This window comes from Nilaparvata lugens, chromosome X (genome assembly GCF_014356525.2).
Source record: "Nilaparvata lugens isolate BPH chromosome X, ASM1435652v1, whole genome shotgun sequence".
NCBI classification, from domain to species: Eukaryota; Metazoa; Arthropoda; class Insecta; order Hemiptera; family Delphacidae; genus Nilaparvata; species Nilaparvata lugens.
Window position 1 is genome coordinate 81,833,306 of NC_052518.1, and position 72,089 is coordinate 81,905,394.

The following is a 72,089-nucleotide window of genomic DNA, read 5'->3' on the forward strand; positions in this document are numbered from 1 at the left end:
ATTACTTCTCTTCTCTTCTTTGCCTGCCTATTACATGGGAAACCATAGTTGGCTAGGTACCTTCCTCTCTTTTTTTTTCTCTTCTCCAACACACCCAAACACTAAGCCCATTGTTTTTTTATATTTGTAACATTTTATTGTGTTTTATTTGTTTCGTAAATCTTTGTAATTTTGTTTTGTCTTGTTTTGTGTGTTTTTAATAAATTGAATTGATGTTGTGATAAAATATTTCAAAAAAAGGGTACTGAGATTTTTATTTTCTTTATATTTATTTTTGATAAGGTCTGTTGCAACCTACATAAAAAATAATACTTGCTTGGACAAGCTTGTACAATAAATTTAAAAGTAAAAAATAAAATATAAGTAAATATATATATATACATATATAGTAATTAAATTTAAGTAAAAATATATATCAGTTTATCAGAGATTGATAATGGTATAATAACCGAAACCGGTCTTTCTAAGTATCAATAAATCTGTGGTTTTTTGACAATTTCTTAGTCTTTTTCATTCAAAATTAAAAATATATTTTTTACAAATGATAAATTAATAATTATTATTGATTCAATAATAATAAATAATATATAACTGAAATGATTATATTTATAACACCTTTATTATTTAGTCAACACTGCTCTGTAAACGATTAATTTCAAAAGTGCGCGCCAAAAAACTGTGAACCAGAATTCGATATTCGTTCCTTGGGAGCAAGTAGTGGTGCACCAGTCACGTGGTTTCTGGTTACTGCTCACTTCGCCGAAGCCGTACATGTACCGCAACCTCCCATGAACACAATCATAAACAGTGGTATTTTCTGCACACCTGCTTTGGAATCGACTGGAACTAATGTTCAAGTTTTTCACTGTTCAGTTGAAAAAATCTGATGATACCTTACGTTAGTGGTTGGCCTGAGATATGTGTAGCTTTTCACTGCTACCTGTATATAGATAAGATCTTCTGTATTTCTACTCTCAACTCTAAACTTCAATTCGCATTTAAGGGCGTTTGTCCCTCACAAGTGGATAATTCATTATAGCAACCCAAATTAATTTTTGAAATAACAGTCCTACAAACTTCCCTCATTATCAGTTCTTTGAACCATTTACTTAGTTGTTATTCATTGTGCAATTTTGTTGTATTTTTGTATTTTTGCAGCTGGCGGTTATGGCTGGCGGAAGTCGTTATGGAGGCACTGGCAGTGGGGGTGGTTATGGCGGAGGCGGAAGGTAATGAACAACTAAACCGCTGCTAATTCATATGATGTGTCGAAGGTATAGTAACATTTCGTTCTATGTAATTAATCGGCAGTTGAAAATTTAATTAATAATTTATTAATCATTGCTCATGGCTAATTGAAACTGGTAGAGAATCTTCTAAAAATATTGTAAGGTCGACCTACACCACAAATATTTAAAAATACACTTCATAGTGTTTCCTTCCTTCTAATATATTATCTTTAATGATTTCCAATCTTATTTTTATTTTTTTTTTGTATTCTCAGTTCTATATTATATCTTCTCTTTAGATCCTATTCTACATTAATTTTTATTATCCTCATTTTCTTCTCTCATTCTCTCTCTGAATGTATTTAGGGTTGTGCGACAGAGAGGATCTGGAGTCCTAACTCCGCCCTTGATAAAGGCAATCAATCAATCAATCAATCAATGTATGTACGATATAAATGTGTATATGCAGGCCTATACATACATATGTGAATATATGTGTGTACGTTTATTTTTCTTATTGAAAATAATAATAAATTATTACACTGTGCAGTACTTGATCAAAATACAATGCAACTCGGTCCCCGCGCACAGGCACGGCCCATGCGGGGACATTCCTCCAGCAGTAACAATATAAAGTATCCTATTTAACAGCTAATTATTTGTGTTAACAGCTATAATAGTTATCAATGTTTATTAATTTATCCACAGTTACATATATTATGTGTTTATCCTCTAAAAGTCATTCTATTCTACATATTGGAAGAAATTCAGCTACCTCAATATCAGTAGTAGGATTTAATATCAATATATAATCAATATCATATGTAATATTGATAATATTAATATATAATCAATAAATCAATATTCAATATCAAATTGATTTGGATTTATGAACTCCACTGTATTATCTTTTAATATAATTATGCCTTTTAAACATTCAAAACGTGTAAATAAAGAAAATTCAATCATGTGGAAAGGTTTTGTGCTATATTATAGGATCAATACAACTACTCAGTAGGGTTTTAGCTCTAAAACTGTTTACCTCTTTAATTTTTTGAAATCAATTAATTTCCTCTAATTTGTTTGCCATTTTGTCAGCTTGAAGTCTCAATGATATTTAGTTTCTCCATGTTTTTAGTTTTTAGTTTTTCCAGTCAGAATTAATTTTGAAATGGCTCAGCTGCTCCAAACTGCGTGGAACACCAGTGAACCATTATTTAATCTATGAGGTTCTTTATGAACTAAAAATAACTAAAAATTATACAAAACAAACGACAAACCAGTGATATAAGTTATATATATGAATCATAATTTATAGTCATATCCAATCAAATAACTGTATCTCACTGTACAACGTTTGGCTCATTGTTTCATACCTCCCATATACTTCAAGTAATATAATTCTTTAAATTTATTATTTTGTTTGTTCCATATAGCACAAAATTTGTATTATAAATTGAGTAGGATTTATGAACTCCACTGTATTATCTTTTAATGCCTTTTAAACATTCAAAACGTGTAAATGAAAATAATTGAATCATGTGGAAAGGTTTTGAGCTATATTAAAGGATCAAAAAAATAATCGATTTCATAATACATTCCTAGTACAAAGGTGAATATTTGGAAGAACAAGAATTGGAAAATTCAAATGTATTGTTTTCGTGAGTAAATAATATTGCAACTTTTGTAAACGTTACAATTTCATTTTTATTAGATAGTAAAATTAAACGTTAGACAAATTTTGAGATGTCCCTGAAGCTGGTGTCTCTTCTGTCGTTACTCCTTGCTGTTAAAAAAGCAATAGATCATTTTCTTAATAAAGCAATGCCTAATTTTCTCCTTTTAAATAAGTTAATAAAGAGGAAAACTTGTATAGTTTTCACTGAAGTGTTTTTCGAACTGAATGGAATACAGTAGTAGTATGTTGAAAAGATCAGTTCAACGAAATAAATAGACTACCGTGACTGTTTTTAGGCACTTGGAAAAATGAAAAAGAAACTTGTATGAGCAGTGGCAGATATAAGGGATGAGTGAGAGGGCGCCCACGAATTTAAAATTATTCATACCTTTCAAACAAAATTCATATACAATACTTGTTGGTAAATTTTGATAGTGGACCATTTTATGAAAATAATGTAACCACTGTGGTGGAGCTCTGCCTCGTAGACTGAGTGTCCTGGAAACAACTGTATAAGATCAAGTACTCCTATAATTCTTGTATTCTTGGTAGTGGACCCTTACACTACCAAATCCAAATAATATTGACGTGACAACGTCTTATAAATTGGTTTGCCGGGTGACACTTCAAGAAACTGCGTTACGTTCCCATGTTATGCGCTCACAATGAGAGCGAGTGAGAGCGTTCGTTTCAGTTCACGGTCGTCTGGAAAGAGCACGAATAGGAGCAGTGGCGAGCAACGCAGCTAGCAGCAGCCAGCAATCTGAAGGCATTCACCTGGAGAGAGAGTGAAACAGAGCAGTCAACCTGTGCAGGCGCCGCAAGCAATCTCCTGCGACTGCGCCTGCTTAGGTGAGTAAGTGAATAGGTTATGTTGTAGTAATCACAATAATGCATAATCACATAATCATGCATAAGTGAATAGGTTATGTTGTAGTAATCACAATGTTGTGGTTCAGTGCGAGATTCTTTGTATAAATTAATGTTTTAAATATAATTCTTTGTATAAATAAATGTTTTAAATTGTTACTATTATTTCATCCTTCTTCCTACTATACGAATGAATATTCACATTGAAATTATTTTACCACTCAAGTCGTTGTCACGTAAAACTTTCGCCCGTATACCGACTTTACAGGCAACCATGCAATTTTTTAGACTAACTTTGGGAACTCCATCAATTTGAAATTACAAGAAACGTTACATTACACGAATGTATGTATCCATGGAAAAATAAGAAGAATGGTTGAATTACTATAATTCTCAAATGAATTACCTTTTTTGCAACCTTGGTAAGGCTTGCTGGAGCCAATGCTTGGTTGTATTTTTCACGTTTTCATCTGATGCATCTCGAAAACTGCTCTTCACTTCAAGAAAAAAATGAGTACTGTGCAAGTTTTCTCCAATAATTTATGAAGAGACATGATAGTATCTATATGTATAATACAAATAAATAGTCTTGTTTTACCAATAATAAACAATAATTGATTTAATTAATTTAATATAAAATCTCATAAGTTCTCATAAAAAGTTTAATAGCAACTAGCAGGGCACAATAAGTAATTGATGGAAATAACCATCTGTAATATTGCAAGTTGGTGCAGAATTACACGTTTGAAATCAGCCCAGTAAAAGTATCTCACCATGACTGGGGTTTGAAATTTTATGTTCTAATGTATGGAAAAATAATGTCATGAAAGTCATTATGTTACAAAAATCCCAAAATGCCAGTTACAAAAATCCGGTTAAATTTTAATTGTGATTAATTTCACGAGAACCAATCAGAGAAGTCTTCTTATCGAAAAAGCCTTATCTGATTGGTTTTTGTGAAATTAATCACGATTAAAATTTAATCGGCCTTTGTGCAAAAAGTTTTTCATAAAGTTTGTGCATAGTTTTTCATTAATCAAGTTTGTTTGGATATAGTTGTGACACCAATAATATGTTTTCCTTGAAGATAATCTGTGACGAAATTGTTCAACTGACTATCAAACATCAGTACTTACATACATATATTTATCTCAAACTGTATTAAAAATGGTCAACTCAAATTCCAAATATCCAACGATAAAATTTGACAATGCACTGAATAATTCGAATCATATTGAAATAATCATAGAATACAATAAATATTTATACCAAACTTACCGAAGATTGAACAACATATTTTTGTCCCTGAAAATGTATTTTTCGCAGGAAAATTTCTCATTTTTCCCGTAGTTATAGAGAACTGTTGAGCTGCTTCACCGGTCAATGAATGCCTTAGAATATTGATAGTCATTGCATTGAAGTCTCGCCCACCAAAAGCAGACATTGCTTTTATCTGCACACTGTCAGCATCCTGTACGCTAAAAAAGGTCCACAATATTTCATTAAAATGACAATTAATTTATAATATGTTCTTTAAAGATTTCACATTAATTATGATGCAAATTAAAACACATTATACTCTGCATAGTACATGTTAAGAATTGTAAAAAATATATCCGTAATGCTAAATTGAGTGAAATTCCAATCTTTCCATGCAAGCTCATATATCTGGATATATCCAAACTCCACATCGACTTTATGTGTTATCAAATTGAATATTTCCAGTCATGAGGGCTTGCATGAAATAGACAATATATATTCCGCACAATTTGGCAACACAGAAATGTTGTTAAGTCTCAACCTGTACTATTCAGACTTTAGGTTTGAATTGAAACTGCACTTGAGTTATATAACATTGACGAGGAGGGGAGGGGTTTATCCATTTGGGAGCGCTCATAACAGATTTGTGGTAGTATGAATTCAAACATTCTTTTTCCCTGGAACATTTTAGGAATGACAGACAGAAAACTATTGAATATATATTCCACGCTAACAACAAAGTTGGTAAGTATATTAATTTTAATCTCATTTTTCAATTGGACACGTTAAGCCGTCGATCCCGGCTGCCTAAAAAGCAGTCGTTAGGTCATGTCAGAGGCCCTGAAATCGATCAGTTGCGACCTGAAAACTCTGACACCTGAGCCAGCCAGGTCACTCGAATATTATTATTATTTTTACCAATTGGCATTTTTGTATAAAAATGTTCTAGTTAATATTTGCTGCCATCACTTAAAGTTTCTGCAGGCAGTTTTGCAGGCAGCGCATATATATTATTATGTTACTTGAATCAACGAAGTTTTGTGTACAAAAGGATTGAAAGTCATTCGGCTTTACTTTGTATTTTTAATTATAATTTATTGTATTATTATGGAGAATAAATAATTTGAATTGTAAGTTCTAGGAACGTATTGAATTTGTACAATTTATTATTAGTTTTAGATAAAAATTGTATACAAATTAATATCTAGGATTGTCATCAAAATACTTACAAATGATTTGCTAAATCCTGAGTCATTGAATAACTTCTCCTTGAACTCATTGAACGCCACCAAACTTGAAATTGGTATGAGTTTGAAAATATCTCCACTTCTGTCTTTGTTAGTCTCAATCATGAAAGACTGCTCATTTTTATGTACCTTTAATTTCCTTTTAAAGATTGTAAGAGGCAATGCCTTAATTTCTAGTGGTAATGAATTGTACAGTTTAACTGATGTGTAGAGAAGATTTTTTGTGACGTGGTGAACCTGAGCTGTTGAACTCTGATATTATTCCTATTTCTGGTTTCATATCCATGAAAGTCACTATTAATTTTTTTCAAATCCAGATTACTATGTACATAACTAACACTAAATAATACATACAAAGAATAGACCGTTAATATTCCCAATTTTGTAAAAAAAGGTTTGCAGTGGGTCCTTATATCAACATTACAAATCAATCTAATTGCTTTCTTTTGAAGTATAAATATTTTTGAGACATGAGTACTAGAGCCCCATAATAGTACACCATAGCACAGTAAACTTTGTATTTGAGAGAAATACACATTCAATAATACATTAATGTCTACAGTAAACTTCAACCTTCTCAGCAAGTAGAGTCCCTTTGCTATTTTTTTACTAATGAACTCTGCATGTGGTTGCCAATTAAGTTTGGAATCAAGAACAATACCTAAAAATTTTAAGGGTTCAGTCCCTACTTCATTGTTTGAATTTCTATTGTAGGTGAACATAATGCCAGAAATTTTTTCTAGATTCAATGAAAGATTATTACTAGCACACCAATCATTAAGGAGTAGAGAGCTTTCAACTACACAATTTTGTACACCTGCTTTGGATTTGCAACTAACTTTGAGACAAAAATCATCAGCAAAGAGAAGTCCTGTTTTATGATTACCTTCTATGTTACAAATGATGTCGTTAAAATATATATTAAAGAGTATTGGTCCAAGTATGGAGCCTTGAGGGACACCATTATGAACCTTTCTGCCCTTAGAGAATTGGCAATCTTTATAAACAAACTGGTTGCAGTTCTCTAGATATGAAATAACCGGATTGATTGATTTGGGATTGCAGCCATAATACGAAAGTTTTTAAGCAAGTATGTTATGCTTAACAGTATCGAAAGCTTTAGACATATCATATGACCTAAAGCTCACAGAAAGACCCTTTTCCAAATCATCAACAACACTATTTACTAAACTTGTAACTGCATTATCAGTGTTTCTACATGGCCTGAAGCCAAATTGTTTTTCAGTAAAAATACCAAAGCTTTCAAAATGATTTGATATCTGGTCTTGCATTATGGCCTCGAATACTTTTGATATCACAGGTACAATTGATATTGGCCTGAAATTGTTCAAGTTTTTCTTATCACCTTTTTTATGTATAGGTATTACCTTAATATTTTTCAATACACTTGGAAAAATGCCCTTGCAAACTAAACAATCATTAAAAAGGTAGCCCAGAACTTCACATATATAAGGGGCAGATATTTTTAAGACCTTCGAATTAATACCATATATATATCTAAACAACTTGAATTACTAAGACTAATTATCTTCTGGTACACAAAATCTGCAGTCACAGGTTGGAAACTAAATGTTACATTAGACGTATTGCACTTATTGATGTAGTGAGAGCTGAGATATTCACCAACTGGCACATTTTCACTAATTTCCTCAACTTTTTCAATAAAGAAGTTGTTAAATGAATCAGCATTGTTATCATTATGTGAATCAATAGCTTTATTGTTGACATTTGTAAGACTTTTAACTACCTTCCATGCAGCTTGAGTTTTATTTTTTGAGTGCTCTATTTTGTTATTGAAATAATTTATTTTTGCATTCTTAATAGCAATTCTATACTCTTTCTTACAGCTTTTATATTTATCTCTAAGCTGATTAGTCTTAAAGATTTTTAGCAAGCTATAATATTTATCACAACTATGTTTGAGTTTCACTAAATCAGCAGTATACCATCCATCATCCAACTTTGGCTTACTAACTTTTAGACTTCTAAGAGGATAAGCAGCATTAACAGCTGACATATACAAATCAAAAAACTTCTTAAACTAATCATCAGCATCATTAAGCAAATACACTACACTCCAGTTTATGTTACAAATTAAGCTAACAAATAAATAAGTGTTCTGATCATTAACTAACCTAACTAGCTTTTTGTTTACAGTAGAAGAACTTTGAGAGTCATTTTTCACATTTATTGAAGATTTGAATAGTAGGGCATGATGATCTGACAGATGTGTATTGATAACTTGGGTCATATATCTGCTATCATGAATATCAGTCACAACATCATCAATACAGTGGCCTTCATTCAGTGTGCCTGGTCTAGTGATTTCATTTGTAGTGATATGGATACCAAAACATTCAAACAAATTACAAAGATCTCTGTTAAAATTATCATTTACATTAAAATTGACATTGAAATCAGCACATACTATTAAATTATAATTACATTTATAAATGGCACATAATAATATATCATTAAGACAGGATAGAAAGTTGTTAAAATGTTGTTAACATCATTATTATAGGGTCTGTACAATGACAAAACAATTATTTTTTCATTTGGAATTTCAATTGCAGCAGCTTCACAAACCATTTCTATAGAAAGTCTCTTTACTATGCTTAATTCTTTGAATTCCAATCCATTAATTAAAAAAATACTATTCAGGTGGAGCCCGTTGTTTGTATGAAATCTCCTTCCTATTCTGCTTATGTCTCTGTACGTGGTATTCTTGAAGTATCTGCATGCTTGTTCGATTTCATCATTGACCTTTTTTACTTCTTGATTTACACAGGACCAATCTGGCAAATCATGACGATGGGGCACAGAAAAAACAATGACATTTGCTGACCTTAGTTCTTGTTTGATCGATGTACGAATGAATAGGCCTACAGTGAGCTTCATTTGATGCCACATCGTTAGTTACAGTCATAATCACAATGAAGTCATCAGATTCATACATAGGATTAGTAGGAACCACATCTCTAAACTTTGCACTAAGTTTAACTACTGAAGTCATCTTATGTGAACTATTATTCAAAACCTCATTATGCACATTACGACCATGACTGTCAGAATACAGTTGAATGTTTACAGATTTATAGCACTTCCTCACAGTAGGCTTACCACTAATATTTGTAGCAGTACTGTTTGTATTATTCCTAGTAGGCCTACGTAGGCTTACCTTACAATTAACATCGATACGAAAGCGTCGGATTTTTGTAAGATCATCTGATGACAAGTCTCAAATTCAAGTCCAGCATGAGACAAACGACCGCCGACGCGAATCACACCTTTATCAATGAATGGAGACAGGCGACGTAGGCGCATAGAACAATCTTCTCCCTTCTCTAATTGCACAAATTCAGATGAAAAATGTATCTTCTGTACCACTTTACATAGATACCTCTCAGCAACATCAGAATCTGATTCTTCTGATTGGGGTAAGATTAGTAAGAATTTGAGAACAAGAATTACAATTCTCAAAAGACGACCATAATCCAAACAACGACCAATCAATGAATATACTGCATTGCTGTTACAATCAGGAGATTTTGTGACTGTCAACACTAACAGTTTTTTCGCCTCCGGTGGATCCACTATCTCTTCCATTTCAGTTCGGACGGGCCAATCGCATTCGTCCTCTGCTATCCATGATGGACCTGAGAGCCACAACGGAAAGTTCACAAGCTCAACTGGTGATAAACCTCTAGACAAACAGTCAGCAGGATCTTCAATTCCGGCAACATGCATCCACTCCTGTATACAAGAATCCTGTATTTTTGCGACGCGATTACCAACAAAAGTTTGCCATTTCGCGGATGGAGCATTAATCCAACACAAGGTGACTGTAGAATCAGAGAGTGCGACAATACGAGACACATGACAACGTTCACTAATAATAGTGACTACTGAATTCATAAGTTCTGCCAACAAGAGTGCTGCACACAACTCCAAACGAGGTATTGAAACAACTTTAGATACTGCTACCTTGGACTTTGAACACAATAATACAACTCTTGGCTCCTCACTCTCCTTCTGCGACTTCACATAGATAACTGCACCATAACCAGACAATGATGTGTCACAAAAACCAATCAAACTGATGTGAGAATCCTGAAACAAACCAACGTGACGTGGAACAGCAAATTTCAACAATAGAGGCAACTCTTTTTGACAATTCTCCCAAAGAGTGCAGATAGACTCAGGCGGCTTCTCGTCCCAATCCACTCCTAATTTCCACAGTTTCTGGACAAGACATTTCAGAAATAATGTAAACGGTGACAAGAGACCAAGTGGATCATAGATACGAGCCATCACTGACAGAATAGAACGCTTAGTAGCGACGACCTCACCACTCTTGACTGAAAACTGAAACAGATCAGTACTAGGTTGCCAATTCAATCCCAAGATTGCAAGGAGTTGTCTGCTTCGAAATCCTTGTACGAAAACGATTTCTCTTCCTCCGAGAATTTCTCCAACATTGATGGTGAATTTGAAGTTCACTTTGTGAGCGAGAAACCTCCTCCCTCAAACAGCTGCTTGGACTGACGATACAGCTCCGCGGCCTCTGACTCTGTGGCGACAGATGTGACTAAGTCGTCCATGAACATGTCTCTTGGTATTCTCGCCTTGGCTGCTGGAAAACGATTTCCATCCTCCTCTACAAGCTGGTGGATGGTGTGAAGCGCCAAATATGGAGAGCTTGAAACACCAAAAACAACACAATTGAGCTGATAAATTTCGATTGGATCCTCCGGCAAAAATCTCCACAATACACGCTGATAACGATGGCAGGAATCCTCCACTAATATCTGTCAAAACATTTGTTCAATGTCGGCAGTTAGTGCGATTGGGAACAAACAAAAATTAACTAACAAAACAAAAATGTCAGTCTGCAATTTGGGACCAGCATGAAGAACCTGGTTCAATGACAAACCAGATGATGTTCTGGAACCAGCATCAAATACAATTCGGATGGGCGTGGTAGTGCTGCTTGCTTTCACAATGGCATGATGTGGTATGTAGTAACCACCTCGGTCTGTCTGATCTGCTACAAATGACATGTGACCTTACGTAGGTAATCGGTCAATATTCCATGATATGAAATACGAGTATTGCTGTCAAGCTCTAGTCGTCTCTCCAAAGTCAGCAGTCTGCGTTCGGTGACAGCATACGAATCTCTCAAGCTGCTGGGCGGCTCCGCAAATGACAAGGCAACAACAAAACGACCAGAATTCACACGATGTACAGACTTCCAAAAATTTACCTCACACTCCAACTCTTCCGGTTTCAGTTGACAGCTTGGTGCAGGGCACGATTCCAACTCCCAAAAACGTTCCACAAAACTATCCAACGATGGACTACTAACGAATGGACTACAGATGGCTGTAAAACAATTCGACACATTCGTTGTTGAAGTGAGAATCGGCGCTCTTCCCATCAGAATGTGACCAAAGACACTATTAACAGTCATCAATTCGTGCGATTCACCTGTACTAGGACTCCCATGTAGCAAGTGAGGAACTAACTCCGCACCAATGATGCCATCTATTCTACTAGGAAGGTAGAATTTGTTGTCAGCCAGTGTGAGATTTTCAAGATGATGAAGTTTGGATCTGTCGATTTCACAAGAAGGCAACTTGTCGATGATTTTATCTACCACTGTGGCATCCATCGAAAACTTGATGGTAGGATCCAACTTCGACTGAATCGACACACAAGTACGACCTCGAACTTCACTAGTACCACCACCAAATCCACAAACAATGGTTTTCATGGGCTGGAATGTTAGTCTCAAACGCTGACACAATTTGGCTGTAACAAAATGACACTGACTCCCGGTGTCAACCAAGAAACGAACATCACAAAGCTGATCATTACAATCTCGAACATGTGCAGTGACAGTCGACAACACAACGGTCGAATTTTCTACATCGTTGGATGTAGAACAACAACTAATAGGTGATGTGCCACCTGCCTTGGAGTTCGACGAGGATGCAACACCTTCATTGGAACTTGATCTGGAAAAGTGCAATAAAGAATGATGAGATTCTCAACATTGAGCACACTGAGTTTTACTACGACAATCTCTACTCATTTGATCCACATCAAGACAACGAAAACAACAAAACTTTCCTTTAATCAAACAATAACGATCCCAAGGAGTCATTTTCAAGAAACTTGCACAATTTACTAACCGATGACCCGGTTTTGAGCACTTCAGACAATTTGGATTTTTACTAGATGCATCCTTAGATGAATCATTAGATTGAACCACAAACACCTTTGATTTATTATCCTTTTTGTGCCTCATATTAAACGATTCAGTCTGTTTCTCATCAGAAGGAAGAGTCTTAATTTGCTTTTCAATGAATTTGACATAATCAGTATAAGTTGGCATAGCCTTGTCACGGATTGCCGATTCAAAATTTCTATGAGAACTTGGATCCAGCAATCTCAAGCCATGATAGAGGAATATCGAGTCTGACAAATCAGTGAGTCGCAATCTCTTCACTGCATTGATTGAACTGCAAAACCCATCCAAAATCGCAATACAACCTGCCTTTGATTCTGATTTTATTGGACGAAATTCAAAAATTTGTTTGAAATAGGCATCGACTTGCGCCCGTGGCTCGTTATAGCGGGTCAATAATGCCTGCCAAATTATTTGATAATTGTTAGCCAATGGTGGCAAATGACGACAAATATTTGCTGCTTGTCCAGTAAGTCTACTTACAAGATATTGGACCTTCTGCTGATCGTTCAAACTCTTGTTGTCATGTACCAATGCCTTAAATAGTTCATAAAACACCGACCATAGAGTCTGGTTCCCATCAAATTTCAGAAGGTCGATTTTAGGCAGTACCAACTCGGACACGACCGGCTGTGCACTAGCTGCTGTAGCTGCCGAAGATTGAGCAATAGCATCAGTCGCCTCTTTCTGTTTGAGAGTGTTAGCCGCTACTTCAATATACTGAAACAGATCTAGGTGTGAGTCGTTGAATGCTACAACATGATCTTTATTCAACTCAAGTTCCAACTCATTAAACACTAATTCTGTCTTTTCATAATCCGAAATGGTCTGAGACACACGAGGATACAAGATTGAAATTGCTCAGCAACTTTTGGATCAGAGACATTTTTAGATAGTTCATAAATTCTTTGCAATCTGCCATACAATTGTTCCAGTTTAGCGTGATGCATCCTGATTTGTTTCTGTGTTTTTTCCTCCATCTTGAACTCATACACAAAACAATTCAGCCCCGACAATATAAACAACAGACAATAAAACATGAATGAGTTCAAAAACTAGATGAAAGGGAGAATCACAACTAGTAAGTTATCAAAGTTAAACTTTGATTATCAATTCACAAGATAAGTTACTGCTGAAGACAAAACTATATGATTAGATAATGTTCTTCCAACAACTCACAAACAAACGATAACTTGTTGAATTGAACAAACAAAATCATGCTGGTGATTAACCTTCACTAACATGTATAAAAAAATGGACAATACAAATTCCAACAAACAAACAAATTCCTGAGAAAAAGAGCACAATTTGCCTAGTTTCAGGAAATTACAATTTTAACTGAAATAAATTTAATTTCAGACAAATACAAATTGACAAGAAACCTTGCTCTAGAACAAGGCTACAACAAACTTAAGTTGAGCATAGATCAGACCATTCTCAACATGCCAACATTGGACAAATATGAAACTGCTTAAATCCAATGTGTGTGAATTAATCAATAAATTACAAATTTAAATTCATCTCGGCCTGGCAGGATCAAGAAATGTTCTGAACAAAGCTCAGGCTAGAGCTACCAGAGGACTGTAATTTACTATTCAAATAATCAAATACAAACAAGGGGCAAAATTTAATCTTCAATTTGAGCCAGGTTATTTGTACAGTTAAACTCTGCATTAATGAACAATAAAAAAGAGCAAAAACTCACCAGATTTAATCCAATCTTGACTACTTGCCCTTCGAAGCCTTTATTAGGTGTTTTGATCAGGTTCAGGGTGGGATGAAATCTGGGAATAAGACAGGTTCTGGCTTCCGGGCTGTCTTTTCACGTTCAACTTGCAGGCCATGCACTGTGTTCCGAACAAAGCTCAAACTGGATTCTTTATAAATTCAAATCTGATTCAAATTAATTCAATTCAACACTATTTACGCTGTTATATTCATAATTCACACACACGACACTCAAACAATTATTTACAAGAAATTTCCGATCAAAATTACATGACAAAATACGAATTCGGTCTTGCACAACAATGGGGACGAGACAAGACAGACTGAAAACTAGGACGACAAGGCCAAAGCAGAAGGACGGTCTGCGCTGGCGCAAACACAAGCCTACTATTGGCAGAACTGCAGTCTGGCATTTTGGCGCTACAGTTCGAATTCTCTGGCCAGACCAATTGTAGTTTATGTAAAAAACAATTGTCCACTAATTATATATAATCTACAGCGGCATCTACAGAATGTTCACAAAATTAATAGGCCTGTAAAAGAAGGAGCAATTTTATGTCCATTTGAAAACTGCAGAGGAACATTCAGCAGTAGAAGTAAAAAAAAAAAATCAAAATCATTTATTTGCCAATTATTAAGATAACAATAATGAATAAAACAAATACTTCATACTTATAAAGAGTAAAAATAAAATTTTAACTTAAAATTTAATTGGTGTTGCCAGCAAAACCTAAGTTTGTGTGCTAGCAACAAGTATCTACCAAAAGATTTCATTTAATTTAACATAAACATAAAAGATAATTAAACATTTTATTTGAATGGTAGTAATAATAAATAAATAAGTTAAATAATAATAATTGTAGTAATATAATATCTGAAAAAATGTAACTTAGTGAAAATAGTATCAAAGAAAAAAGTTTTTTTTAATAAAATAGATTCTAACCGTACATGAGGCAAAAAACATTGTTACTTCTGATCCATCTCTCTATATTTTTAATGGCTGATTTATTAAATCTATCTGAAATTAATTGGTCTGGCAAAACATCCACCAATCTATTACTCATGTATATGAACTGCCTGCGGCATACTGTTAAATTTGTTCTAGGAATGCGGTAATGAGATGATGAACGGAAATTATATGATGGAATGTTAGTTTCAAAGAGATTTTCATACTTATGAACGGCTAGAATTAAGTTTTTCATGTAAAGTTGTCTCACTTAAAACTGGGAACTCTGCAAAAAGGCTATGGCTGGGATATCGTCTTGGTCTTCCAAGTGCAGCTTTTAAAATATATCTTTGAATTAGAGAGATTTTATTAAAATGGATGTCCAATGCTCCACCCCATACTTGCAATATGGACTGGGCATATGCTGAATAAGCCATCTTTATTATAGTTGGGTCATTTAGCTCATTCAATCTATGGAATTTGTGAATTATGTGTTTTATTTTCTTACACATGTTATTTATATGTGCATTCCATTTAAGATTAGAGTCCACAAAGACTCCTAAATATTTGGTTTCTTTCACGTTTTTTAATGAGTGACAATCACAATCTCCATCACCAGTCCACAATCTTTCCCATTCAAGACAGATTGAAGAGTGTATTATTTAAGTTCGGAGAAAAAATTGAGAAAATTCATGTTATCATATGTTGCCCAGTAATTTAAATTCCATAGTAATTTACATATGAGAAAATGTAAAGCTAATTTGAAGGTCTATGCCTATCTAGTGCAATTGTTTTTGTATTCCTTCCAGGAATTTGTTCAGTAGTAATTTTGTAGTAGGCTTATTTTCACATTGACTGTGTTGATTTTTTCTTCGAGAATGTTGTTTTATGAATATTATGACAATATGTAAAGTGCTAATAATCAAAATGATCTTGTACATTTTATGATTGGTAATAGCCTATCAACAAAATAAAACATTTTCCACATGTAGGACTTCTATTACACTGGAGCCTTATTCTACAGTGTGGTAACTCTGTTTTTTGTTTTTTTTTTTACTTTCCTTGCCCTATTACCATAGGTAAGAGAAGTACTGCTTCCCAAAAAAAATAAAGGTAACCCAATTTCTAAATTTCTATACGTTTCAAGGTCCCCTGAGTCCAAAAAAGTGGTTTTTGGGTGGTTTTGGTCTGTGTGTGTGTGTGTCGAATGCAATTCAAGATGGCGGCTAAAATGTTGCCAAAAACAGGGTTTGTGGCGATTTTCTCGAAAACGGCTCCAACGATTTTGATCAAATTTATACTTAAAATATTCATTGATAAGCTCTATCAACTGCCACGAGTCCCATATCTGTAAAAATTTCAGGAGCTCTGCCCCATCTATACAAAGTTTGATTTTAGATTCTCAATTATCAGGCTTCAAACAATGTAAACAAAAAAATAAGTGGAAAATATTGAGCAACAACAATTGCATCATAGTCATCAACAGAAATTGAAGAAGCATAAAAAGTTCCAGTGTAGAGTTTTACAAATTTGATACATTAAACTTGAAAACCCAGCAGTGTTTCCAGGGTCCAATGGATTAATGAAAGTAATTTCCGACTTTAATCATTTGAGAGACTATACAAGTTTTGATTTCGATATGAAGCGGTTATGTTGTGTTTTCGTGCATTGGCGAATTAGTTGCAGTTACATTGAATGCCAGTCACAGCTCAGTAACAGTTTCTTATCATAGTGACCGGAACTGCTCCAACAAATACGTTACCACCGCATGCGCATACTCCGCTTTACACACCAGTGTGTGTGTGTTTTATTCAAATATTCGCGCCATCCGAGTATTCAAAAGTACGCGCCAAACAGCATCGACCGGTCGATGTCTGATTGTCGTTCCATGGTATCACACAAACTCTCAGACAGTTGTATAGATCTATAGCGATCTATAGCTCGCCCACTCTACTCGACCAGTGTGAACCATAAACCACTCTCTGACTCAGACAGCACCGTATCGCGCATGCGTTAGCAACGGGTTTTTCCCGTCCCATTCAGTCAGATCTTTGAATGTAACGTTCTTTGTGATGATGGTAACCGAGCACTGTAACTGGAGCCAATCGTCATTCTATTTGATGAAGATATTATTATCCAATGATGATTTATCATTAAATTCAATATAATAATCAATATATTATCATTTTATTTAATAAAAGAAAGAGTACTTTTGAAAAATATAATTAATAAAATATAACAGTTGTTATTTAACTGATGTTAAAAAACACTATAACTAAGTCAGCATATTGTCATTTCAAAACCAAAACCGAACCCTCAACCTCCCCTTTTACATTCAAAACATCAATAAACATAACTTTTTGAAAAACCTCTAATCCCTTCCAGCATATTGCAATTTCAAAGCAAAATCCTAACCTATCTTTCCACCTTTGAAATATCAAAAAGCATAATTCTACCTGGACCCTAGCCCTTTCTAGCATATTGCAATTTTAAAGCAAGAACCTAACCTAACCTTATGGAACATTATTAAATATAATCCAAAAAAAGGTAACCCCTAACCCCTTCACATTTAATAATTTAGATTTCAAAGCAAAATCCTAACCCCCTAAACTATCCTTTCACATTTGAAACATTAAAAAACATAACTCCAACTCCACCCTAGCCCCTTCTAGCATATTGCAATTTCAAAGCAAAAACCGAAACTATCCTAATAACACATTATTAAATATAACCTAAATAAAACCTAACCTCTAACCGTTTCACATTTAATAATTTAGATTTATCGTCATCTTTAGAACAAAACATAAACATGTGGTTCATTTCATGAACACGTTCACAAACATGTGGTTCATTTCATGAACATGTTCACAAACTTGTGGTTCAAAGCAAAATCCTAACCCCCTAACCTATCCTTTTACCTTTGAAACATCAAAAAACATAACTCTACCTAGACCCTAGCCCCTTCTAGCATATTGCAATTTCAAAGCAAAAACCTAACCTATCCTAATAAAACATTATTAAATATAACCTAAATAAAAACTAACCCCTAACTCTTTCACATTTGTTGGACGATAGACAAGGATAGCAACACCATTGCAAATCGTACACTACCATTATAACGTGGACCTCACTATAGATACTCAAAGAATACTTTTGAATAACTATGTTATAACTGTGACTGTTGCTGGCCATTACTCTGTTTCTGAGACAAAGAGAAGCTGCTTGGGATCACTAGTCTGCCGCCACCTTGTTTGGCTCTGGATCACCCGAGCCCGAGTCAGCGACTCGAAAGTATCCCTGAAGACAAACATTCCTACAGCAAGACGCGCGTGGTTGCAGCACAGTATACATACAGTATGGAAACTTGGCTAATACCCTGACGAAAAAATCCGCCATCTTGTTAGGAAGCGCCCCATTGTAATAGTATTGATGGTAGGTAGGTTCGGATCACGTTAATGATCCGGATCAATTGATCTCGTTCACTGTCACGAGCCAATCAGAAGACCAGGATTGGAACTTCCTAAGGTCACGTGACGTGTCTAGTATTTGCGTCATGTAAAAAGCATTGGTTATATAGGCATTTGATTACAAGTTTCCATTCTGTACCTATTCTGTGGTAGCAGTTGCAACTTTTGAAATTCGTTGTTTCTTTTTCGGCCATGTGAACTGTAAAGTGACTAATCATGTGACTAATCTGGGCATGAGTTTTTTGCATTTTCTTGGTATTTAGCTGTAAGTTGCATTGTTATATTGTGAAATAATATGGTATCTAAAGGTAAAAATCTAAATAATTGTAGGCTAGCATCTGAATGATACTGAGAAGCTCTACAATGTGCATTCTACAGCATGCACATTCATAGCATTATAGTTGATCATGAGAATTAACTTGATCTATTATGAATAATGAATCACATCAAACACTATTACTATGAATTATTCAGACTCGAAATCTAGTAGTTATTTTCCGGAATTCATTACCTAAGGTACTCTTCACATGGTAAAATAGGATAAGTAATTTATTGATTGGAGACTTTGGCTTCCGAAGGTGGGATCGTACAGGTTAGAAATTGATAATAATGTATTATTATGTACGTTGCAATATTGTAGCCAATTTTGAGGTCATCAGAAGCATTACATTCGTCACAAATTTTTCAAGATTTCAATAAAATTACGATAAAACAATATTTGAGTACGGTACGTAATACTAACACAATTCAATAATTTGAAAAACATTGATTAGTCAACACTGCTGGTGCTAACATTTCAGTAGGCTAGTCAAAAGACACATAGTGCCGGTTGCAAAAAATTTTAATCGTGATTAATTCTACGAGAACCAATCGGAGAAGCCGTCTCATCAAAAATACTTTATCTGATTGGTTCTCGTGAAATTAATCACGGTTACAATTTAACCGATTTTTGTGAAACCTGGCCTTAGTCTATTCAAAGTTTAGTCACCAACATAAATTGCATGAAAAATAAGTTTTTAACTATTAGGCTACATAGCCTCGGCCAATTCATAAAGCTCACTATTTGTTCTTTTAAACACTTCGAAAAATCTTCTGTGACAACTGTCAATTCACTGTTTAATACTCAAAACTCTAATGCAAAAGGAAAAACTAATTTCACCAAACCTTACTAGTGCGTGGGGACATACTACTTACCGCCGCCTCAAAGAAATAGTGGATGCACTGATTGCGCTCCTCACAATCGTCATATCTTCTCTTAAACTGGAATTCAACCAGTCAGCCAGGGAAGTCGGCCTTTTTCACACCAAATCTAGGTATGGTCACTTCTATTTGATCACAAGTAGGCCTATTTCACTTTTTGGCAAAATTACACTGTTCCTCACACATTTGACACGTTGTAACACTTTTAAAAATATTGTGTTTTAAAATAAAATCTAAAACTCCCTCACCTTTGAACCTCGTGCTTTCCAAATATCTCACTCTTCATCCTACACAATCCATTTTGAAATAACTTGGTTGAAGAGTTTTAAACAAACTTTGTTGATTAAAATGAAAACTACAATTTCTTTTTCTTCATAAAGAACAACCATAATACCATAATTACATACAGCATGGTTTTACTGAATTTATAATTTAAATTTTCCTAACTTTTTATGATTTTGATTTAGGCAACCACATCCAATCGGTTTTGTAATGATATGGGAGAAAACATAAACATAACCATGCATAACCTTGAGTGAAGAACGTTAACGTTTTAGAATTTATATTAATATATTTGAAATGCAAAGAAAAAATTGTTGTTTCAAGTTGAACAAAATATCATCACATAATCAAATCCATAAGTTTTATAAGGAATAGAGTAAGTATATATCTTTTTAAATACCTGTAGCGTCCATTGTAAACTGGTACCGAAGTAAAAATCCTATCATTCTCAAAGTTTTCTTGTTCATCTGCATCATATTTTTTAAGCTATTTGTTTCTATACATTCTACATTGGCATACAACTGCTTTTATCTCATTTTCCCATTTGTATGTTGGATTGTTCCTTCAAGATTCAAGTTGAATCCAAAAGTCAAACATGATCAACATTAATAACTTGAAGAAGGGTCTAGATTGGTATAGTAGATTCAAGTTTCTGTTCTTGTAAACTTTACTAATGTAAGTGTGTAACATTTATCGCGTGTCTATAAATCTATTTTAGATAGAAATCTCAAAATCTATTTTGGATAGAAATCTCAAAATTTATTTTAGATAGAAAAGACTAGCCTAATTGGTTTGAGGCTTTAGGGGAAATGATTACGCCCAGAGGAATTTGGACATTTAGAGTGACAATCAGAAGATATTGTTGATTAAAAACTGATATTCATCAAATTTTCAATTTTTCCTTAAATTTGGCACATATTTGAAAAATTGTAACTCTGTACTCATTGAGGATGGAGTGTTGTATTATCTAAAAGATGAACAGGAGTGATCTTTTCTGTCCGATTGCTGGGTTTGACAGAAATCAATGAAAAGGAACAAAAAATGCGAGGTTTTTCGGGTATTTAGCACAAGGAAATTTCGTGTCACAAAAATGGTTTTGGCTCCTTTTATATATTCAAACAAGATATTAAAAACTAGAATCATAATATATTTGGCAAGACCATCCCTATTTCATTTCTTTTTTGACTGGATTATAATTATGATGTTACATCTTTTGTATCATATTGGATCATTATTTAATTAATAATACGGCTGCTTTCGAAGTCAGTTGCCTATATCACTTAGTTGTCACTTTGTTAGCAGTCATTAAATGTTGAGCAATATTAGATTGCTATCCATGCAAGTTAAGATTGCGATTAATCAAATAGTCTTTTTAAAAAATGAATTTATTTGTTAACCACATACTACAATAATTTTATATCTCGCGATAGAGCTCCGTCCGCTATGTCCGCTAGCTTGGAACTGACTACTAAATACAATGTTACCTTCCACTACAACTATGCTACATCAACAATAATGGAATGAGGAGTGCTGACTATATAAGTAATTAGCTATATAACTCCTCCATCCCTAAAAAGAACTTCGGGGGTAGGGTTGTTAACAATGTTTACATTGGGTGAAACTTTTCTACTTAGATAACGATACAATAGAACAATTGACATTAGAATAAAAATTACATACAAAATAATTGTCCAAAAACTTATGTTTGTAGTTGAAATAAGTAAACTCTTCATTTGTAGAGCTTTAATCAAATAAAATTGAACATGACTTTCTACTAGTAACGGATCAACAACATTTGATATTTATGAATGAATCAATGACAACGAAAACATATGGTTTATCATATCATTCTACCCGGCTAGATTTTCGTGTTATCTTAGGGGCAAGATGACGGAGCGACACAGTGGACTCTTGTCCATCAGGGCGACGAATGTGAGCATACTCTGGGTTTGCCTCCATCAATTCAACTTCTTCTACTGATGAATCTTGCTTTGAATTTCGGTTCATTTTCTTCAGCCAAACTGGTCCTGGGCTCATTAGCCAAGATGGTAGTGAATGTCCATTTGTTGAGGATCTCATGTGCCAAGAAAGCTCTTCAACTCAGTTGACATGAAGGATGTTCCTCTGTCTGTGTGAATATAGCTTGGGAGGCCAAAAATTGATATTAATGAGACAGGCAATTTATGACTGTTCTCGCAGTCATGTCTGGACAAGGAAATACAAAAGGGAATCTTGAGTACTCATCAACCATCACCAGTAGGTATTTATTTCTTGTTTTTGATTGTACGGGTCCTTTGAAGTCCATATTAATTCGTTCAAAAGGTTTTGTTGCCTTTATGAGATTTCCTTTTGTCTTCATATACTGTGGTTTTATTTCAGAGCAAATTGCACAATTGGAGCAAATTTTCCTTACATCATCTACAGTATAGGGGAGATTTTTCATTCTGAGCCAGTGGTAGAAACCAGTTACACCAGGGTGACAAAGTTCATTATGGTATTTTGCCAAAGCTGAGTTCAATGTTGAACAACCAGCTGTAATACATATACGAGAGAGTGCATCAGCTGGTGCATTTTCTTTTCCAGGTCTGTAGACTATGTTGAATTTGTATTCAGATAATTCTAGGCGCCACCTTTGTATCTTTTCATTTTTTATTCTTCTATTGTGTTGAGTGCCAAACATGAATGTGACTGATTTTTGGTCAGTGATCAAAGTGAATTGTTTTCGTAGTAAATAGTGTCTCCATTTTCTTATAGACTCCACAATGGCATAGGCTTCTTTCTCAACAGCTGAATGCCTGGTTTCACTTTGGGACAAAGTTCGTGAGAAAAAGGCTACTGGTCGAGAATTTTGTGTTAATGTTGCACCAATTGCAAAATCTGATGCATCTGTCTCAATTATGAATGGTACATTTTCATCAACAAAGAGCAGTACCGCGGAAGCAATTTCATTTTTCAACAATTCCAAAGTTTCCATCTGATCTTGAGATAGAGGGAATTTCTGTATGTGGACAAGGGGGTGAATCTTTTGAGAAAAGTTTTTAATCCATCGGGAGTAATGAGCCAGTAATCCCATGAGTCGTTTCATTTCTTTAGCATTTCTTGGGGGTGGAAAGTTCATGAGTGGTGCAAGGCGTTCTGGGTCAGGTTTAATTTCTCCATGTTTTATCTCATACCCAAGGAACTTCAATGATTTTTTTGAAAATTTACATTTTTCTCCATTTATAGTCAAGCCATACAATTCAATTACTTGTTGAAATTTCTTAAGATTTCTGTCATGTTCTTCTTGATCTGAACCGCAAATGACAATAGCCTTTTTCTGCAAAAGCAAGACCTTATTGATGTGACAGCTGTTTCCATATACTAAAATTCCGTATGAAATTATGCTTTGGAAAAAAGCAAAATATGAGTTTCTGAGGTATTTTTCCGGTACAAGATTCTTCAACTGCCTTAACAGATAGATAACCCTAGATAACCTAGCAGAAACGAAATTTATGTGGGGTTCCCAGGTCAACCTGTAATCAAACATTAGGCCCAAAAACTTTAAACTATTGTTATTGTTGTGTGTATAGTCCCTGAGACCAAATGTCATAAGCTGAGTTTTATCCTCGTTTAGTTTAAAGCCATTCGCTGTAAACCACTTGGAAGCCTCCGCCAAGGTATCGGCTGTCATGTTATGTAAAGTGTGTACATCTGAATGAGAATTAAGAAAAGTGGTGTCATCAGCATACAACACAGTCTTGCTGTTGATTGTGAGAGGAAGATCATTTATCATAGTCTATGACCATTCGTTTCTTCTGTCCATTGGTTACAATGAAAGGCTGGGCACGCCAACTGGACTGGCTTTCCTCAATTATTCCTTCTGTAAGGAGGCGATTGACCTCATTCTTCATGAATTCATAGTCATCTTGTGGGTGTCTTCTGGATCGGGTAGTTATTGGGTGGCAATCGGGAGTCAAGTCATTGAAAAGGGAACATGGTTTTATCATGGCCTCCACCAAGAGGCAATCTTTCAAGGGTGGTGTGGTTGTAGAATTATTATCTATTACAAGAGGCTGTTTATTACCATTGAATGCTAAACTTATTGTAGAGTGATTCATCAAAAAATCGTGACCAAGTATCACATTGCAACAGCATTCTTTTAATACCAAGAGTTTAATATTGTTGTATTCATTTCCTTTGTACACAATATTGCTATAAACACATGCTTTTGTAGCGGTGTTATGTTGAACAGATGCAAATCTTATAAAACAAGAATCTGATGCAGTTTTAAATTTATTTGTTTTTGCAAATTTTTCATCAATAAAACTGGCAACACTTCCGGTATCAATAAGAGCTGGTGTATTTATTCCATTCACCGAAACAATAATTGTAGCTTTAGAAAGATTACTGGCTATACCAGCTGCAGTAATAGTTGACGTAGTTAGTTTTTCTTTGAGCGTTTTACTTTTACACACATGGGAAAAGTGTCCAATTCGGGAACATTTATGACAAGTCTTTCCTATTGCAGGACATTCTTGAGAATTTGAGTGTTTTTTATATCCGCAACGTTGGCATTGAGCGGATTTCTCTACAATTGCCTGTCGATTTTGGGTTACAGCATTAACATCTGAGAAAGATTCACTCAAGCTTATGTTTTTATTTTCTTCAACAGAGTTTGTATAACAAGTACTTTTAAAGGAGTCGGCATATGTTTTTGCGGATTCAAGAACACGTGCTTGGGAAACGGTTTCTTGTAGACTCAAATCTCCTTGTTGAAAAAGTTTCTCTTTAATTTCAATAGAACATAACCCTGAAACAAGAGCATCTCTAATATGCTCGTTTTTGTTTTCTTCGGCTGACACTCTAGTGAAGTTACATGATAAGCTTAATCTTTTTAGTTCAGAATAGTAGTGATCAATGGACTCACCTATTTGTTGTTTTGCATTAGCAAGGCAGTATCGTGCATAAATTTCGTTCTTTGGTTTAACGAACATATCTTCCAACATGGATATAGTTTCTTCATATGAAGTATAGCTTTCCACAATTTCGTACAAAGCAGGTGATAAGAAGTTTACCAATATTTTCATTTTGTCTTTGGTTGTTGTTCCTTCTAAGAAATTTTCGAACGTCTTTTTCCAATGTTTCCACTCTCTCTCTGCCGTAGGCGAATCTGGGTCGATAGATAATTCCTTTGGCTTGAGAAACTTGTCAATATGTGATTCCATCTTATCTTCTTCGTAGTTACGGTTTTCAATCGTTTTTGTCTTTTTCTGTGTCGGCATTTTATTTGATTAAATTGAAATAAGTAAACTCTTCATTTGTAGAGCTTTAATCAAATAAAATTGAACATGACTTTCTACTAGTAACGGATCAACAACATTTGATATTTATGAATGAATCAATGACAACGAAAACATATGGTTTATCATATCAGTAGTGAAAATACTTTCTTCCCTTATGGGGGTGTACTTGTTAACAGCAATCGGATTAAAATTAAGATGTTCTAAATTAATTGTGAATTCTGGTTCTTGGTCTTCATTCATACTATTGATAACGTTGTCTAGGTTCAATAACTTAGGTCGATATTTTGATCCAGACAAATGATTAGGTATTTTACCATTATAATAATATGTATTGTTGTTGCTATTGATTAAATAAACTCCTTTTACAGATTTTGTTATCGTTTCTGCTTGCTTGTCAATTCTTATGTTTTCTTCATTTGGAAAAATACACAAATAGCTATTCATAGCTTTTTGGAAAGTGGGTGGACCGTTTTTGAGACCGAAGTGCATTCGTAAAAATTCGTAATGACCCGTGTCTGTAGAGAATGCAGTTTTTTCAATACTGCTAGGATCCATTTCTATCTGATGGAAGCCAGAGAATAAGTCTAGGGTAGTGAAGTACTGTGCTCTTCCTAATTTGTCTAGAATATCTGTTATATTAGGAAGTGGGAATTTATCGTCTATAGTCTTAGAATTCAAACCGCGATAGTCAATTACAACTCGAAATTTCTTTTTACCAGAAGCATCTTGTTTCTTTGGAATGACCCATATTGGTGAATTCCAAGATGAATTGGAGGGTTGAATTATTTTTTGTTCCAACATTTCATCAATCTGTCGATTTACTTCAGTTCTATAGATTTCAGGGTAGCGATAACTTCTTGTATAGACCGGGATTTCGTCGGTGGTTCTTATGATATGCTTTATTTCATTTGTGAAAGTCAAAGGATTTCCATCAACGTGAAATATATCTGAGTAATCTTTAATCACCTGTAAAATAGCTTGCTCTTCATCGGCATTCATATGATTGGTTCTAATTTTTGATAGATCGATTTTGTTCGGAAATGTTTTTGTATGATACTATAGCTTCACCTTCATTCATATTTTCAATTGGAATTTCTATAATGGATTGAGTTCTAGCTTGTATCAGAAATGATTTTATTTGTGTCATTTGATTTTTGGTAGGGTTCGTTGACTTCACTTTTGAATCATTTTCTTCAGCGTTGAAATAATAAATAGGTAGTTTCATTCCATTAAAATCAATACTGTCATTAATGAAATCCAAATTTATTTTAAGTTTTTTCATATTGTCAAGTCCGAGAAGAAGGTCAAAGTTTTAATGAAAATCAAAAAGATAGAACGTTTGTTTCGATTTTCCTAATAAAGAAATCTTTGTACTGTATTTCTCTTGTTAAATACCATGCGCTGTCTTCTATCAAGTTTTCTTTGTAACATTCCATACCTATGAAGTTCTTCACGAATGACCTAGTGCTTCCTGTATCGATTAGAACTCTAAATCTTGTTTTAGGGTCAATGAAGTAGGGAAGTTCATTTTTGTCATCTTGTAAGTTCATAATTGAAAATTTCTTTCGAGGCTCGTATCCTCTAAAAACACTCTGATTCGGTTTGTTCGGTTGGCTGGAAATACGTTTCATTTTCGTTTTCAACGGAGAGCTGTTTGAATTCGTCTGATAATTCTTTCTGAGCGTTTACCTCGAAATTATTATCAAACTCATCATTTTGCATTTCGTCAATTGGTCGACCTGTCATTTGAAACAGTCTTGGTCTTTTTTGGGGACGATTGTTGATTGAGGAAATGCTCATTGGCGTTGGTTGATACGAATTTTGGGGTCTTGGTTGGTTGTAGTTTGGATTTTGAGCTCTTGGCTGATTTGTGTTGAAATACTGTGGTTTGGGTTGATTGTTTTGAAAATGTTGTTGAGGTCTGTTCATGTGTTGATTTTGGAAGTGTTGATATTTGTTTTGAAAGAATTGAACTTTCTGATTTTGAGTGTGATAGAACTGTTGTCTCTGAGGATAGTTTTGTATTTGATAGCTGGGATTACTTTTGTGTTGGATTTGAATGTTAGGCTTTTTCAAATTAGAGTGGTCTTGAAAGAAACCAAATTTGAACTGGAAGTCGTTGGATAGCATGTTTAGAGCACTGTCCAACGAACTGGGATTGTTGGTTCTCATGAGAGACCCGAGAGGCTCTCTTAATCCTCTTAGCAATACTCTAAGTGCTAATCCATTTACATACTGACACATGACTTCTGATATTGTAGGTTGTTTGTTTCAGAAATACGAGATCTGTAAATTCAGAAGTTTTTGGATTCGTTCATAGAATGAAAAGGGTGATTCACCTGATTCTTGTTTTAGTTCAGCCATTTCAAGATTGAGAGTAAAGCAATCTCTCTTGTCCATGTAACTATTGATCAAAACTTTTCTTACGTCAGGCCATGCATAAGTGTTAGAACTAGTAACAATGTCAAGAGCTGGGCTTTTAATACGGGCAAGAATAGTAGAATACAAGTATTCGTTTTGGAAATCATCTGGATTGGCAGTTACGTAAAATTTTGCTACAAGTTTGTCACAAATTGAAATAAAACGATTTAGCATAGTAGGTTCTCCTGAATAATCAGGGATCATGTCCAAGAATTCTTTCTTAAGGGTAGGTACAGTTTGGGGTTAGGTTGCTTTATCATTGTTGGAATTCATGGCCCTTAGTTATAGATAAAATTACAAGAAAAAGAAATACAAAAATAGTAAGTAAAATTAATATTATACAAGTTTGTAAATCACAAAAGTTTGTTACTCACAATACTAAAATCGAGTTCATCTTGTCACAGTACCGGGTTGAAAGTCTCCAAAGGTGGAAGTCCTTAGAAGTTGAAGTCCGTAGTAGTCCTTAGAAGTTGAAGTCTGTAGTAGTCATTAGAAGTTGAAGTCCGTGGTAGTCCTTAGAAGTTGAAAGTCTGTTGCTTTTTCTTGATTCAATTTGTAGATGAAATACGGTATTGTTAAACTTTACTATACTGTTCACTTATTTTATAATTTTTCACACTTGTCCCGATATTAGGTGACTGAGTAGGAATATAATTTTGCAAATAACACTCACAAATTTTAATAATATAATAGTTCACCAACTTATTCAATTTGATACGAAGTTATTTTGATGATTGTTCACTTATTTAAGTCCCGATGTTAGGTGACTGATACAACTTTTTCGTAAGTTCATGAACGGTTCATTAACTTCATTAACGGTTAAAACCGAAAAACCAAATTCTCGTTTTTGAAGTGTCCTACCGACTGTGCCAGTTAAGATTGCGATTAATCAAATAGTCTTTTTAAAAAATGAATTTATTTGTTAACCACATATTACAATAATTTTATATCTCGCGATAGAGCTCCGTCCGCTATGTCCGCTAGCTTGGAACTGACTACTAAATACAATGTTACCTTCCACTACAACTATGCTACATCAACAATAATGGAATGAGGAGTGCTGACTATATAAGTAATTAGCTATATAACTTGCATACAACTATAATTCATTATAATTCCAATAAAAATACAAAAATGTATTCTCACAATGGGCCATATGAATAAAGTTGAGCATTTGCTCATACTTCTTAAAATATGGAGCATTTGCTTCATTTTCTATGAATAAACGTGAGCAAAACCTTTTGCTCATGCTCATCAAAAAAATAGTTTGAGCATTTGCTTCATTTTCTATGAATAAACGTGAGCAAAACCTTTTGCTCATGCTCATCAAAAAAATAGTTTGAGCATTTGCTCAAAAGTAAAAGCTTTTGCTCAAAATTGTATGAATAAACTAGAGCATTTGCTCAACTTTTGAAGCAAATGCTTCAAAAAAGGTGAGTCTAGTCTAGAGCAGCTTATCACCTTTTGCTCATAGTAAAATGGCTCACTCTAATTCGTATGAGGAAGAGGAAACTATACCATATACGATCACAACCAATAGTTGAGAACTATAAAACTCTTTTTAGATTCAACCATGATATATATCACCATTATTCCTACAAAAGAATAAATACAAAAGCTACCTGTTAAAAAAGATAGCAATCACAAAATAGGAAATAGGCATTTAAGAAGATGAGAGTGTAGATGATTATAAAAAGGCCATTGATATTATAAGAATATGCTGAAGATTATTATAGAGATGACATTTTTTCACGCTATTATTTCAAAATTCTAAACTCAACTAACCTAAAACTCTATTCATAAATAGAAAACAGAGCAGACGACGCAAACACAAGCGGTGCACCCTACTTGTATATTTAGCGCTTCCGTGAGCTATAAAAACAAAGTAAGGCTACAAAAGTGAATCAGCTGATGAAAAATCTTTAAAATACTTGATCATTTGCTCCAGAGTTCAGGAGCATAAGGTAAGAGTATAAGGTAAAGCTTATTCATATCAAAATGAGCAAATGCTTTTGCTTCTACCTTTTACTCATGAGCAAAACCTTATGCTCAATGCTTTTGCTCATGAGCATTTGCTCTGGTTTTATTCATATGGGCCAATGTCTCAGTAACAATATATTCATATATTTTTCCAATGAAAATAATTCTTTATTCTTTTCAACAAAGTATTGGTGCAATATAATTTCAATGGATTTTTTTTTCAGGCCTCATTACTGACTCTACAAGCCTCAACTTCAACTGCTCTAGTAATCCCACTAGCTGATGCTCCTACTGAATCTACAACTGCCTCAGGCCCAGAAGCCTCAACTTCATCTACCGATGCTCTAGTAATATCACTCGTTCCTGAATCTACAGCCACAGGTCCTGGAGCTTCAACTCTATCTACTGGTCATCTAGTTATATCACTAGCTCCCCAACCTACATCTTGGCACAGAACCCTCAAATTTATTCCACCGGTGTTCTAATTATATCACTTTCTCCTGAATCTATAACTGTCACAGATCCAGAAACCGATGATCTAGAATATCATAGGCTGCTACTAAGTTAGAATTGGCACATATCAAACACAGACATCGACTACCCCAGCTCCCTCATCATGGACCCTCACCCCAGCTTCCTCATGAGAGCCCACCACTCCAGAGCGCCCATATATCACCATTTAATTGTCCTACCGCTATTGTCGTCCAACCTCAGACGAGGTTATTCTACAAACATACCATGAAGCAAGCAAATAATATCAAACTAAACAGGGAGCGAAGGTAGGCGATCCCAAAGGGAACTCATATGACCAAAGTGAAGGGTTCTTGAAAAATCACAGATCTGGCCAAAATAAAGGGGTCGAATCATAAGGCCGCTACGGCAGGGCCCTTACCGCCCAAACGCCAAAACGTCTCCACTCAAGGGCCATGATTGGTGCCCAGGGCTCAAGGGTCCCCACAGGCAAGGACCTTTTCCAAACCAATCCTAATCCAATTGGGCCGCAAGAATCACCGCAGCGGGCAACATCACAAAAAAGAGAGTGGAACCAACTTCAACAGCTATAGATACAGAAATCCACAAGGTATTTTATCCAATTACTTATCTTTCTAAAATAAATATTATGCAAGTCTCCACTATAAACATTACCATTGATATTGGTAATTTTTAAATATGCAAACTGTGCTATAAAATAGCCAATTTAAAATACAAATTTCAACATGCAGGAAAGTTTGTGCAAAATATACACTTTTTGTATGTTGAAATTTGCCAAATTGTATGTTCCAAATTAGCCAAACACATTCTTTGACCATTTTAGAAATTGAACGAATTGTTAATCAATCGTGAAATAGTATCAGATTAGGTACGGTAAGGGGACCAACTTTTCCAATATTTCTTCCCATTTTTGAGTTGAGGAGGCGAGTCGAGCGTGAAAGTCTTCTATGCTAAACTTACACTAAAAACAAATTGTTTATGATACTAACAATTTGAGGTCACAACCAAACTAATTTGTCTTCAAACATGTGAGACGTCTCATTCGAAAAAGAATAAGGCTTCACACTACACAACTGTTCGCTATCATTTGGGACATGATAACTTGTTTTGGTTGAGTACCAATCCCGTTACTTTATAATCAGACCTTTTACTATTTATTACTTAGTTAATGTATTAAATTTATGTACTATGACTTTAATAAAATCAAATGATGGGTTTTTATTATTACATGACAAGATACCAATCACATAAAATTTACTGCTTGAATTAATTGAATACATGGAATGAAAGGTAAGGCTCATGCGAAACAAAATTGTTTATAAATGGATGTAGGTGGTATCACTCATAAAAATGAAAACACTGAGCATTCAGACTTTTTTCGATCAATCGGGTTTATTTTATGCTAGGAAGTGAGACAGGCCTACATTGAAGCTTATCAATAGAAATAGAAGATGAATTCATTTACTGGCAAAAATAGTTTTCAGTATATAATCGATGGTTGATATCTTTAAATGTATAATGGATGAAATCCTTGGATTCAAACTTATCTACTAAACACATTTAGTTTTGTTGCAATTACAGAATAATATTTTATTCAAAATGATCAGAGCAAGAAATAAGCTTTTAAACGATAAAAAATATTGATAATTCTATATAAGTAATCATTCAATTCCCATTGTTTTTCAGTTAAACTACAGAACTACAACGGCATGCTGCCATAGCGAGGAGCCTGAGCAAGAGAGAAACTGACCGGACTTGCTAAGTCACTTTTTCCTTGATGGGGAGGAGGTAATCAGTTGGCAGGGCATGCAAATTATTTGAATTTTGTTGTATGATGTGCAGACTTGAAGCAGTCTAATTTTATAACAAATTAAAAATCCTCAAATCGTTGATACCACCTGGCATCCTGTTCTTTCTCTCAGGAGAAGGAGTAGTAGGAGGACTAGGTACCTTTCGCCCCTCTAGAACAAGTATTTATACTCCCCACCAGTTTTATGCTAATTTATACAGTAAATTCCATCCATGTTATCAAACTACTTTCACATGATAAATAAGTGATGATCTCCAAACTGTACGTTATGCTATAGCCGACACATCTTTACGTAAATTTCTTCTCATATTTCATATTTGATTAGGATTTATTGATCATTGACTGAATGATGTTTTAGATTTAGATTATGTAGCCTACTACATTTAAACATTTTTCACTTGCATTTAATTCCTTCCTGGCTTCAACTAACTCTAATTCCTCAAGCAGAGGATCTTCCCTCATATAATATTTGGTTTTTTATCCTTCAATTCATCAGATTAGTTCCTGCCGTTATACATTTTCATTCATTGGGTACATCTGACTCCATCCTAAAATTTGTATTCAATCAACTCAATCTTGATAGATCCTGCGGGAAACCGATTCTAACTTTATCTTTATAGTAGTCTATTTGAACAAATTCTAATTTCACAGAATGTAGAGATTTTTCCCTGTTATACTATTTATTTTTCGAATTTTCGTAGCATGACCAGTCATACTAAGTTATTCTACACATGATGGCATTTGCATTTTTTACAGCGCAAGAAGCAAGCGAATATGATCAAGCACATTCTAATTAATGCCTTGATTGTTATTAGGCCTTGATAGTTACTTGCCTATTATAGTTAGTTTATTAAAGCGCCTGCTTCATTATGGCTCAGCTTGTACACTACGGTTGCGGGATGCGACCGCAATTTGTCAATGGGGTATGGTGTTTATAACCAGAACAAGGGAGGTTGACCTGCGAGCCGTACGAACACTGCGGTCTGAAGGTACATTGGCTCTTCCCTCTAATTTTTCTTTTATGATACTAAATATCTTATATAGCATCTGTGATAATATATCTATTTTGATGTGTAACCTAAAAAATCACACAAGGGTCCATCTGAGCTTTGTTTCAACTGATGAACTGTTGATCAACTGAAGGATAAAGAGAGAGTTGGCAGCACTGACTTCTGCCTACACTTTTTTATGAGAAACATGCGACCGCAAATGAACTAAACCCAGTTTATACCGCCGTAGGTTTTGTGCGGTGCCGGTCGTAGCATTACTTATTTATTATAATTCACGTTACCTTATTATTCGTCCATTTTCATACATTATTATTTAACTTAATTTTATTCGTATTTCCTAACGTAAAATCACTTTAATGGAGACCACATTTTCCTCTTTTTTCCAGTTAACAATGACTTACAAATAATGAGCATTGAGACACACGATCCAGATCAGTCTATGATTACAACTAGTGATCGTAAATGCTCAGACACTCATAAAAAGGTTGAAGCCGGTATTGACAACCTAGTGATTTTCAAGATTATTAAACCTCCACTCTGCATGAATTCCGTTTGAAATTCGGGAGATCTCATCAGAATGTATGACTGCAGGTAAGGTATATGAATTGCTTGTTGCAATTTTCATAATCATAAAATATTTTCTAGTCAGATCTGATATCTAGAAATTCCTTTTTGAAAATTATTATTGAACACTGAGAAAACCTATAAAGAGTGAATTTAAAGCGTAGTAGATGTAGGTACATTAGATAGATGTACATGGTAGACTACATTTTGAGAGTTTCCTGGAATAATGATGTTTAAAATCACTAAATCTTCGAGTTCACAAGAATGAATACGGACGTGTGCACAGCTGCACACAGAGAGCGGTCAGAGATCACAGCGGTCTTAGGAGGTTATAGATAATATAGATATCCATATATTATACAGTATATCTTGGTACGCTGGCCACTCTCCGTGTGCTTACACTCTAGTAGAAAATATATTAAAATAGGATGTAAACGAATAATTATAAAGTTAAAACTACTTTATCAATTGATTAATAATGATTACTCATTTCATCTAATGATCTTATCTTTCTCATAATATATTGTTTTTCAATACAGCCACAAACATAATCAACGACAATCTGGACTTGAATAATGATTCGCTCATCAGAATTTATCTTGATAATGATAATAATAATCTTTTATTACTTCGAATACTTCTAGCAGTCTTATCATAATAAGCCGTTCGTAATGAAAAGTGAAATTGATTTTTTGTGGAGATTTTTTGAAGGCATCAAGGTAATACTTAGCTGTAGATCAATGACAGTCACACAAGAACTTTCTTAGAGGCTGGAGGCGTTTGAAATGTGGCTGTACAGGAGGATGTTGTTAATCTCTTGGAAAGACAAGTTCACTAATGTAGTGGTCCTGCGTCGCATGAATAAGGAAACAGAAATCATGAACACTGTAAAAAGTCGCAAGTTACAATACTTAGGTTACATTATTTGGAATGAGAAGAGATACGCACTGCTGCAGCAAATACTTCAAGGCAAAATTAACAGCAAATGAGGCCGATGAAGAAGAAGAACATCATGGCTGATAAACATGAGGCAGTGGTATGACAAATCATCCGCAGAGCTGTTTCGCATCGCAACCAACAAAGTCAACATTGCACTTATGGTCGCCAACATCCCAACCGGATGGACACCTTAAGAAGAACATGATAATCTTCATTTATGTTATTTTGTCGATGAGTCGATCATGGTATGCCATTCAACCACTCTTTCTCTCCCTTGGACCGTTTGCCTCGAGTATTCAATGTTGTTGCAAATGAGGTTGACATGTTTCATTTTTCAGAAAAACAGTTTTATCATTCATGCAGAACGGTCATAGTCAGCAGATATTAGATTCATGAATTATTATCAAATATGTTTTCCATTGAATTAAATTGTAAAATGTTTCTTATATATATTTTTACTTCTTCATATTATAGTTAATTTTTAATTCATGTACAACTTCTTTCTTCTCCGTCTGATTTTCCTGCAAACGTTTATTGGCATTATAAATTGATTTGCATTATACAGAGTGACTCATATGTATGGGGACCCCTCAATAAATTTTAGACTGTTGTAGATATAATACTGTAACTTCCAGGATAAGTTATTGGTCAAATACTCTACCTTTTGACGTACAACTGAATTTCAACCCCTCATAAGGGGGCGACTTAGGGGTTCTAACTGGAATATTTTGAATGTAAACACCTATTGTGTGGTACATCATTTTGAAGGCCTTTTTAGAACAAGAAAGATGACATTAATAAAAATGTTCTATGATACTTTTATCTAAATGGCGGCTGATTGAAGTTCTAGTTTATAAAGAAATAATTGATAAAGTTCAATCAGCCGTCATTTTGGATGAAAATATAAAACATTTTTATTGATGTCAGCTCTCTTGTTCTAAAAAGGCCTTAAAAATTATGTACCACACAATGGGTGTTAACATTTCAAATATTTGAGTTACAACACCTCATTTCCTTAAAAACTAAAAAATTCAATTAGCCGCCATTTTGGATACAAGTATCATAGAACATTTTTATCGATGTCATCTTTCTTGTTCTAGAAAGGCATTTAAAATGATGTACCACACAATGGGTGTTTACATTTAAAATATTCGATTTACAACCCCTTAGTCATCACCCCCTTATGAGGGGTTGAAATTCAGTTGTAAGTCAAAAGGTAGAGTATTTGACCAATAACTTATCCTGAAAGTTACAATATTATAGCCAGAACAGTCTCAAATTTATTGAAGGGTTCCCATACATACGACTCACTCTGTATAATTCAGCATTATAAGCCTTATTACGTATGTCTTGTTCATCTCATTGTACAGGGTCTTTCTAAATGATTGTCCCATTTTAAACTAGTAGTTCTGCGAACAGTAGACCTCGCTCATGAGTACAACTCTCAATCTAATGAGAAGGGCCAGTACAGTAAGTACAGTATATTGTGAAGATTTAGCCATGTCATCTATTATTTTCTCCATTGAAAGTGCTAGAGACACTGTTTGCAAGGACAACGGACTTATCGAGGAGATAACTTCATATCATCTCCATATTCACAATATAAACATATATTACAACTTTTCTAATAATTACTTATAAGAAATCAGTCAACTGACGGAAAAATGGAATATGCAGTAGGCAATTTAGATGATGAATCGTCTCACAGACGATGGTGAGATGGAAAATGATTCTAAATAAGATGGGTTTGTTAGTGACAATGACAGGAGGTTGCTAATAATGTTTTTCATGAAAAGTGGATTCAATGTTATGGCTTGTTATGCCTATGCAGAATGTTAATGCTCACAAATCGGTATCCGATCTCATACCAAAAGGAAAACAAAAGACTTGACACTTTAGAGCGACACAAAAATGCATACAATACAATAATTATTGTACCTGATATACTGAAAATTCGGTTAAAAAATAACTAAAATAATAAGTGATAGTTATGAATAAAAGAAGTTGGAGATTAAAGAAATGTTTATGATGTTAAATATTTTCTACGTTTATGATGTTAAATATTTTCTACAACTGAAATAGTTGATGACTTATTAGGTAGTTGATTAATTTTTATGATCATGAAAACAAATAAAATAGTCGAGTTATCTGTAACATAGATAATAATAGTTATTTATATATTGATATTAAAGATTTTTTAAAAATAATTTATCCAATTCATTTGATAAATCAATTTAGTAATAATAAGATGATTCAATTTAATTAGTCTATATAGTCATAATGATAATTTTATAATGATATATTATTAGAATAAACAATTAGTAGAATCTGCAAAAAAATCTGGTCGGAACAAGATTTGAACCTGGGTCCCACGGTGTGATAATCTACGCTCTAACCGCCTTGGACACCATGCCCTGGTAACAGTTGTTGCGAAAAAGTAGGAACATGAGTTGCTGTATCTTCAAAGATACGGAAAAGTAACTTTTGAGGTTATTCTACTGTTTTTTAAATATTACAAAAAAACCGGAGGTCTTAACAAAAATTGTTACACATACGTTTCTGCACCTTGTTTCAAAGAACTTGCATACCAAATTTCATCCAAATCGGACAATAACTGCGGTACAAACAAACAGACAAAAGCCGATCGAGTCGAAACTAATACCTCAGCTTCGCTTCGGTCAAAAGTAGGTATTTATTGAAGTAAAAATGCAATAAGGACAACCTTTATACCTATGGAAAGAGAAAGTTTCAATTTTTTCTTTAATACCTTACAAGTGTCCAATGTGGCCTCCGGCTGCTGCAATGCAAACATCTACACGGTAGCCAAACTCGTCCCACACGCGAGAAAGCGTATCTGGTGTTATTGAGTGCACGGCAGCAGTGATACGGTTCCGCAGATCGTGCAGCAGCCGGAAACCATATTGAACTCTTGTAAGGTATTAAAAAAACTTTGAAACTTTCTCTTTCCTTTGGTATAAAGGTTGTCCATTTTGCATTCTTACTTTAATAAATACCAATTTTTGAAAATGATTCGGTCTTCTAGAAAGACTCTGTATTATATTTTTGAGCTGCATAAAAAATGAAATGTAAATGTTCTTTATAACACTGGGTGACATTTCATTAAGTTCAAGTTATTGTTTTATTACGGCCAAAAATGTCTACACAGCTTTTCTATCCTATTCTATTCAATTCTATTTTTGTTCGTGATGGATATGGCTGATGTTGCAGGAAATGAGCTCACTGGACATGCGAAGCAGCCTATCGAAGATAATGCGCACAAGCATGCATACCTCCTGCCACCCAAGAGCTACTACTGGGCATTTCCTTCTGCGCACCTTCTCCTCGTCTTCCATCTTCATGCCATCCGTGAGTCCCGTGCTAGCTGACCAAAGTTAGTACATTCATTATGGTTACATAGAATAAGACTCACAATATTAATCATAATATTATAATCACATTATTATAGTGAAATAAGATTTGATTTATGAATATTTTATTTATTTGTAAGACTGCAATTAAATAGTTTTCCTGCATTGCCAACAAGAAAACCTTGTGTGTTGACAGTGAGTCGCAGAATGGCATCGCATTGAACTAAAGTTTGTTTTTATATCTTCCATGGAGAGGATCGATTCATTTGGTCAGGGGAGCACCCAAGCCTAATGAAACATCTCCCTCTCCCCCGAATTTCAGTTAAATTTAGTTCCAGTTCCCCTCCCATAAATTAGGGACCTGGCAAAAATAACTTTCCCACAAGAATCTCAGACTATATTGAAAGATTATAGTAACGAATAGAAAATACAGAATTATAGAGCAAATGTATGAATACAATGTTTTAAATATAGAATGAAATGTTATTAAGCTGAAGACCAGCGAATAATAAAATTAAGCACTATTAAGTAGATATATTAACTGCCCCAGATGTATCAGATCTCTATAAAGAATGCTTATTGATGTTCGCCACTTTTCGATCACTCTGTATTATCAATAAACATTCACTTCACTATTAATAATAAAATGATTAACGTCGGAAAATGATATATTTCAAGAAATTTAACACATTAAACTTGGGCCTTCGATGCCTGAGGCTATTTATGAATTTTAATGTGATCCCGGCCGCGGCTTGATTGAAACTGATTTTTCCACGCAAATTGTGTTCCCTCTCCACCAACTGTTCCATGTAGAGTCTGAGTATAATTCTGTGAAAACAGGTAAATGCAAGTTTAAAATATTCTCAAATACTAATGTATTTTTCATTGCTGATGGAAATACATTTCCGTGAGAATACCTAAACTCTGCATAAAATTTAAAACTGACTGTCTTCCAGGACGCAAGTTGGCGAAATCTTAATGTGAGAAAATTATTTTTAATAAATTTACACAGAAAATTCAACTACAAGATCACTAGAGTCTGATTTATAAAGTCCCAATACTACATTTTTCAAATAAACTGATCAATAAACAAATATCGTTGAAACCCCCAACTTATAATATACTTCTTATCAATTTTATCACAATTACTATATTAACTTCAGAGAAAGATTCAAAGGAATATACCAAATTATAGGCTAATATAAAGCAAAGCAAGAACTGAGAAAGAGAAAGGTGAACAATTCCAGCCATCATTGGAGTTAAGTAAGGGGAACAACATACACTAACAATATTCAATCATAGACGATTAAAATATGTAATAAGAAGGTCAACTTTAATGATGAATGGTTCAGCTTCCTAGTTTACTTTAAAAGTCATTGAGAAAAGAAAGTTCATTGCATATTCAGCTTATGGTTTTCTTCCTTTTACTGCGGTGACCATAGGATCCACTTTTCCTGTTCTATATCAGTAGGCTATAATCGCTTTCTTGCTCATTGCCTATTCTAACTTTCTTATTACCTATCAATATAATAATCTCTGTAATATAGTGAGAAAATGTCATAATATAGTAAGTCACGTGTTTATTACTTTCATACGGTTGCCATGAGTGACTATGTTAACATACTATTTATTTATGATTTAGATCTTGTTTTATAAGCATCTAGAATATTAGGACTTAATAAGACTCTAGTTGTAGTTGAATTTTATGTGTAAATTTTTATCGTGAGAAATTTATGGAAGAAAAAAATCTATAAGAAGCTAAGAGATCTATGTGTGACAGATTTACCTGAAGATAACTATTATCAAGACCTTTGCTAATTGATGAGAAGTCATTTTTCGCAGAGGATTTCAGTTCTCGGGAATCGAATGGATTTGTACAATCTAAAACCGCGTTCAGTCCAAGCTGATACATGTCATAGCGACATTTTTATTTTCAAGTGTATCTTTCCTCTATATCCTGAGTTTTTTTTGGCGTGTTCTTATCCGCCAAGAAAGGAAGACTTGTATGCAAACCATTTTTGCTAGTGTATTTATCGTCTATCGGTGTATTTATCCTAGTTATTAAAGATTCTTTCTCCTTATTTGGTTCTCTGGAAAACTGCCTTTGCAAATTTTTGATCTTTTTCTCCACATCACATTTCTCAATGCCAAAAGATACATCGATTTCCGTTAGTTAGTCCATCGTGCCTTTTGTTCCTATTTTTGTATTGTGAATTAATTGGGTCCCACAAGAAACTCCTTTCACGATACATTTCAATAAACGAAATTGGTTGGTCGTCACTCCAATCCATCATAATATGATGGATAGCCTATATTAATATGATATTATAAACTTGAAATAATTTTAAATAAAACAACTATTGAAACAACATTGTGAAATGTTGTGCAACCCGGTTCAACACGTCCACACTGCTGATGTCGATTTGACTTGCTTGATCCGTATACCGACTTGATTCGGGTTGAATTCGGTTTGGGCCGTCATGATTCGACAAAGCCGGGCGACATGTCCACACTTGTTCAAGAGTGTTGTTCGATCGAGTCGATCGCCGACCTCATTCGGCATACTGTGGATGAACCTTAAAAGTATGTCCGCTCATACCGAACCGAATCGAATCTCAGACAGCGCAAGGAACCGCGTATCGCGCCGTGCAGTGAAGAATATAATATAATTTTATCAGTCATTCAATATTTACAAAAAAACATCGACTTTTTCAAATTACATTCTTTTCAAATCACCATTATCCAGACTTAATAAATATAAACATGAAATTAACTAGTCATATAAAACATATCACAAGTTTCTCAATGTATGAGACCCAATTAATTGAAATTTTTTGAATTAAAATTGAATTCAAATTTTTTGAATTGAAATTAATTGAAATGGGACCCAATTAATTAAAAATAAATCAATCACAGTGTACAAACCTTAATTGAGACATATTGTATTTTATTTTCAAATTGAGTGAATGTGAGAAATTTTAACTTGTCTTGTGAGGAGTTGTATAACTTTTTTGACATGAAGTGCCAGTTTCTCTGCAATTTGGAATAGCTGTATTGTGGAATTTTAAGTCTGTGGATATGTTTCATAATGTTAAAATTCAGCTGTTAACCAATCGCCGCGCCGTTATACGAATCGTTCGACGTGCCGCTCGCCGTTCTTTGAATCATTTTCCACGCCGTTCATCATTCTGAACTTTTTAGCCAATCAGAGCCCTTGTTTACAATTCGCCGCGCATCACGCTGTTCAATTTGGCTATCGTTATCATTGGCTATCAAATATCACAAGTGGAAAATATGCGAACACGTCCGCAAACATAAAAATAGAAGTAGGTCTTTTCTTATTTTAATAAATTTATAATTTGAACAATTCATTGTCATGAATAAATTGATAGGAACTGGTACATTTTTAATTCAAATTAAATAACTTCTGATGAATTGATAAATTTCATTATAAAAATATTCTTGACCAAGAACTCAGAACCATGTCAATTCATCCAAATAATGGATTATTTCATTTAATATTATAAACATTTGTTTTTAATTAATATCACTAACCAACCGTAAGTTACTGGAATAGATTCTGTGAATTCTATTCTCTTATTTGTTTTAATTAATTCACCAGTACAGTAGAAATAAACTCACAAAGAGAGCGACACCTATGTTAATTAATTTCCATTTGTCATTTATTTATTTTTTTTAATTGCGGATGATGCCCACTTGAGATTTTTGCTTGTGCGTGGGTAATGGGAAGTGCTAGGGTGAATCATGAGATGATCAAATGCCAATGCCTCGCGAACAGTTAGCACTAGCAGACTGGAAGGTGCAACGCCTTAGTCAACTAAGGTAATGTGATGTGACGAATCGGAAAGTATGCCTCCACAATTTGTGTCAAAACGTTATTTAATTATAATTTATTAGTATCAACCAGTAATGTGATACGCGGTGCGTGTTACAATCACGTGACAATCAATGTTACAATCATAACGGGATGCTCGGCGAATTGTAAACAAAGTTCAGAATAAGTTCGGCTAAAAAGTTCAGAATGATGAACGGCGTGGAAAATGATTCAAAGAACGGCGAGCGGCACGTCGAACGATTCGTATAACGGCGCGGCGATTGGTTAACAGCTGAATTTTAACATTATGAAACATATGACTAATCCACAATCCACAGACTTGAAATTCCACAATACAGCTATTCCAAATGGCAGAGAAACTGGCACTTGTAATCAATGTTTCTATTTTGAAACGTATAAGTTGATATTATAATAATAGGGCGCCAAACCACAACGTTGTAAGTGCCAAACCACAACGTTGTAAGTGCCAAACAACAAATTATTCAGGAGAAGCAAAAGACTGAACCAAGCCATTGTACTTAACATGCATGGAATATCGTGAAGGAATATGATGCGTTTCTACGCACAAATCGAAGCAATGGATTTTGTTATACTGTCTTGAAACTGGTTTTGGATTCACATTACAGTATTTAGTTGAACATCAATGAATGCTCTATACATCTTAGGAACTCATAAATCACAAGCTAAGATTCGTTTGTTTGGATGTCGCATCGACTGTAATGACTCTCAATAAATGGAAACAAATTTATGTGGCCTATAACGTTTGGCTTCCATTCACTGTTTCTTTTCTTGAGCCTCCCGATCTTTCAGAAAATCTTTCCCCATAAGAGCTGGATACGTCTTGGAGATACAGAAAATGTTTCATAGATGTCTTCTTGCATATTTGAAGCTCAGATGATCTGATTGGATGGAAATTATTCTTGAAGGTGTGTTGTCTATGACTTTGTTATTCATCCTGATATTTTCCATGTCTTCGTCTTGCAATCAATGTAGGACGAATGTATCCTCTAAGGAACTTTTGCTGTTAATTATAATCAGTCATTTTATAGAAGTGGTCAAACAAATCCAGATTGGTCTGATGAGTGATGTTATGACAGGCAAATTTACATTTGCAAGTTGCCTGTTAGTAAATTCGTATGGCTTTTGTTGGTGGGGAGTCCCTTGCAGGAAGGTCCCACCGCCTGAATATATAATTTAAGCCGTCAATGGGCCTTACGACTGTCATACTTCAGCCGGGACCGACAGTTTAACGTGCCCATCCGATAACACGGGAGTGATCTGGTTAAAAAACTTTTGGTATTGAGAGGGTATGAACCCTGGATCTCTATGCTGCTACGCAAGCACTCTATCCACTAGACCACGGATCACTCCAGTTGCCTGTTAACAAAAATATATAAACCCATATCAGTACTGTGGATTATTATTTTTTACAACAGGCCGCCAGTTATTTTGCTTCACCTCTAATTTCACTTCTATTATTTAATTTGATGTTATTAAAAAATAAGTGGAAGTGACTCAAGTGATAACATCACATTCGTTTCAAAGTTTGTTTGCTATGACTGGTTATAGGCTACCTAGTAACTGGTTATAGTTGGTTTGTTAATGTTGTTGAATGCCTAAAAAAAACATCTATGGCTCTTGAAACGCTGTGGCATTGTCAATAGCCATATAGAGTGACACTGGATTTGAAACATTATGATGTTTTGTAGAGATTTAGTTACAAATATTTCCACAGGGAGCACTGATATCACTTTCAATCCCATACACGACACGAGAATGGTAACGTTTTGGCATTGAAATCCAGAATTTCAAAATTTGACAACGTTTGGTTTTTTAATTACAATTCTTCAACCTGCACTTTGAAGTATTTTTCGCTGGAATGAATTTGGAGAGGAGAGGTTTGAGCTTAGTGAGCTTAGCGATGTTCAGGTTAACAGTCATGTTCTTAAAATATATAGTTCTCGAGGGCCTTTTGATATGTTTAGCTCCTTACTACCCTAAACAGAACTGAGGAGTCAAAAATTTTCTCCCAAACTTTTTCCTCTATAACATTAATTTCATTGACTGGACTATTAATTGAAAACAGCATTTGAGCTTTATTTGTTAATATTAGATTTTTGGATTTGTTCATTCAAATGCCAAGGTCATGATACTATTTTCTGCAACTACAGTCGTAAATATAGTTTTTGAAACACCACTTGGAAAGTGGGGGGGGGGCGATCGCCCCCCTGGATCCGCGCCTGAGTGAAGATTTGGGAGCTATCACACAGACAGACCCTCATGTGCTGACACATGATTTCAGCTGGATAATATACAATATAATTTACATCAACAAACTGAGTTATCATTGTGCGGTTTTCGCCATCCACTTTTTTCTTGGAACTCTGTATTGAAACCATGTATCACAATGAACAACTTCTCATTAAAAAAAACATGCATTTGGAATCATATGGGGTACAAAGTTTTTGAAGCGACAGAGTAATCTTTCATTTCAAATAGGATCCCCAATGAAACCTACTGTCAAATTATTCTTTTAGAAATATTTAGCTGTATCCATAATTTTTACCAACCCTGTACTAGTGACGCCCTGGGTTGGAGAACTCGCTCATGAACTGTTGGATTGAAAAATTATGGATACAGCAAAATATTTGAATAATAATTATGACATTAGGATTCTTTGGGGATCCCATTTGAAATTAAAAATTACTCTGTCGATCCAATATAAATGATAATTTCCACATACTAAAATTAAGGTACCAGTAATATGTAACTTTTAGACTGACGACCAATATGATTGACTCTTACCTTCTCACATCACTTCTTCCTCTCCTGCGATGTCAAGCAGGAACCACTCATTCCCAGCACCCTGAGGCAGTGGCCTATTGACAATGTTGTCAACACCATGAGCCACTGCGCTCAGAAAATGGATGATGGTGATCTCGCCGTTGAGCAGTCGACGAATCGCCTTCTCAACATCGCGTGTAATTTTATCCTCTTTTGGACGGTTGATTGCAATCTCTCTGTGTACTCTAATCATATTATCATATGATGATTTTTCAATTACCTGGAGCCTTCCTGAAAAGCAATTAATTCAAATTCACTTGTATTTTATAATTAACAGGTAATAATAATATTTTTCCTACAGTTACGTTGAAAAGTGGCCATTGCTGCACTGATTACAGAACGCAAAGAATCACTTTTCCGCTCTAGTGCGGGAATAGTTATTTGTGCACTCCAGATTTGCAACATGGCAACGCAAAATAGTTGGTGGGTTATATGGAGGATTAGTGCACGAAAACAAGAATCAAGTTGGTAACAGTGACTGTGGTATAGTGAGGTCCATGTTATAATAATATCAAGTACATGTTGTACAACTGAACAGTGGATGACAGCACACAGCCGCCCCTTCATTCAAACACATTTGATGCATTTCAGGCAATTTTACCCATAATTACCCACTTTTCATATTCAATGGTAACTGTAGGAAAAATGTAATGTGAAATACGTGTGGAAAGTTCCTCTGCTGCACTCAAGAAACCATTCCGCCCTCGCCTACGGCTCAGGCGTAAACGTTTCTTTCGGTGCAACAAACTGTCACTTTGCGCACTAGTTGCACAAATAACTATTATAATCTAGTATAATGATTATAAATAATTTAATAAACTCAAACTAATTAATGAACCTAATTAATCAAATTAATCAAACTGACTAATGAATTTACTAACTTATAACTAAATAGAAATAATAGTATCAAAATAATCAACTGCCATATTTAACATTAGAAATGACAATAACCTAAACACTTGGCTCTTTACGATTGCAGTACACGGTAATGCGACAGTAGTGCAATCTAATACAGTTTATAGGTCGGGTTAGGTTTTCGAAGGTTTTCGAACCGACCTTTTAGGTTAAGATCTGACCTACTTTTGGCGAAGCTGCTTACCATCAGCTGATTAGCGAGCGTAAAGAAACTCTTCTGCGCATGCGCGAATGATTAGCGAGCGTAAAGAAAATCCACTGGGCATGCGCAGATGGTTAGCGAGCGAAAAAGTAGATTCCCCTCAGAAATAATCTGTTCTACGAAGAGAATTGAGTATGTTAATTCTTTTTTGACGCGCAGTTGTAGAATTTCTTTATTTGAAGAATACAAGTTGTGAGTTTAATAATATTAGTGTAAGTAGAACAATTACCTTGATAATTTGGAAAATGAAGCTCCAGACTATTCTTCACTTTACTTTACTTTCTACTATCTTACTATTCACCAGCCTAATCGCAGTGGAAACTTTTAAAAAAAATGCGGTCTTTATTTAAGCACAAATTTAAATTGCACTTGCCACATTTCAGGTAAGAGTATCCAGAACAATCTGTAAACTTGCATCGCAGTCTTGTATCACCCCAAACTGGCCAGTGGTCAATTTTATCAGTTCGCACATCTTTAGGTGGAGCAGCAGCTGCTGGGCCCCTCATCCTTTTTGCTTCCAACTCCTGTTCAATTGTGGATGTACTGGGTCTGCCACGCTTTGGATTTTTCTCTCCTATCTTGCAAAGAGTAACGGCAACTATCTCTCTGAACTTTGATAGAAACATTGTACTTTCAGGGTTCATCATCCGGTAAAGTGTCCAGGCATTCATACAACTAAGATCCAGTAGGTGGTGAATTATTCTGAAATACCAAGTTTCAAGTTTTATTGTTTACATCAACAATACAACAAAATACAAAACATCTCATCAGATACCTATAACTAACAATTTAAAGATACTAGGCACTTCTGAAAGGTTAATTTGGCACTATATCATAATGTATCAATAATACAGTAGAAATTAACTTATGACTACACAACTCATATCAACATTTTGGAATGATGTAACTGATGATGGAAATGAACCTTAATATTTTATGTGAGAACCGATGCAAACAAAAATACTATTCACAAAAGAGCTTCCGCAAAGCCCTTGTCCGTGAATAGGAGTTTGAATAATGGAACATATGAAAAAGATAAGACACATACCTACACGCATTCACACAGTCATCAATATTCGACAATTGACACATCAGAGCACTCCCATTATTACATATATCTCATAGTGATATAAACTTCATGTGAACAGTAGGGAGGAAACCACCACCTATAAATCGACCAATAGGTATTTTAAGGCAGAAAAGAGAATTTAAGACAGAAGAGAGAAGAAGAAAAATGTTTAGGTTTTATGACAATTTATTTACTTAGCTTACCACTCTGAAGAAGTTTTAAATTTCCAAATGTGAATGGAGCTGTCATGACCATCATGGCCCCTTGGTATCATTTTCAAATTGTCATTGAAATGTAAAAATCGTCGCACTTGAAAATTATTTACACTCATTGTCGACATTATCACTTGATTTCCAGTTGATTTTAGGTTGCCAGTACGATCGTGTGTTTTCCAGTTTTACAATTGACATCATGATCAAAATACCCAAATACTTACGAAGAGTTGATTCAGAAAGAATAAAAGGATTGATTTGCACACTATACCTGTGGGTCTCCTCCATGATCAAATTCAAAAGTTCAGTGTCAAAGAAATAACAGAAAAGTTCATAGGGTGTTGTATATGTGCTAAATTTACTCAAGTCTCTACAGCTGTACAAATTTATGTCACTTGGAGGTTCAAAGTTCTTTTTTCCCAATTGGGCCTAATTCTGGTTTGAGGACGTTTAGTGTGACAGGTAGGCCCAGTAGCTGGATTCACATTACCTGACACACTGGGGACATTTTCGGTTGAAATTTCAGGCAAAACCTCAAGTTCTGGATCTATTTCATGTGAATTGTCTCTCTTACCTTCATTTTCTCTTAATTTAGTTGTAGAAACTGTTATTGCCTCACAAACAGTATCTTCATTGTCACTTCACTCCACATCACTGTCTTCCGGAATTTCAAAGTCCACATTCATCAACTCCAAAATATCAACATCAGATAAATGTTTATTATTTTCCACAAAACGACCTATCTGCGATTCCATTTTATATTGAAAAATAATGCATTCATAAACTAAATAAAACCGCACAACTCTCAAATCACCAACCTTCCAACTAACAATATAACATAACCTCACATTACTGGGAGTGATTATCAATATGGTCATGCATGATGATGCACATGTGCATCATACCGATTTTATAACAATGCAATACTTCCAAACAGAAATATTGTCTCTTCAAGTTAATAATTAATAAAAAACTGTATTAATTAAATTGAATATTTTTCCACAATTTTCCCTTGATAGAAATTAAACATGAATTTTTGAAAGTGAGGGTACTACCTGGGTGCTACGTATGCTGAGACAAGTTTTATATCTCTTTGTTCATGGATTGTGGTGCCATCTACCAACTAAAAAAACAAGTAACTAATAGAGTAGTATGATGCAGATACGATTCAACATGCCAGTAAGAGCTGGATATATATAACTGAATATTGATACAATGCTTTTTCTGGTATGATGCATGTATGCATCGCTATGCAGTTAAGGGTCTACAAAATTTCAAAAAACCTTATATAGTCCATACATCGACGCGAAATTCAAAAAAGAACATACCAGATAAATTCCATGAAAATCTATTGCTGCGTTTCGCCGTAAATGTGGAACATATGAACATAAATATAAGCATAAAGATAAAAGACAATTATACAATGACATGAGGATAAGAGGTGATATGATTTTGATGTAGCCTATTACTACATGAACCGGCGAAGTTTTGAACACATGAATAGGCTATCTTGGGAAAGGATATTCAAGATATCCTTACCATTAACATTGACCGGAGAGAGAGAAAGAGTGAGAGCTTGATTGTAAGAAAGAAAGAAATGAATACAGGCAGAGAGGAAGTTACAGAGAAAGAGAGAGATAGACGAAGAGTGAGTGAGATAAAGAGTGGGAGGTAGAGCCACGACCCGCTTCACCGGGTCTAATGCACATCAGTTCAAATAAACTGGAGTATGGTACATAGAACTGATGTGTAATAGAACCTTGCAATCTTGCATTCAAAATAGTACTGGGTCGATTACACATCAGTTCTATGGTACATAACCCGGTCGTCTTTAGTATGCCAGTGAGGGTCTATGGTACATAGAACTGATGTGTAATAGAACCTTGCAATCTTGCATTCAAAATAGTACTGGGTCGATTACACATCAGTTCTATGGTACATAACCCGGTCGTCTTTAGTATGCCAGTGAGGGTCTATGGTACATAGAACTGATGTGTAATAGAACCTTGCAATCTTGCATTCAAAATAGTACTGGGTCGATTACACATCAGTTCTATGGTACATAACCCGGTCGTCTTTAGTATGCCAGTGAGGGTCTATGGTACATAGAACTGATGTGTAATAGAACCTTGCAATCTTGCATTCAAAATAGTACTGGGTCGATTACACATCAGTTCTATGGTACATAACCCGGTCGTCTTTAGTATGCCAGTGAGGTCTATGGTACATAGAACTGATGTGTAATAGACCTTGCAATCTTGCATTCAAAATAGTACTGGGTCGATTACACATCAGTTCTATGGTACATAACCCGGTCGTCTTTAGTATGCCAGTGAGGGTCTATGGTACATAGAACTGATGTGTAATAGAACTTGCAATCTTGCATTCAAAATAGTACTGGGTCGATTACACATCAGTTCTATGGTACATAACCCGGTCGTCTATGTATGCCAGTGAGGGTCTATGGTACATAGAACTGATGTGTAATAGAACCTTGCAATCTTGCATTCAAAATAGTACTGGGTCGATTACACATCAGTTCTATGGTACATAACCCGGTCGTCTTTAGTATGCCAGTGAGGGTCTATGGTACATAGAACTGATGTGTAATAGAACCTTGCAATCTTGCATTCAAAATAGTACTGGGTCGATTACACATCAGTTCTATGGTACATAACCCGGTCGTCTTTAGTATGCCAGTGAGGGTCTATGTACATAGAACTGATGTGTAATAGAACCTTGCAATCTTGCATTCAAAATAGTACTGGGTCGAATACACATCAGTTCTATGGTACATAACCGGTCGTCTTTAGTATGCCAGTGAGGGTCTATGGTACATAGAACTGATGTGTAATAGAACCTTGCAATCTTGCATTCAAAATAGTACTGGGTCGATTACACATCAGTTCTATGGTACATAACCCGGTCGTCTTTAGTATGCCAGTGAGGGTCTATGGTACATAGAACTGATGTGTAATAGAACCATGCAATCTTGCATTCAAAATAGTACTGGGTCGATTACACATCAGTTCTATGGTACATAACCCGGTCGTCTTTAGTATGCCAGTGAGGGTCTATGGTACATAGAACTGATGTGTAATAGAACCTTGCAATCTTGCATTCAAAATAGTACTGGGTCGATTACACATCAGTTCTATGGTACATAACCCGGTCGTCTTAGTATGCCAGTGAGGGTCTATGGTACATAGAACTGATGTGTAATAGAACCTTGCAATCTTGCATTCAAAATAGTACTGGGTCGATTACACATCAGTTCTATGGTACATAACCCGGTCGTCTATGTATGCCAGTGAGGGTCTATGGTACATAGAACTGATGTGTAATAGAACCTTGCAATCTTGCATTCAAAATAGTACTGGGTCGATTACACATCAGTTCTATGGTACATAACCCGGTCGTCTTTAGTATGCCAGTGAGGTTCTATGATACATAGAACTGATGTGTAATAAAACCTTGCAATCTTGCATTCAAAATAGTACTGGGTCGAATACACATCAGTTCTATGGTACATAACCCGGTCGTCTTTAGTATGCCAGTGAGGGTCTATGGTACATAGAACTGATGTGTAATAGAACCTTGCAATCTTGCATTCAAAATAGTACTGGGTCGATTACACATCAGTTCTATGGTACATAACCCGGTCGTCTTTAGTATGCCAGTGAGGGTCTATGATACATAGAACTGATGTGTAATAGAACCTTGCAATCTTGCATTCAAAATAGTACTGGGTCGAATACACATCAGTTCTATGGTACATAACCCGGTCTTCTTTAGTATGCCAGTGACGGTCTGTGGTACATAGAACTGATGTGTAATAGAACCTATTATTATAGAACTTATTTTTTTAACAGGTTCTATGTACCATAGGTCCAGATTTTGATAGTTTTACATTTGAGTAAAAGTGGTTCGATGGACCATCGAGCCATTTTACATTAAAATAATAAAATAAACTGATCCTAGTTCTAGTGTACATAGAACCACTATGCATTTTAATGACAATGGTCTATGGTACATCAAAATTATGTGTAATAGAACCAATCCATTTTTATCTACCCTAATATCTTCTGGTAAAACGTAAAACGGGCTCTGGACCATATAACAAAAAAAAAAATGGAGTATACCCTGTACTACGATGTTTTACAGTCCTTTGTGCGAAAAGAAACCCCTCTAATATCTGCGGCCAGTTTTCAATTTTATCCTGCAAGGTTTTCAAAAGAAATCTTTTTCTTAACAAGTTATTCTTCGAGCCGTGCCCGTGAGTTTAGTAGTAGTAGTAGTAAAACAACCTTTATTGACAAAATTATAGTAAACAATACAATACAACAATAGAATTTATTACATAATAAATTGAATTATATTTGATATTACTAGGTTGGTGACTGGCATAACCTTTGAAGTTGTCTGCCAGGAGTCGGTCATAGCCTAATAATTCAATTCCAATATCAAATCCTTCCTCAAATTCAAAGCCGCTATCAGAAATGCTGTCAATCTATCCCAACTCTTCCCGTTCAACCATTCGATAACATCAACCTCGGAGAGTCTACATTTCCCAAGCCATGTTCTTCGGACACCCGCCAATATCGGACAAACCCCCATAAAGTGCAGCATGTCCTCTTTCTCGGCCAAATTGCACAAGGAACATAACCACTGTCTCTCCTCTCTTCCATGCGCAAAGTTGAGATAGAAGAGTGAACCTCTGGCTTTAAAAATCAAACTTATCTTTTTTCTATCATAACCGGAGTTTAGATAAGATTTAACATCACTCCGCTGTTCTGGGAATTGGGATTTGGGAACTGGGAAAAATTGGGATTTATACACAAATACTTGAACAATATGACAACACCTATGTAAAAATGATATTCTTTTGCAAGTTTATAGATCATTGCTAATTAGTGTGAAATTTTATGAAGCAGTTCTGGTTCTTGTTGAGGCAGAGACTGATTCCACATTTGGTACAGCTGACGAAAGATTTCAAAGTGCAGTTTGGCAATTTACACCTTTGGCGTGTATCATTCCACTCAGGTAGATGACCCACATTTTCCAATCTCACATCTACTGGAGGGATTGCTGATGCTGGTCCTTTTTTCTTCTTCTCCCTGAAGTCCTGCTCGACTTGACTGCTTGGCCGGCCTCTTTTCACTCCAGTTGAATTGCCTATCTGGCACAATGTCTTCGCCAACTCAATACGGAATTGGCATATGTTCATGAGTTTTGTTGTAGGAACAGAGCCTGTATTCTTCTGAGTTTCAACCCATCTGTACATCAGCCAGGCATTAATGACAGCAATATGAAGGAGATGATAGAAAATCCTCATATACCATTTCTTGCTTCGAAATGGGATTATTCTATACCTTCCTATATGACTATCGATAAGGTCCACACCTCCCATATGTTTGTTGTAGTTCTTCACAACATTCGGGCACTTGATATTCATCCTCTTCTTCAATTTTCGGTCATACCGCGAAATCTGATCAGTTGGCTCACTTCCTAAAAATGTTGAAAGGAGCATAACTGGTCTGTTGTCCATCCAAGCAACATTTGAAATTTCAACACCCTCTACATTTGAAACAAATTCTTCATTCCAGCCTCGTTCTTTTTTCCTTATTTCTTGGTCAAGAGGCATTTTACAGCCAGGTAATCTGTTTCTGCGGACTGTGCCTAAACAGAGAATTCCAATTTTCTTGAGAAAACATAGAAGTCCAATGGCGTATAATAATTGTCAAAATATGTTTTGTGATTGACATTTCTTGGAATGTTCCTACAGAGTCTCACGACAATATTGGAACTAGCTCCAAGATCTGGTTCTCCATCTCTAGGCTCAGTGGTAGTACCAGAGTGCATTTCAAAATCATATGCATATCCAGAAACTCCACACAACACATAAAATCTGTAACCCCATTTATGTGGTTTTTGGGGGTTTTATGTTTTCATGTAATTTCTGGCTTTTGATGCACAAATCTGTTCATCAATTGACAAATTCTCCTCCATTGGTACTAACACAAATTGTTTGCGAAGGCTCTCAATCACTGGCCTGATTTTGAATAATCGATCAAAATTGTCACTTGGGATCTGTGATTTGCTTAGAATTGTCATTGAAATGAAGATTTGCTCTGATTTGTTCAAATTTGTTAACGGACTTAGTTTCCCTGATCAGTTGATTCCCAGTTGTTTCATTCCAATACAATCTGTGATTTCCGATTGGTATAACTGAAGCCAGTATACAAATGCCTAGTAGTTTTTGAATATCATCCTTGGTCACTACAAAAGGTCTATTCAAATTCTTCAATGTACCAAAAAGATTTGACTGTTCCACTATGTGATCTATCAATTCATCGGTGAAAAAATATTTGAAAAACTGATAAGGTGTCTGGAAGAAATGCAGATCTGAGAGTAAACTATTGCCTAGAAATTTGTAGTCTTCACTATTCATAGATAATGTTTTTTTCTTCCCTATCATGGATTTGTAGTTTACAGATTTGTTGTTCACAGTTTTGTTGTTCACAGATTTGTTGTACAGAGATGTTTTCTTAGTATTGCTGTTATTACGTTGAGAATTACTTGGGCTTAGATCTAATCCATTTTGTTGGGAGCAAACATCATCAGTGTATATCATTGGTAGATCCACTTCAAATATTCCATTGTCATCAGATAGGCCTATGGGTAGATCTATCACTTCATCACTCACATTTTCAACAGATAAGGGTATCACTTCATTACTGATGGTATTTGAAATTACAGTATTCTCACATTCATCATCCGCAGCATCGAAATAATCTTCACTCTCAATAGGAATTTCATCCAATATTTCTACTAATCTTTCAGAGTTTATTTGTTCAGTATCACCAAAATCATTGAGCTTTAAATCCATGATACACGATAACTATGCAAATAATAATAATAATAAATCTGAATAGAAAAAGTCTTAGCTCCTAAAATCAACAATCTATGCTACTATTTACAATACGAAAACATAACCTCCATGCCACATGTTGACAAACTGCCATCTCCATGTTGTACCACATGTGTCACAAACAGTTTTCTTCAAATTTCACAAAAACAAATGTTATAAACATATGTATGATGCATCTGATTACATCTGAAGAATATGAGATTCAATAGAAATATTTTCAATAAATCAAACTTATTACAATAGCACAACTAACTTGATCGAAAATATCGCGACTGACCGTTCACATTTAATTCGGAAACGAGACCAACAGACTGAATTTCTTCGACAACTACCAACATAACGAACAGAAATTACTGTGTAGATCCATCCAGTGCTTGTGCCAGAAGTTTCCCAGCATGTTGTCAACTTCAGAAAAATAATTCTGTTTGATTTATACACTATTTTGTAGTTTGGGTCAGATGTGACCCACCATGCAGTTAAGGGTTAACAGCTGAAAGCAAAATAAAATGTGTTTGAAATGAAATTAAACGTGTTGTTTTTCAACAAATATTATTGTTATTGTTATTATAATAAAAGTTAACAATTATATTTTTATGTAAGAGCTTGACAGAACTAGTTTGAGAAGAATAGTGTAAGCATGAAATACAATTCATTTATTCTCAAATGATATATCATCTACATCTCACAGTATGTGAACCATACAAAGGACTCAATAAACAAAAACATGAAGTGTTAGAAACCAATTGTAACTTATTCAAAATAAATTTCTAAGTTTCAGCAACTAATTCATGACACAAGCTAGACATTATTACTATTTGAACTCTATAATTTATGCAGCCTTTCTAGGAGAACAAAAAATGAATGGTTGGAGAAATACTGTATGCATGCCAGTAGGCCTATTGTAATATTCTCAAGCTGTTTTTACACTCATACATAGGCCTACGTGTATAAGGATAAAGCCTACTAAGTTACTTGAATGTTAATAGAAAAATAGTAATCTCTTACTGTACCTGTGTTTTGGAAACAGGGTCACTTTCTTCAAATATTTTATGATAACTTTTATCCAATCTCAAGTAAAACTCTTCCCATTTACCTTCATCATATAACTGCAAAAAGCTGGGAGAGGTTTTTTATGATCCTGTACACATGGCCTATTAATATTTTCAATACTATTTAATATTTTTCTTGGCTCATGTTTCTTGTTTTGTTCACCTGAAAAAGAAAAAAAGGGATAAATGGTAGGCTATGGTAGGCTACCTACCTAGCTCAAGGATAACTATTTTTGCTTAAACATAAGCAGTAGAATGTTAGAATATTTTAAAATTGGACAAAAACATTTTACTAGAAGGCCTAATGATATCAAATATCACAAGAATAGAAAAGACCTATCTCCAACACAAGTGATTCACCCCAAGTAAGCTGAAGCTTTTATCAATCTACTAAATTGTACAAACCTTCCAGATTCCCCTAATTTGTCCTCAATGTCAGAGAATTAAGCCTTTAATCTAAATAAACTTTCAAATTTTCCTTAGGTAAAATTACATATAGTAAACAATTCTGATGTGGACTTGAGTCCAACTACCTATCATTACGTTAGCCAAAGCATAACTTAGGCATAAGAAAAGCATTTTGGTGGTATGCCTAAATGGGAAATTTACTTGAAACAATAAATAAATACTTCTTATTCATAATTAAAAACATATTTGAAGTTAAATTCACAGGTTGTTTCACTTCTGATTTTGTTTCAAAATATTAATAACCTCAAAGCATTAGCCTACTAATTCTCATACGGTAAGGAAATAATTGTACAAGAAGCAAACTAAATAGTAGCCTACAAGTTATTTACAATTCTATAATTGAGAACACATCGACTTACCTTTTAAAGCTAAATTCAAAATTTTATCACTCCTTGAATAAATCTTTTTGGACATTTTGACACAATCACATCACAACATCACTTCACTTGTTCAAGAAATGAAAGGTTTTATTTTGGAATTGAGGATGAGATAGATCCGGAGTTATATCATGAAAATACTATAGATGAAGATTTAATTGAAACAAGAATCAATAATTCTTATTCAGATGAAAATACATTGAATCTTAGTTCACTTCACATCACTTAGACACTTCGCATCTACAGACTACAGACAGACAAGAATTCATTGGAAACAGAAACGGTGCGAACTTCAATTATACATAACCTCAAATCAAGTTCAGTCTGAATAAATGGCATGAATTCTCAGACCCACGAGAGTGAACTATTATAGTCCATTACACAAACACCATCACATGGTAGGTCTGTGGAACTACTAAAGACGCTTGGACCAACAGGAGTTGTAAAAATTTACACAAAAGACCAACTTTGTGTTAAGGAATGAATATATATATATATATATATATATATTATTGAATTAATCTTATTAAATTATATTTAATTAATCTTATTAAAAGTTTCATCATTAAATTCATTTTAGAAGTAGCAGTTCAATACAGACCTACCTGACTTGGTCAGGTCATGACATAATGGAAGGAAATAATATTTTACTTGAAGGTGGCATTCGGATCTTGGTAAAAACCAGCCACCGCCGACAAACTGTTGCGCATGCGTAATGATGCTATTAACTGCGTTTTACACAATATAATAGTCAAAAATTCAAGTTTAAAACATTTTTCAAACAGCTGAGACAGTTCACTCCCCATGTATGGATGATTGCTGTCATACTGCTGTAGAGATCCTTATTAAGCTGGATTCCCACACAACAGTGAACAGTTAAAATATTATCCCCACGAGTTCCAATTGGACTATTCACACTCAGACCATATGAATAATCTTATTTGAACTAATGGGAATTATATTTTCACTGTTCACTATTACTGTTGTCTTTGAATCCAGCTTTATTGTGCAACAAACATTTATATACAGACAGCTGTTAAAAGAGATTTTTGTAATCAACTGCCCAGCAATTGGATAGATCGCTAGGAGTTTAGCTCTGGATTGCATGCTTTTCAATGATATCGAAGCGTCAGCTAGTCACGATACATGAAGGTGCATAAAGATATACGCGCCGTGAACTTGATCAATTCACTTTTAATCAGCTGACTATATCTGTATTTTTACAGAAACTGTAAGATACAGTTATAAAAATCTTGGCATCAGCTGATTAAAAGTGAATTGCTCATGTTCGTGACGCGTATATCTGTAGGCAAAGACCTTAAAGATGCATAGACTCACATGCCTCCATAAATTCTGGTTACATAGAAACGATGGAAACATAGCTGGTTAAATTACCAGCAATGACAAAGTTTTGTTCAGCTATAAATTGTAGCAATAATAGATCAAATAGAACTGTCAAGTGTCAACATTTTGTATCACATGTAACTACGAAACAAATACATTTGCAATACGTTTAATAATACTTGAGACTAATTTTAATTGCTCACTTGTTATTCATTTATGATAGTTTGAAACTTTGCAACCACTCATATTTAATTTTTGCAGGTTTTGTTCAAATAAATTGATTGTAATAAGGCCCAAGTTAGTTCTTACCTAAGCCTGGTAGCCTAGGTAAGTTTACTAAGACAAGTTAGTAAAAATTTATTTTTATACATTCAATGTCTGATTATTAGAGATTTTTATTCTAGTTCTATCCTTTGTATACCAGTAGCAGTACTGTTTATAAGAGAATATGCTAAATTACTAAAATGGCCTAAATATTTTGGTAGCCTACTTGTTTTGTTGTAAACAAGAACTAATACAAAAAAGTCTGGGTGAGGAAGTAATATTTCTATTAGGCTAACTGATTTAAACTATTCAAAGAATCTGAAATGTGATTTATTAGGAATATAATAAATAAACCTTGGAATATAATAAAATAGACCTTGATGCCTGTTTTGTGCTTGAAATATATTTAATACTTTCACATGATTTTAAGTCTGCCTAATCATCATTCATGCTTAACTCCACTACTAGAGCTCATATTACATACCGTATCTGAATTTGCCATTTTGTAAATCTTGATATGAGGAATACGAATAAAGTAACCATAAAGTAACAGTAAAGTAAAGATATTCAAACTAGCCTTCTGCATTTGTATTTCTTGAATACTGTTACTTCATACTCTCATCCTGTATATTTATTGAGTATAATAATGTCAAGCTATCCATTGACCTATGAGTTAATCTAGTTGAACAAGGATTGTATCATTAAAATAATGATGAAGCTATTTTAAAATTACATATTTTTTAAAAATTGTTCAAATTATCACTTTGATTACTCTACCAACATTATTCTACCATAGTTTATTGAATGTTGTAGACTACTCTAATGTATAAAGTTAGTACCTATTAATTTATTTTGGCTGTAAATTCAATTATAGCACTAGCATTTCAGGTCGTTATTTGGTATTTGTATAAAAATGTAGAGCTTCAATGCCATGAGCTTATGAAATAATAGTTTAAAGTTTGCCAGAAACTTATGAATTCTACTACTATACAAAAATCAGTTTGATTTATTTATGATCACAGAAATAATGTACTAATTAATTCATTTATTTATTGGAATTATAATTTTATTCAAATTCATAAAGTTAAAGAAGTATAGATGAAAAATACAATACTAAAATATGGCACAGAACACTATTTATAAATGATCGAAAAAATTCAAAGCACAAAACTTTTAAAGCCTATGTTATTAGATGAATAAGGTTATTTATAATAACCTCGTTTGAAACACTGATTGTTTGTCATGGAAACCAGAAAAATTAAATAGATAGCAGTTAACTTACATTTGAGTGAAGGCAAAATGTTAATTAACTTACCATACACTTATGTCAGTGAATTATTAAAACTATATTATATCTACAGGACTATCATTTATGAGGACTTGAAGAATCGATTATTGGTAACTTCAAAATCGCTTCAAATCATATAAATGATATTCCCTCAGTTAAACAGCCTAATATTAAACTGTATTGCAGCGCCAAAACAGCATTTTCTTCCCTATGAATTTTGAATTTCTCGCGCTAAAATACCTCAATGGCAGCCTTCAATTTCAAGTAAGAGCTGGCATTGGGAAGGCATAGGCATTGTGGGTCTATACCTCTTTAACGTCTTTGTCTGTACGCACCTTTATGATTACTTTGTACTGTTAAAATAAAACTACTACCTTCATTGCGCATGCGCGGAGGGTGGTCGATCTGAACGTCACTTCAATTGCTAGATTCAAACACTACTACATTGCTACATATTTATTGCTACATTCATGACTCATGTCCAGCATAAAAATTCAATAAATTATTGAGACAAGAATGATAATACTTGATTTGATTTGATAAAATATAATGCTACGAAAAAGATTTTGTTATACCATAAAAGTCTTAAAAAATTACATAAATTACTCATGAAATGTTATTCTAAAGAAGCAGTTGCACAGAATGCCATACAAAGAAGTGAGAAGTTAATTAATAATCTATTGTAATGTACATAATAATAACTATTATGCAGGTGGCTGTTTCATATACAGCCTACCTCACACAATAGGAAAATTTTTCCCTCTCGTAATTTATAATAAATTACATGCTCATCATAAAAGTTCAGTAACATAATATTGTAAAGAGAATAAAATCTAACAGATAATATTAAAATTATTACTTGGCTGTTTCATATACAGCCTACCTCACACAATAGGAAAATTTTTCCCTCTCGTAATTTATAATAAATTACATGCTCATCATAAAAGTTCAGTAACATAATATTGTAAAGAGAATAAAATCTAACAGATAATATTAATATTATTAAGTTTTTTTCCCTTAGGAAACGCACCAATATACTACGACGATTTATGACTCCTATTAGAAAATAATGAACATCTTTAGACTTCATGAATGTAACTGAAATTTCAATCTTGGAATTGGAATTGAATTGAAGCATGATATTGACTTAGTCTTACAAAGTCTAAAATCTTATCATAACTCAACATGAATTTCTGACAAAGAAAATCAAAGTAATAATGTTTATTTAAGAGCAAATTTACCAACTTACAGACTGGAGGATTTTCTAGTTTAATTTAACCCATCCTCAACAGATAAGCTTCAGTCTATAAATAGGCAAATTTCCTATTGAATTTAAAATAATGATTGCATGTCAGTATTAAAGTGAAAAATCTCAAGTGTATATGCCATAGTTTGTCATGGTTCAATAAAATATAATTGTACACAAGATTGTACTGAAGATTTTTCAGTATAATTCATTAATCAGCAATTTTGAAAATTACTCAAATCAAATCTCGAGAGTTGAAAGTTCTTGGAATTAATACCAAAAACTATTCTCCAACTAATACTTTTCGACACTTTAGAATGGCATTATAAGCCAAAACATGTCTTGTTAATAAAAATATAATGAAAGGGTACTTTGTTCTTCATTATACTAAACATTATAGTATATATTATTAAATGAATACTACCTACTATAGGTAGGGTAATTCTACTAGTGACACAAAATGTTACTTCTAGTCAGTAAAGTAAAAGAACGTTTTTCTAAGATGGACTAATTTGGTTTTGGAAGGGATTAACGTATGCATAATCAAAGGTTTTATTTTTATATTTTCTGCAATAGAATCGAGATAAGTTTGTATTAGGCTGTGCAACAGGTTTTTTGGAAACATTTTACTGGTGATATTTTAAAATATTTTTTGATTTGGATACTGAGATTTTTAGATACTTATGATTTTTGTGGGACATTTTTTTATTATTATTACTCTGAGATATGAGCGCCTAAAGTTTAAATTTTCGGAATAGATTATCTCAAATTTGGTTATAGATCCATGAAATCTTGAACATTCATTCTAGACGCTATTGTTCAATTAATGAATAAATTGAGAATTTTTACAATTTTTGTTTGAGTCATTTTTAGAAAATGAAATAACTTTATCAAAAATTATAATTTTCAAAAGAAATTTCTCCATTAATTGAACAATACCGTGAAGAATGTATCAAAATTTAATGGATTTATCTGTTACCAAACTTGATATGATCTGTTCCACAAATTTAAACTTTAGGCACTCATATCTCAAAAAGTAATAATGAAAAGAATGTTTCCGCAGAAAGGCTTTTTATTTTGATAGTTTAATAATATCCAAATCGAAAAACTTGAAAAAAATCACCAGTAAAAAGTTTCCAAAAGCCTGTTGCATAGCCTTAAGCAACTGAGTTTGAAGCCACAATGTTAATGATTCGTTAAAATTATGAAAATAAAAATGATTTTACCTTGAAAATTACTGCTCTACCAAACTTGCTTCCCTGGAACCTAATTCAAAAGTACTTGAAGATTTGATAGCTAGAATTAGAGGGCGAGGCTCCCTAATATTCAATACCGATTTCAATTTGAATAAAGGTGAACTTATTGTCGCTCGTAGGCGCAAACAAGATGTCAGTGAAAAATCAATGAAGTCATGTGTAAGATGCCATAATTTTTACACAAAATCTACGTTGTGGCGTCATTATTCCTTTGTACTGGGGAAAAAATTGTTCCAAAAGACCTTCAAATAAGATCAAGTGCCTTCGTGATTGAAGAGCAGATAAACAAAAAAATACATCCTATGTTGAAAAAAGTAGTTTTGCCAGGAATGGATCACAATGAGGTGTATAATCTCATATTGAAGGATGAGACCATACTTGATTATGGCAGTTACTTGTGTGTTCGAAACAAAGAACAACATCTGAAGAACATGATAATAACCAAACTTCGCCAGGTGGGGAAAGTAGCATTGAAAATGAAAGAAATTGATTGTTCCATAAATAATTTTGATAATGCATTTTCACCAACTCATTATGACACATTTGTTGAGGCTACAAACTCAGTAGCAGGCTATGATGGGCAAAACTATTCAGCTCCCTTCTTAATAGGAGAAACTGGTAGAAGTATGAAATTGATAATAGGCTATTCTGTATTCTGATAAGAGAGGAAAATGATCTAATGAAACTAAAACATAATCTTTTCTAACCCCTCCTGAATTCATCTTCCTGTTTGAGGTTGTTCAAAAGATGTCTTGAGAAATGGTGCTGAAGCTCATGGCAGAATGGACAAAAGTAGGTGATAAGTATTTGTCTATTTTTATACTTTCTCACCGATTAATTTTTTTCTTTGATCTGATGTTCCTGTATCATCTGAAACAAAAAAGCTTTGATTGATTTATTGTGCATTTATAAGACTTCACGTCTCACTTATAACCCCATTAATAATATTACTGTATATTAGAATCTGACATGATTTCACTAATAATAATGCTAGGGGTATTCACGCTGATGTCGAATTATGCAAACTGTGTTAACGTGCTATTCAAATAACACAAATAGAACATGAACAAGTAACGTGAACGTGTGATTTCACAAGCCAAGAATCAAAACATAAGCGAAACGAAATGAGACACATCTGTTTAGCAGACGATAACACTAATTCAGCTATTAGCTTATACTCTACTAGGCTATGCTAAACACGAATATACAATTGACTCTCAAATAGCACACTTTTGCTATTTCATTTTACGACTTTATTAGCACACTTATAGTTTGTGTAAAATAAGTTGAGACTTGGCCCTCCATCCAAAGAAATTACAGGGTTGCCAAATCGTGTGAAATTGCAACTTTCTCAAATTTCCAATTCAACGTCAGAATTGGATGTACAATATCATCCCCGATATCCTAGTAGTGCTAGAAAAGTTTCAGGGTTAAAGGATCAAAAGGAAATTTAACTTTTATCGTGAAAATTTGTTTTTCTTTTGAATATCACATCTCTCAGAATCATGGGGCGTTGTAATGCGTAACAATTCTATACCAAATTAACGGGGAGAATGTATCCATTCTATTGGTGTCTGGATAATTTTTATCCGACCTATAATTATTTTTTTAATAATGTTTATGTTCGTCAATGTCGAGACATTCCCAGCAGAAAACATGAAATTTTCGACATGCTAGAAACTTTTTTGTTTCAAAAGATAAGTGGGTGGTGAAAGCGAGACAGTTTCTCAGACATTTTTTCTTTTTAATGATAAACTGTTATCCAAAAAAAGGAAGAAATAGGTAAATGTTTGAAAAATAATGAAAAATGCATTGTCATTGGGTTCTGACCTATCCTGAAAGTTTCAAGTCTCTAGCTAGTCAGACAGGCATGAACAAAAGTGAGTTGATAAAACATTGTAGAATGGTTTCCAACAAGAATAAGAATTCGAAATAATGAAAATATACAAAACTGAAGCTCACCATCACAAGTAGAACTTGGCTGATCAAAATGTTGGATGTTTTGCAGTTCAGCTATCTGCTCTTTAAGCTTCTTGTTTTCTTCTTCAAGATCAATTCTGCTTTTCTTCTTTCTACCTGGAATTCATTATTAGATCATCAATTAGATGGAAATTAATCTGCCAAGAGTAGATGATAAGAGAAATTCAGGTTGAAAGCTTCATCTATAGGATCCATTGTAATATGAAGTTACAAACATGTTCATTGAAAACGTATAATGTTCACAAGTCAAAAATTCACATGTTTTGTTTATGAGCTCAGGACATTCTGTAGAGTGAGATTCATAGAGAACAACAATCTCTTGCAATTTCTTGAATTATCAACATTTTCACCCTCCATGTCATCACACAGACCACATCACTATGCAAGAGTAATTCCAAGGCAACTAATAAAATCAAATTCAAATGAAGTGTGGTAAGCAGATTTTTTAAGAGTAAATTCATTGTTCTCCAACTGTATTTTTTGCTTTATTTTTAAACGTTAGTACAGAGAACCCTTTTAAACTATGGAAGCTATGTACTCCAATTAAAAATGTTTGAAAATGCACTTTATGTAACTTGCATAACTGTTGTTACATTCAAGAATTTAGGCCAAAAATCATTCGTATCATGAAAACAATATGTTCAGCTAGCAGTAGAATGGGGAACACTTCTGTTCAAATGAAATATGAATTATTTGTTGAGAATACCATTCAACTTATGCTGAGGTGGTTCATTTATTCAAATAATTCCCACCACAAAGCATATTAGAAGAGGAAAACATACAAATCTGTGTGAGTAGTCTTCTTATTCCCCAACTTTTCTGATTCTGTTTCAATTTTTGTTTCATCTATCTCAAAGGAATCGACCATCTATAAAAAGAATAACAATTATAATAAAATTAGCTAAAGTCTTCTAGTTTTTTGAGAAAATCAAAATTTTTCAAGAAAGATTAGCCTAAAGCTATGAATAAAATCAAGATGATTGATTGGATGATTATTGAAAGTTTATAGTTACAATTTCCATTTTGTAATTGACTATTATATTCATAATAATAATAACTGTAATAGTAGGCTACTATTTCATTAGCCTAATCAATAGAATAAGGTTGATATATATATATATATATATATATATTATATATATATATATATTATATATATATATATAATATTGTGAAATAATAAAAAAATTAAGTACGCAGCCTATACTGGCGGACACGAAATAATGTGGCTGAAACATTTTGAGCTGTTGTCAAGTCTTGCCAGCTGACTACTCAAATCATGCACGGGAATCAACTCTGACACCCAAGAGCACAGCGTTGCCAATTCGTGATGAAGAGCACGCAATTTTTGACGTCTCCTCACCACACTTTACCGGTTTCATACCTGACAACAGCGCAAAATCCCTGTCGCCTAATTTTTTGGCCGTCAGAATTAGTGAAAAACAGATCATTTACAGATTAATAACAGAGTTATTTCAAAATCACCATTAGGGATATAGTACCTTCTCTGACAGCCACAATAACAAGAGAATCAATGTTTTAAATGTTTGATAATGATGTATTTACAAACAATTTGAAGAAAATTCAATCACAGGCAGTTGAATAAGTATGTTCAAATTATTCACAAGTTAATCAATTATGTATTCCTGATAAGTGGAGGAAAAGGAAAATTGATTGATAGAAAAATATATATAATGTACAATTTATTGTCAATATTTGATTTGATAATAACTCAATCTTGGATACATATACAAAATACATGCTTTGCACAGGCCATGAATTTGGTTCTTATATACCTACTTTGAAAAAATACTCAAAAAAATGTTTCTCCAATGATCAAGAAAGTTTTAATTTTATAATGTGGAAATTATTAATAATAATACAATGTTCAAATACTTATAATATAGGCTTACTTGTAAAATATGTGTTTTTGTTAGTAAAATATACTTTTCTTAACTTTTAAAACTTGTTTCCTATTCATTTAGAATCCATTTTTGCCAACAGATTATTCCCAGAATTAACAAAGTTATTTTGAAATCACCATTAGAGATATAGTACCCTCTGCAAGAGCTAAAATAGAAACAAACTTATCTACAAGGTGATCAGTAATTCTTGGTAAGTGGAAACAAGCGAAATTGATTAGATGCAAAGGCAGAAAAATATTTCTCCAATGACCAATAAAATGTTCAATAGTACAATGTGAAAATTATTAATGATAATACAATGTTCAAATACTTAAAAAATACCGTACTCGTAATTATGTGTTTTTGTTAAAATATACATTTATTAACTTTTAAAACCTGTTCCCTGTTCATTTAGAGTCTGTTTTTACTAACAGATTATTCACAGAATTAAAAAAGTAATCTTGAAATCACCATTAGGGATATAGTACCTTCTGCAAAAGCTACAATAAGAACAAAATTATCTACAAGGTAATCAGTAATTCTTGGTAAGTGGAAACAAGCATAATTGATTAAATGCAAAGGCAGAAAAATGTTTCTCCAATGATCAACAAAGTTTTAGTAGTACAATCTGTAATTTATCAATAATAATAATACAATGAACAAATACTTATAATATACTTGTAGAAGAAAGAAACTTATTATAAAGATGAAAGTAGAATGATTATCTATCAATGTATAATTTTTTACAATTTGGAAATATGACTTCAAATTCTATTTAAAACTTTCTTGATCATTGGAGAAACATTTTTCTGCTTCCTTGAAATTAGATTATGAAGATAAGTGTATAACTTTCACACACCCTATGAATAGTTGACATCCACCAAACATATTATATTAAGTTATAATGAATCAACCAAATTTTCAATTAATTCTCTTCAGGATTTGTAGTCTGGAAATGATAAAGTAATCACAAAATAATTAGTGCAATTGGTAGAAAATTAGACATCAAGAATTATAACACAATAATAATAGTTTTTGGTATTCATTACGATTTATTAACAATATAGTATAATATCAGTTGTCACAATGAATAATGAATTGATACAACTGAATGAATAAAATTGATACAACTACATTAATTCTACAGTAAAGTAAATTTAAACAATTAAGTATAAAGGTTGAGCTTAGCATGAAATTACTATTAATGGTAACTCATTACATAAATAATCCTATAATTTCATTTGACTCATAATGGAAGAATATTTTGCAACAATAGTTATGAATAAAGCAAGAATGTTTCAATTTGAGTACCTATAAAATTCATTTATATGGAAAAGAAACGTGATAATTGAAACTATTTTGAAGTAAATTTTCAAAAAAGTATAATATAATATGCTGCATAGGCTTTTTGACATTTTCTAGGAATATCACAACAACCGACAATGGTCATAATATTATCAAGAAGTTAGCTTAAAAATAGGAAAAGTATTTTTAAGAGATATGCATTGGAATTCTATCATCGGTTGTAGACAAAATCAATCCAACAAAATATAGTAAACAATAGTATCATATTTAGAAAACTAATCAATCAACTTTAAGATTACAGGAATTCATTTATAACTGAAATTGATATTATTGTCAATATAAAAAACAATCAAAAATTTTGATAGAAATGAGAAATGAAGTTTGCAGTATTGACTAGAACTCGGTATTGGACTAACTCTAGAATTATTGCTGATGAAAATAAATATTTTTCAAGTTATTAGAAGCTAGTTACTCATGAAGTTGTTATTCATTAGTCACAAAATTTAAAACATTTTTGAAAAAAATCTTTACATTCACTAACTACGACTGTTTGATTTTGTAAGTAAATTTTGATTTCCAATAATATCACGATTATGCACCAAATTTATTGCTTGTGACTTTCATATTTCTAATGGGATTTGAACTTGAATTGAATCGTTGATTACATATTAAAAAATATAATGAACTCCATAAAATAGATGTATATTATTTAATCGCTTTAGTAGCCTGCAACAGGAATTTCATTCCAACAAGTAGCAAATATAAATTAACATTCTTTTTAATTATATGGCAGCTTCAAGGTTGATTATATAATAGTTAGAACATGTTACAATAATTATAGGAAAATATATAAAAGCAGATGAAAGTGGCAAACACAAAATAATTCTTGAAAATGGAGAGATAAACTAAATATCAGAATTAAAAATTAAGATTAAATGTCAAAAAAGGAACTTTTAATTAATTTTATGAGAAAATTCCCATGAAAAACTAGTCGCTACTGATGCACAAAAAGTAATTAAATATAATTAAAGAGTACAGGAGCTAATTATTGATAATTCACAACTTTTCTTGTGAAACCTGAAGTTTCCTTTCAATCTTGTTTTATTGAATTTGGAAAATAAGGCTAGTGAGCACACAATTTTAATCTTTCAATAATTCATTTATAAGTGTGAAAAATGTCCTGAATTCAAAGTACTGTTTCCTTGTTCATGAAACTTGATAAACTGTTTCTTAGTAGAATGAGTTGAAATTGCAATAAGTATTACTCGACAAACATGTCACTTGTATCCAATATTACCAGAGACAATGTCTTGTTGTATCTTGTGAATCTTGATAAAACTGAGTCTTAGTAAAATGAGTTGGAATCGCACAAATGTTTAGGAAGTCTAAAAAACCTTTGCAAGTTTAATTGCACACTCTATACAATTATTAAAAAGACAAGAACTAGATCAATTTCAAATGTTATGAAGAATTTTTTCACCATTGGGGAAACATTTTTTTGTTTTCTTGTGATGATATTATGTATATATGTATACAAACTTTGTACTGAACGATTACATAGTTGTTTTTTATATGTTTTTGAAAAAGACTACCACATCAGATCTTGGTGGAAGGGTTTTTGAAATAATATATTTCTCATACCTTCTGAAAACTAATTCCTGTTCATGGAGAGTCCATCTATGTTTCCGGAATTTCTTATTTTTCTCACCAAGTTTCTTATCTTCTTCTTCTTCTTCACTACTGCAGAGTCCCAGCTCAGACTTTGAGGCTCCTTCAAACGTTGACTCTGAAGAATGATTCCCTTCAAATCCTTCAAACTCTGACTCTGAAGAATGGTTCCCTTCAAATCTTTTAAATTCAGATTCTGAACTTTCAGGGGATTCTTGATGTTTATCTCTGTGTCTTGATATTTTTCTTCTTAGTTTGTATTGTTTTCCTTGCTGACCTCTCTGTGTTTTGCATTTTCCTTCACTAATTTGATCATGCTCAATACGTCTGTTGTCAACAATCAATTTTTCGGATGAATTATCTTCATTTTCAGCTTGTGCTTCTTCCAAAAATGACAATTCTTCGGTTGGAGGATCATCTTCATTGTCAACTAGTGCTTCATCCGACAATTCTTTGGTTGGAGGATTATGTTCATCGCCTGCTCGTGCTTCTTCCGTCTGACTACCTTGTCCCTTTTCCTTCCCCAGAGTCATCTCATGTAAGATTGGGCAAACTATTAATTTCTGCAAAACACTGGTTGGCAAGTCGTAATGTTTTTTATGCACAACCAGCGAGTGACCAAGTGCACTTGCTAAAAAGTCTTGGTACTGAGGATGCTGAGAATGAAGCCTGCTAAAAGTAGCTGCTTGGTGTCGAAGCCCATTGCCAGTTAGTGTTTGTGGACTTTTCAAATGGACATTGCTTTTCACTTTCCTCAGACAAACCCCCGGATTTACTTCTCGCATTGCAGAAAAAACAAACAGCTTTCCATTCCCAGATTCTCCTTCAATTCCAACAGTATCCCTATATTTTATCAAACAGTCCATCACACTTTTCATTAGAGGTGTCAGTACAATTGGGACTATTTCTAAATTTTTTCCTGGGACATAGAAAATATGAAAGTTTTTACATTTTTCTATGTCCGAGGATCCCAATTGAGAATTCAGCTCTCTGTCAGAAGTTCTTCCTTTTACCATTTCTAGTAAATCATCTTGACGATCAAGGAGCCTGTAGTGAGTTAATGTTGCTCGCTTGAAATCAACTGGGCGCCGTCGAATGAGGCACATTATGTGGCAAATGAGCATATCCATGATTTCATCATAGAGTAATTCTTTGTTTACTTCATCATGAAGTCTCTTAATCAGATTCCTATATTTTCCTACAATATGGTTGCAGAGCTTCACTATGTCTTCTTCCAAAGCAAATTTCTGCACTTTCCCAGCTTGAGCCTCCTTTCTTATTCTGGTAGCTATTCTACCGAGCTTATTTGCCCATTGACGGTCTATTAATTGTAGGAAATGTTTGAACATTTTGTACTTCCTCAAGTCCTGGGAATCGTGCTCATATTCCTTACACAGAACGTCACTCATGGCAACAGATACAGCTATTTTCAGTGGGTGACAAAGCCTGTAAGCTATTGATGGCATTTTAATGGCTCCTGTATTTGGATTGTAACGTTTTAGTTCTTGACTAGCTCCACAAATTTCTCCAACCATCAATATAGACATAGAATGTTCCTTGACCAAGTGCATAGAGGTTGAAGTACAACCCTTTATTTGATTCAGATATTGTTGGCATTTTTTCAAATGAATAGACATTCGATCTTTCTTATACCAACCCTTGCAATACAAACATTCCCTCGTATTCTCTGCAGATGGGTTCAGATTATTATGTCTCTTCTTTACCAAAATAATTTCATCAATTGGGTCAGTTGTGTTCCCTTTCATTAATTTTGCATTATAAATTGCATTCGCCTTTTTACGGAGTACATCCGTTATTTTTTTTTTTCATTCGCCCCCTCAACCTCCCATTTTTCTCACTTATCGATAACAGTGCGTTCCCCTCTTCAGTGTCAGCATGGTGCCTCTCGATATGTACAGCATACTCCTTCACTAATTTCTCGCAGAACAAACAATAATTTCGTTTTTTCCCTGGTAGCTTGGGAATCTTGGTAGTGTCAGGGGCTTCTGCTGGTGGCTGCAATAACAATTGAAACATCACATTTAATAACAGGGTATTGTTAAGAGGTACTATTACAAGTGCTCATTAAAAAACTCCATCATGATACAAAATAATAAAATGATAAGTATATTGATTCTAAAATGACTCTCAGGCTTGCTGAAAAGTCATACGAATAATATTATATTGATAATACAATATGATATGAACAATTTTTATTATATGACTCCACAGGAATCCCAAGATACATTTAAGAATCAATATAATTTCCGTTATTTTTGTCATGATTAACTTTTGAATAAGCAAGTTGTAATATTTGGATTAGTGGTAGTAAAATTATATTGATTCTAAAATGGATCTTACACTTGCTGTAAAGTAATATAAATAATATTATAATATTGTTCATTACTATATTATTATTAATTTTTTTATATTCTTTATATTATAATACTATCATCAATAGTATTATAATATTGATAACAATATTTATAAGATTTTACAGCAAGTCATTTTTAGAATAAATATAATTTTTCTATTACTGACCTAAATTTGATGCTTTCAAATGCGATAAGTACAGCTTTTATAAGGGCAACTCTAAAAATAATTCATTGAAGAAAAAATAGCTATTTGGAAGATTGGTATTGTTCTCACACCAATCACAAGTGCACCAATCACACTTGCAAAAAAACAAATCAAAGACGAAAAGGCAAAATGATAAAATTAATATTCTAGACTGCAACTTCTAACCAATGTAACCGACATAATTGGATTAAAATCAACCACCAAGTTAAACTGATCGAAGATGGTTACTTAGAAACCAATATGAATACAATACGCCATTTAGTTTGGTTTTATTTTAGTTCATCATTAACACTGAAACCAGAAATAGAATCAGATTATAACTTTTCCTATTTACTAAATGTATGTATCCTATGTAGTCCTATGTTGTAACAGTAGCTGTGTATTTATTCATATTTTTTTTATAGAATCACCTCTTACATTAATCAAATGATACTGTAGGCTTGTTCAACATGGCTTCCAAAAGGGATATTTGTTCCATTGGTATTCATTATGATTGTATGAAGGAAGTCGGAGTTAGTTTGTAAGTAATAATAATATTTCCAATTCCAGGTGGATGATGCTCATATTTTAATTGTCAACAATGATTTCATCACTTTATGGAAACTTCTAAGTTTTCAATAAATTACCAATATACACCAGTGTCACAAGGATACAATCAAAATGCAAATTAGGCAACACTTAGTCTTTAAATTACTGGTATTACAAAAAAAAAATAAAAATAAAATAAAATTCCTGTAGCCTATGCAGAGCATACGCTTGTGGTCAGTAGACAAGTGATGTTCTAAGAAGCATATTATACTGCATTCTTATGTCTTAGCGGGATTATCAAGCAACAATCCTGGCAGTCCACAGCTCATTACACCTGTTAGCCGACAGTGTTTGACCTGTTGGTCAAACGTAAATTTTCACCTGTTGGCCAGGCCCTCTGTGGCTTGGTAGTCTAATTAAGTATGCACTAGTAGGCCTGCTCCCTGATAGCTCCATTGGTGATTTATTCACAAACTTATTATAGTCTGCATGGCACGAGAGAGTCCCTGGATTGCGGGCTATCCAATGCTATACAGGGACTTTATTGTGCCATGCCGACTATAGCTCAGTATGATGCTGAATCACTGGTATGATCACTTGAAATGAAATTTATCCCTTAGAAGCCTTTATTATTTTTCAGACTTCATTATTCCTTAACCTCTTTAATTACAAGTAGCATTTAGTGATAGTGAATAGTATAGAATAGTATAATAGTATAATGATAGAATAGTATTTAGCATCAAATAAATTTACAAT

At 33.9% G+C, this 72,089-nt stretch overlaps 2 protein-coding genes across 2 annotated transcripts in view; both read right to left on the bottom strand.

Moving 5' to 3' along the window:
- Positions 1-2,802: 2,802 nt before the first annotated feature.
- Positions 2,803-37,795, bottom strand: LOC120354674. Its single transcript, XM_039442072.1, has 4 exons — positions 37,784-37,795; positions 37,447-37,676; positions 5,056-5,255; positions 2,803-3,015 (listed from the first exon to the last, which is right to left on the bottom strand). Exons 1-4 carry the CDS (start codon positions 37,793-37,795, stop codon positions 2,960-2,962), a joined length of 498 nt encoding a protein of 165 aa, XP_039298006.1. The 3' UTR covers positions 2,803-2,959.
- Positions 37,796-69,928: 32,133 nt separating this feature from the next.
- Positions 69,929-72,089, bottom strand: part of LOC111059991 — a 6,347-nt gene continuing 4,186 nt past the window's right edge. Inside the window, exon 6 of the mRNA XM_039442073.1 lies at positions 69,929-70,241. Coding sequence (XP_039298007.1) covers positions 70,023-70,241 — 219 coding nt within the window. The 3' untranslated portion in view covers positions 69,929-70,022. The remainder of the gene's footprint in view (positions 70,242-72,089) is intronic.

Bases quoted from the DNA above. Each gene is read 5' to 3' on its own strand.
- LOC120354674 (XM_039442072.1), bottom strand. The intron at 5,256-37,446 runs GTATTAAAGAAA...GACCTTTTTTAG, and splicing joins CCACATTGGACACTTGTAAG to CGTACAGGATGCTGACAGTG. The intron at 3,016-5,055 runs GTAAGTTTGGTA...CTTTTTTAACAG, and splicing joins AATATGTTGTTCAATCTTCG to CAAGGAGTAACGACAGAAGA.